Here is a 70,958-nt window from a genome sequence, read left to right as displayed (position 1 = left end):
TTCCAAAGCAGGAAAGTAGTACGTTTAAGAAGCAATTAAAAACTAATTTATTCAACATTGCATTTTATTAGTGAGATTGTAAATCATCCTCAGTTAGTCAGTCAAGTTTTGTCAATGAGAATTCTGTTTGTTTTTTTGTGCGATTTTTGAGAATGCAATTTTGAAAGCTGCATAGAACTTTGGATAGAGCAGCCTATAAATATTTTAAATAATTTAATAGAAACAAAATAAGGATGTAAAGAGAAAAAAGAGAAAAAAAAGTACCAAGAGATGCAACCGAAGACCAAGAACACGCAGCCTAAAGTTGCAGAAACAGCCCTCGTTATTTGGGCTCCACTTACCTGAGTAGAAACTTCCAAGCTCCCCTCAAGTTGTTGCCTGTATATATGGCTTGTTATCGAGCTTCAGGAAGAAGCTATTTGGCACAATGCAAGTATTCAGAAGAGCATTAGCAGTAAATTTCAGAGCTTGAGATCAGACCCAACATACTGTACCCAGGGTTAAGAGAGGTTCATTCTTGTCATTGTATGTGCAAGACAAACCCAATACAAATCCTGTACCTCCAGTTCTGGAAATATAAACTGTACTTTGTGATCAGAGATGTCCCCCTTCCCCAATGCACACACAGCCCTATAACATTGGGGGTAGAGCAGGATATTCAGGATATTTTCTCCTACAGCTCACCATACAAAAACAATTCTGGTATCATCCTAGAAACACAAATTTCCTCCACTACCAGACACATTATGAATACAAAATCATGGGGGGAAAAAAACAACACTCCGCACATACTGTATGTAGCAAACCTGCCATATCACAGCACCACTAACTCACAAGGCTCCAAAAGCAACAACTCAACCTATGATTAGGCAGCACTACAAATATTACACCAGGCCCTAGAGCACCAATACATCTCCTGTTGGGAAAACATAACGAACAAGACTGCTACAGATCCCTACACAGGAACTACATGCTAGCAGTCAGGCATACAAAATGACCCTCAACAAATACAAAATAAGTGATCACAAATTAAAAACAGACATATGCAGACAAAAACAAGAATGGCAACCTTAAGAAGCCAGACTCTGCTTGCAAGGCAACACTGGGGCACTAGAAACAGGCATGCATTTCCTCCTAGATTAAGCCGGCCCCCCCGTCACTTGTGAGTGCTGTTATGTTACAAAGCACCACGCACAAGAAAAATGACAAAAGTATTAGGTTCGCTGAGCCTATGTGGTTTTTCTTGTGGGAGGTGGGTAGGGGTGGGGGCAGGAGGGAGAGAGAGCAACTGGAGGAGGAGAAGGGAGAAGAGAGGAGGGAGGCCAAAGGGAGAGGGGGGGGATGGGACAAGGGACGAGAGCAAGAGGGAACGGAGATGGGGGAGGGAGGTGGGGTGCTGAAGGGGGAGAAGGAGGGATGGGAGAGAGATGTAGGGTGCTGAAGAGGGAGATGGGGAGAAACAAGGAATAGGGATAGAGGAGGGAGGCTGATGAAGAAACAAGAAAGAAAAAGGAGAGATCTAGGGGCCAGGAAGAGAGGTCGTCCCTAACATAATACAAAACTATGTGGAGCCTACCGAGCCTTTGTTGGTTTTCTTGGTGGGGGAAGGGGGAGGGGTAGGGGATTGGGTAGGAGTTGGGATAGGGCTAGGGGTGGTGGCTGGAGGGAGAAGAAAGAATAAATGGAGGGGGTGGGAGCAGGGGAAAAGAGAAGGAGAGGGAAAAGGGAGAGGAAAGGGTGGAGAAGGGAGGCAGAAGGGAGAGGAGGGGGAATGGGCCAGGCTGCAGGCAGCAAGGGTGGAAAGAGACAAGGGCTGAGGGGAGAGGCTGAAGGGAGAAGAGATGAGAGGGGAAGAGGTGGAATGCTGGTGGGGAAAGAGAAGAGGGCTAGAAGCAGGGGAGGGAGAGGCCTGCCCCCCCCCTCAAAAAAAATAATTAAGGCTCAGTGGCCCCAACATAATACCCTCCCCGTTATTTGGGTGGCTGAGGGGTTCTTTTACCTTATGTCACCCGTTCAGGGAGCGAGGTCCTGTTAAGGCACATTTTGGTGGCTTGTGGTGGTTTTACTGGTGAGAGTATTTCAGACTTTCTCCCCCTAATGCTAGACTTTGTTGCTAATGTTTGGGTAACTTAGGGGTGATTTATTGTTTATTTCATTGTCCTGTTTACAGTGAGGTAGTATGAAGGTTGCCTGGGGGGTAGCCAGGCTAGTGCACAGGCATGGGGATGTTTGAGCGAGGAGTCCCTGTTGGATTTAGATGTGCAGGTGGGATCTCCATAGCAGTTATCCCGATTGGACTTGTATTCAGGTGGGTACTCACAGTTAGGTAAAAGATGTTCCAGGTGCTCCTGAAATTGCACACAAAGGAACATGCCCTGTGGCCCGGCCCTTTTGCATACCCCAGCTGGAAACGGACGGTGGAGGTGGTCCTGGGGAGGAGCTTGGTGAAGCCCTGCCCCGATGGAGCTGCAGCGGTGGCGGAGAAAAGGGAGGATGCCCTGGGCAGCGGTGAAGGGATCTCCCCTCCTCACCTCTTGGTGCTCCGGGATCATGCTGCACCATCAGGAGCTGGCCACGAGAGCTTCCAGCCCCTAAAGGAAGCGGGAGGATGATGAGGGTGGTTATCTGCTAATAATTCCTACCATTCTGCTTACTCTTTGGATTGCCGCCACACACTGAGCAGAGGATTTCAATGTACTGTCCACGATGAGGCCTGGAGCCTTTTCTCCTAATATGGAACCTGACATCGTGTAACTACAGCGAGGGTTACTTTTCCCTATCTGAATCACTTTGCACTTCTCTACATTAAATTTCATCTGCCATTTGGATGCCCGGTCTCGTAAGGTCCTCCTGCAATTTCTTACTTAGTCAGGAAATCCTGACTCATAGTTGTGATTTAGCAACTTTGTATAATTTTGTGTCATCGGCAAATTTGATCACCGCACTTGTTGTTCCCATTTCCAGGTCATTTATAAATACATTAAAAAGCAGTGGTCCTAGAGCAGAGCCCTAGGGCACTCCACTATTCACCTTCCTCCTTTGAGAAAAAGCAAAATTGGTTCTTACCTGCTAATTTTCGTTCTTGTAGTATCACAGATCAGTCCAGACTCCTGCGTTTTGCCTCCCTGCCAGCAAATGGAGACACCTGCAGTCCCTCAGTATTGACCTATACCCAAGCCAAGATACAACAACCATAAATTTATAAGCAAGATTCTAAGCAAAGTCGCTCCCCTCCAATGAGCCAGAAGAATATGAAGTTGCCCAAAAAGAGAATGGAAAACTCATTTCCCAAGTTTAACATAAGTGGTCAGCATTGAAAACCTCCAACAACTCCGCATTATATACAAAGCAACAGTACTAGAAGCGGATTCTCCCCTCCCCTCAGTAAATGGGCAGGTCTCTGGACTGATCTGTAGTACTACAGGAATGAAAATTAGCAGGTAAGAACCAATTTTCCTTTCCCTGTATGTACCCAGATCAGTCCAGACTCCTGAGATGTACCTAAGCTCCCCTTAACTCGGATGGGACGTGGAGACTGCCGTTCCTAGAACACTCTCACTAAAGCGCATGGAAGCCAGAGCCCCGACATCCAAGCGATAATGTCTAGGAAAAGTGGGCAACAACTATCCAGTAGCTACCCAGCAAATTTCATGCGGAGACACCTGTTGCGACCCAGCCCAAGAAGTCACCTGAGAACGCATCAAGTGCACCCCTAAACCTCCCCGGCAGCGGGCACCCTTTAGAAATGTAAGCCGACTCGATTGCTTCCTTCAGCCCCCGCACAATTGTAGCCTTAGACGACTGATTTCCCTTCTTTGGACCACTCCATAGTACAAAGCGGTGATACAATCTACAAAGAGGTGATGTGATCTATGGAAATCATAAGTGACCTTTAGATACCTCAATAATGCATGCCTCCAATCTAAGAGCCTAAGCTCCCCCACATGAGGCGTAAAGGAATCCAAATCCATAAAAGCTGGAAGCTCTACTGTCTAACTAAGATGGAAATCCGAGACTACCTCAGGCAGAAAAGAAGGCACCATGCATAAAGATACCGCCAAATCAGGCATCTGTAGGATGACACCAAATCAGACATCTGTAGGATGACACCGCCTGGAGTTCCGAAATTCTCCTGGCTAAACAAATAGCCACCAAGAAAACCACTTTGAGAGTCAAGTCCTTAACTGTAGCTCTCTTTAGTGGTTCAAACCTCACACAATCCTCTAAGGACTAGATTCAGATTCCAAGATTGACAAATGATCCGTACCTGAAGACTCAATTTCTTAGCTCCCTGAAAGAGCCATAGAAAGTCTGGATGTGTGAACAGAGGATACCCTTGCACCTTACCCCAGAGACAACCCAATGTTGCTATCTGGACACCCAGAGACTTAAAGGCCAGCCCCTTGACCAGAATCTTTCTGTAGAAAAGCCAAAAAATGCGACCCCATAGCCTGAACAGACTGAGGCTGCACTCCATCAAACAGCAGACCAGGACTCAAAGATCCTCCAAATTCAAACATATGTCAAGGATGTAGAAGGTGGAAATAACTGCTTCGGAATATCCCCTCCATCTCAGTTGAATTCTCTCAGAAGCGAAACCATGGGACAGAAGTGAGCCGCCTGATCCAAAAATATTGGGCTCTGGTGGAAAACAGTTGACCAGTGTCTGAATCTCAGGGGCCTGTCTATGGCCATGTTGATGGCAATGGTCGATGTGGCCACTTTGGAGCTACCAGGATCATGTTGCCTGGATGTTTTTCTATCCACCGTAATCCCTTCTCCACTAGAGGCCATGGGAGGGAGAAGACTCCCCTCGAGTCCATGGCAGCACCAGAGTTCTGACTCTTTTGTACCGTGTTCTGTTCAGGGGCTGTAAAACCGCAGCGCCTTGGTATTCTCTTTGGTTGGGATATCCCCATCTTCCGTGAATGAGGCACATCACTGCCTCCGACAGCTCCCATCCCCTGGGGGTCTAACTTTCTCTGACTGATAAAATCCGCCTGAATGTTGTTCACTGAGGTGATGTGAGACACCACCAGCTGCTCCTAGTGCTGTTCTGCCCAGAGAATCAACTCCCGGGCCTCTCAAGTCACTGCCTGATTCTTGGTTCCACCTTGTCATTTGATGTAGTCCACTGTCCTCGCATTGTCTGATAGGATCCGTACTGGATGGCTGCGTAAATTTGGCAGACAGGCAAGCAACACGAAATACACCGCTCTCGTCTCTAACCGATCGATAGGCCATGATGCCTCCTGTTTTGACCACTGGCCCTGCACTAACTGATCTTGCCACATCGCCCTCCATCCAGAGAGGCTTGCATCAATGGTATTATCCAATTTGGAATCTCCAATTCCGCACCACGTTCAAGATTGGTGCAAGTAAGGACCACGAAAGGCTGTCCCTGGCTTCCCCCTCTAATGGAAGAGGAAAATGAAACTCTTCCAATAACGGATTCCAGTGGGAGAGAAAAGCCCCTCGCAGAGGCCGCATATGTGCGAATGTCCAATGCATTCATTCCAATGTCGAATGCCATAGAACCCAGGACCTGTAAATAGTCCCAGATCCTGGGCAACGAAAGCTCTAGCAGAAGCCTAATCTGACTCTGCAATTTCAGCAATCTCTCTCTGTGAGAAACACTCTCTCCGCCAGTGCGTCGAACTGAGCTTCCAGATACTACAAAGTTTGCAAGAAGACTAAATGGCTCGTTGCTAGGTTCATCACCCATCCTAGAGATTTCAAGCGCATCGGTACCTTTTATACTGATTTTCTATAGAGGTCATTTCATTTTGCACAAATAAGCCAGTCTCCAGATACAGATGCCGCTGCCCTCACCAGCATCACCGAAGGGAAGGACCATGAACCTCCGGAATCTCTGGTGCTCTGGCCTGATGGCTATGTGCAGATACACCTCTATCAAGGCAAGAGATGCCAAGGACTATCCCTTGCGTACCGCCGCTATGATGGACCTCAGAGTTGGCGCTCAGAGTTTCCATATGGAAATGAGGAACCTTGAGAGCTGCATTTACCTTCTTTAAATCCAATATCTCTTGAATTGAATACAGGAGGGAAAAAGAAACAGGATGCTTAACTTGAAATTGACCTCCGGCCACACCGAGCGTGTTCAGGGTCTGAGCCAACAAACGCAGCAAGACATCTCTGTGAAAAAAGAAAAAAAATCTGAGCAGAGTCCAAAGCGGCTGTCGGTCATTTGCAATTTCTCTCTCTTCTAGAAATGAGGAAGCTAATTCCCCATCGGAATCCTCCAATGTCTCATGATCCACACCCCCTTGGGACAGCCTCCCTGCGGCATTTGCCTGCCGTGACTGACAAATGGGAGGCCCTGCATAGTAGGCCACTTTGCCTTAACTGGGCATCCCTGCAGAAAGGTCTGCAGGCCTTGGAAACATTCCACCCAGGAGGAGGAGGATGGAGCTAAACCGGAGTCCAGAGGCCCAGCCTTGCTCTCTCCAACCTCTCTCGGGGAAACTTTTTTCTGGAACAAGGGAGGAGAACTGACCATTGCCTCCCCTCCCACTCCACTCCCCCTCCAGAGACACCATAGGCTGAAGGGATGTCCCAACATGGGTGAAAGCTGTAGTAGTCAAATTGCTTTGAGCATCTAAACAGCGCTGACATAAACGGAGAGAGAGTGAGGACTAAATTGCTATCAGATGGCAAGCGTCACAGATAACAAGGCGCTTGGACTTGTTCGTCCCTGGTGCCCAGCTCTCCTGAACTTCGGCTCTAGGTGGCCTCCTGTGCACACACCAACTCCAGCTGGGCGGTCACGCACACCCCTCCAGGATGTGCACAAATATGCACTCAAGACAAGGTTGCGGTCGTATGCACACAAGTACATGGCAAATACGCCCTCATATGTGCACACATAGCTGCGCAAATATGCACTCAAGTTTAGGTTGCAGTTTATGCGCATGAGTACCCACACAAATATGCGCTCCAGTCTAGGTCGCAGCCTTATGCGCCCGAGTATCTATGCAAATACGCACTCAAGTCTAGGTCGCAGATGTACATGCTCAAATCTAGACCACGGCTTTTTGTGCCCAGGTCCCAGCACATGCAGCCACCACGCTGTGAGAATGTGCACAACACCTACGCTTGCAAGAAAAGAACCGCTGCAGTGGCCTATCACACGGCTAAGTAAAGCCTGCCTGCACCTTCAGTGCGTTTAGGCCCAGATACGTTTAACATTCGGCATTGAAAATCATCGGCCTGAAGAGCTTCTCAACAGCTCAGGCCTCTTGACTGGCCAAGAATCCATGGAGAATGGGGCCAAGAGCCAGCATCTCGCTAAATACGCTTTGCGCATAAGCAAATTAAAACTGGCAGGAGACTTCTACTAGAACCAGAGACTCCTCCTCGATGCATGTGCCTCTCTCCGCCTCTGCGGGACAGAGAACCACCGGCGATAGTTGAGGGGGGGATTCCCCTGCCTCTTCTGCCGAAGCTGATAGGGAATTGAAAATGGCCGCCATTTCCACACTGACGGGGAAAGCCTCAGCGCTAGATCCCGTCACCCATGAGGCTTGTTCTACTGGTGCGGTCATGCTCAACGCATACCCTCCGAATGCTTTTGCTGCTTGCACATGCTGTTCCTCCCCGCACCCACGGCACCACCAGCACCTCAATGGCGAGCAGGGGAACAGTCCCTCAGCGCCATGGAGGGAACACCCGGTCTCCTCTGCAGGGAAGAGTTTTCCAGCTACATCACATCCATCGGCTCACAATTATTCCCATGCTTATGTAGCAGATTGGCGAGGCAAGACTTCCCTTGGTTAAATCCATGTTGGCTCAGTCCCATTAAACCCTGTCTATCTGTAGGTTCTGTGATTTTGTTCTTTAGAATAGTTTCTACCATTTTTCTTGGCACCGACATCAAGCTCACTGGTCTATAGTTTCTTGAATCACCCCTGGAGCCCTTTTTAAAGATTGGGGGTCACATTGGCCATCCTGCATTCTATAGGAATAATAGATGATTTTAATGATAGGTTACAAATTACCAGGAATAGGTCTGATGAAGATCGGTATCTGTAGAGGTGGGAACAAGAAGTGTTTGTAGAAATAAAGGTCAACAAATAGATTGAAAGTGAGATCTTTTAATGGGACTAACTTAATAGATTTTGGACTAAGTTTAGAGAGCTCGGCGTCCCTTATCGGGTCAACCCAGAAAGAGCTGAGTACACAAACAGATCACAGGTTGCATTACAATGGTGGTATTGATTTCAATGCTGTAAATTATCCAGAAAAATGTGTGTACATATACTGGACACATGTAGGAGGCAAACAAAGAGCTTGGACATTTATTACTCCCAATGCCAGAGGTCTAACACGGCAACCAAACTATTTCATACCAAAAGAAGAGTTGAACCCCCTACTTAGCCCTCCCTGGCATCCCTGGTGAGTGTGAGGGTGCAAGAATCCTAACGGGCTGGTTTCTGCTGCCCTCCTGTGGCAGGAACAAGTATTGGTTCACCTTCCACTTCGGTTTTAAATTGCATTATTAAAAACTTAGGCAGGGTCCTCAAAATATAGGATTGCCAACTGTCCAGATTTTAGTTTGGACTGTACCGATTTTGGGGGTACAGTGCTGATAAAAGGCAGGCTAAAATGTTCAGAAATGTCCTGATTTTATTTATTTAAAACAATTTCTGTTCCGCACGTGTCCAGGCACAGGTTAGCATCCGATCCCCTCCTTCAATTATACAATATAGTGTCGGCTTCTGTGGCTACTCTATATTCACTATACGTTGGATCCATTTATTTTGTGTCGCTTGCATAGATTTCAATCCATGAATTTAATCAGAGGCCTAACAAATGTAAAAAAAACCAAAAGAAAAACAGCGGCTTGGCCCTTGGGCTGGTAAAAACTAACTCTTTTTTTTTTTTCAGAGTAAAAAGGTTTGAGAACTAGGGGTCAAGATAGGAAAGGGGTAGACATAGGAGGAACATCAGAAAATATGTTTTCTGCAGAAAGGGTGGCAGATGCATGGAACAGCCTCCAAATGGAGGTGATAAGAGGCAAAAATAATAATTCAGGAACACATTGGACACAACCAGAGAATCATTAATTGCAAAATACAGGAGGGGAAAGTCAGAGATCAGCTGAAGTCTATGGCACTGTAGCTGGAAGCAAAGTGGGCAGACCAGACGGGTCCTTATCTTCTATTCTCTTCCATGTTTCTGTGTTTTTCTAATGGTGGAGTCGTATCGGAAAAGATATTAAGCAGCGTCTCCAACCGTTTAGGGATTTAGCAGCTGAAAGATGGCCACCCTAACAGGGCCTCTTTCTTGGCTGGCTGTCATTCCCCTTTTGGACCCGAACCCTAACCCTTCTTCCTTTTTCTTGTCCTACAGGGTTTAAAAGGGCATTAATGGGAGGTGGGGGCAACACACATCTAACCCCCTCACCACTAATCGGCCAGTGAAGACCTCCAGCAAATTGAAACATTCATTCAGGCACCTCCAAAAAGGTTGCGCTGTGTGGCAGGGCATTAGGATTAAGGAGGCAATTTTTACTGGCCTGCATTGCTTGCAGTGGACGCATGCAGGAGTGGCTTTACCGTATGGGCACCTATAGGCGACTGAGTCGGGGAGAGAGGGGGGTTCAACCCCCTCCACCCCTCTTCCCCGTCACCATGGAGTTGCCGCCTCTGCCGAAGTAGTAATTTCAGGAAAGAATTCAGCGTGGAGCCTTCCATCCCTCGCAGGCTCAGAGGCCCTGCGGCACCCCGCCCTCTCCTCCACACATGGGCTTCCGGTTCCCAGAAGCACCTGGGTGAGGAACCAAGCATTGGCAGGGCCTCGGAGCATGCGGGAGCTCGGAGGCCTCCCCCCCCCCCCCCCCCCCGAACCTCTCTCCTGAAGCCGCTGCTATTGCTTTGGGGCCAGCGCCGGTATGGAGGAAGGTGGAGCGGCATGGCAGGGTGGTGCCGCCGGAGGCTGTTCCTTATGCTGAAATTCGGGCCTGGTATGTGATCGCGTTTCTAAGGGGAGCTAGCCGCATTGTTTCCCTTTCAGAATTAGCAACTGCAAGAGTCCATGTGCTAAAAGTGGTCACGGACCCGGCACCTGCTGCATCTGTGGGGCACCCAAGCAGGGGCAACGCAGAGTGTGTCCTTTTGAAAACTGAATGCACATGCTCTGCTTTCACTCCCCTGACCTAAACACCCCCCCCCCCCCTCAGGCACACACACACATACCTGAGAACACCTTTTTTTTAACCCTGCCAAAAGTGCCCACATTGTGGCGGTCTGGGCAGATGGGCAGAGAAGGGCTTATATTCATCCAGGTCATATTTTACCCAGGTAAAATTGATGTCTACCAAGATAACTGGCTTTGAAAATCGCACGCACACACTCCCCCCACCTTGTATGCTCCGCATGAGAGAAGGGACAGGGGCCATTTAGGAGATAAATTCAAATACCTCCAAGATAAAAATAGCACACAAGAAGCATTTTCAGTGGTGAGGAAGCTCTGGAACACGGAGAAATAGGATAAGACTAGAGGGGGGTAGAGGAAGGACTAACAGAAAGGCCTATTTATTCACAGAAAGGGGGGTGGGGGTGGATGACCTCCAGTGGAGGGGATGGGAGGGGGCAAAAACAGTATCGGAATTCAAGAAAGCTTGGGACAGGCCCAGATGGCCCTAAAGCCCAGCATACTGCAGGTAAAAGGAACAAGACAGCTGGCCCCATCTGCCCTCACGTTCCATGATGATGTTTCTCTCTTTCTTTCATTCCGCATATGGTGGACTAACAGTTTGGTGATCTCCTTAATAATGTTAGTAACATAATTAAGTGTACATAGGTTTGCCAGACCCTCCCAAAACAGTTCTCCCTCTATTTGCCCCCTCATAGAAATGTGAAGGCAGAAAAAGACCATGACAGCCTATCTAGTCTGCCCATCCACACCAACTTTATAATCTCTACCAGTCCCTCAGAAATCTCCTGTGTTTATCCCATGCTTTTTTGAATTCACATACTGTCCTTGTCTCCACCACCTCCACAGGGAGGCTGCTCCATATACCAACTACCCTCTCTGTGAAGAAATAGTTCCTGAGTCTACCCCCATCCCATGGCACCTCATTCTAGAGTCTCCTTTCCATTGAAAGAAGTCTACCTCCTGGGCATAAAAATCTTGGGGGTATTTAAATGTCTCCATCATATTTCCTACATAAGACATGCCATAATGAGTCAGACCAAGGATCCATCAAGCCCAGCATCCTGTTTCCAACAGTGGCCAATCCAAGTCACAAGTACCTGGCAAGAACTCAAACATTAAATAGATCCCATGCTACTAATGCTGGCAACAATCAGTGGCTATTCCCTATTGATTAATAGCAGTTTATGGATTTCTCCTCCAGGAACTTATCCAACCCTTTTTTAAACCCAGCTACCTTAACCATATCCTCTGGCAATGAATTCCAGAGCTTAATTGTGCATTGAGTAAAAAAGAATTTTCTCTGATTTGTTTTAAATGTGCTACTTGCTAACTTCATGGAGTTTCCCCTAGTACTTGTACAGGGTGGCCCATGGAAAAGTAGCCTGCCTGCATGGCACTGGTATTGGAGGTGGGCTACTTTTCCATGGGCCACCCTGTATTATCTGAAAGGGTAAATAACTGTTTCACATTTATCCATTCAGGCCCTTTCATTATTTTTGTAGACCTCTATCATATCCCCTTCAGCCATCTCTTCTCCAAGCTGAACAGCCCTAACTTCCTTAGCCTTTCCTCATAGGGGAGCTGTTCTATCCCCTTTATCATTTTGGTCGCCCTTCTCTGCACTTTCTCCAGTGCAACTATATCTTTTTTGAGATGCGGTGACCAGAACTGCACACGATACTCAAGGTGTGGTCTAACCATTGAGTGATACAGAGGCATTATGATATGTTCTATTTTATTTGCCATTCCCTTCCTAATAATCCCTAACATTGTTTGCTTTTTGACTGTCGCAGCACACTGAGCCAATGATTTCAATGTAATATCAACTATGACGCCCAGATCTTTTTCCTGAGTGGAAACCCTATAATGGAACCTAACATTGTGTAGCTATTTTTTCCTATATGTACACCTTGCATTTCTCCACATTAAATTTCATCTGCCATGGTTGCCAAATCTTCCAGCCTCGCAAGGTCCTCCTGCAATTTATTACAAACTGTTTGTGATTTAACTACTCTGAATAATTTTGTTTAATCTGCAAATCTGATCACCTCACTTGCTGTACCTCTTTCCAGATCATTTAAATATATTAAAAAGCACCGGTCCAAATAGAGATCCCTGAGGCACTCCACTGTGAAAACAGACCATTTAATCCTACTCTCTGTTTCCTGTCTTTTAGCCACTTTGCAATCCATAAAAGGGCATTGCTCCTATCCCATGACTTTTTAGTTTTCTTAGAAGCCTCTCATGAGGGACTTTGTCAAATGCCTTCTGAAAATCCAAATACACTACATCTACCGGTTCACCTTTATCCAGATGTTTATTAACCCCTTCCAAAAAGTGAAGCAGATTTGTGAGGCAAGACTTCCCTTGGGTAAATCCATTGCTGACTGTGTCCCATTAAATCATATCTATCTATATGTTCTGTGATTTTATTCTTTATAATAGTTTCTACAATATTTCCCTGCACTGAAGTTAGGCTCACCAGTCTGTAGTATCCCAGATCACCTCTGGAGCCCTTTTTATATATCGGGGTTACATTGGCTACTTTCTAGTCTTCAGGTACAACGGATGATTTTAATAATAGGTTACAAATTTCTTGCAATAGGTCTGAAATTTCATTTTTAGTTCTTTCAGAACCCTGGGATTTATACCATCCATTCTAGGTGATTTGCTAATCTTCAGTTTGTCAGTTTGGCCTACTACATCTTCCAGGTTCACTGTAATTTGGGTCAGTTCATCCAAAATGTCACCTTTGAAAACCATCTCCGGAAGGGGTATCTCCCCAAAATCCTCTTCAGTAAATGTTGAAGCAAAGAATTCATTTAGTCTTTCTGCGATGGCCTTATCTTCCATGAGAGTCCCTTTACTGATCCAACCAACTCCCTCACAGGTTTCTTGCTTTGGATATATGTAAAAAAGTTTTTATTATGAGTTTTTGCCTCTATGGCCAACTTAATTTCAAATTCTCTTTTCGCCTGTCTTATCAATGTTTTACACTTAACTTGACAATGCTTATGTTTTATCCTATTTTCTTCAGATGGTTCCTTCTTCCAATTTTTGAAGGATGTTTTTTTGGCTAAAATAGCCTCTTTCACCTCACCTTTTAACCATGACGGTAATCGTTTTGCCTTCCTTCCACCTTTCTTAATGTGTGGAATACATCTGGACTGCACCTCTAGGATTGTATTTTTAAACAATGTCCATGCCTGTTCAACACTTTTAACCTTTGCAGCTGCACCTTTCAGTTTTTTCTATTTTCCTCATTCTCTCAAAGTTTCCCTTTTATTATTGATACCCTTCTATTATTGATATCCACCTTTTGCCTCTCATCAAGCTGCGCCATGCAAGATGTCTGGGGAATGGGACAGCTATGTCGTGCTGTCTTTGCCATGTATTGTTTTACCATATCCCCAGGCCAGCCGATCCCAGCCTGAGTCCTTTATCCTAGTTTCTGCTGGTCTCACACCTTTTTCCAGTACCCAGGGGCTGTTTTACTTTAATTAATACCCACTACCAGTCCAGGTGCTCCCCAAAGGCACTTGAGCTCCCCCATTTTAATCAGCTCCCATTTTGGCTGGTGAGCAGCCACCACCTTACCAGGACCCATCCCTCTTCACACCCCCCCCCCCCCCATCTAGGATTCTATATCTGCTTATCTTGCTGACTTGTAGCTTTTAATTGAAAATGTCCCAACCTATGTCTGTGAGGTGGACCCTTTCTGGTCTAAACAGGCCTTTATACTGGGTTGCTATTTCTTTATGGTGTATGTGTGCAGTATCCCCTTCTCAATTTTTCTCTATCCCCTATTTTGTTTCTGGCTTCTTGCCAGTCCTCTGTAGGGATGACCTGGGACCAGACAATGACCATACCCTGACACTGTAATGTGTTTTGCATCACGCCAGAAGTATGAAAATCAACTGGTCCTATTTCACACCTTTCTTCCCTTATCCACTTCATACCTGCTTCCTCCTAAGGTATCATAGTAACATGGTCAATGACAACAGATACAAGCCATAAAAAGGGGAGGGGGCTATCCATTCTGCCCACCAAGGTGTTAATGGTTGTAACTGCTGCTCCATACCTTAATGCTTTCTTGTTTGGGGTTGAACATTACATTTGGGTGTGCTGCAGGGAGGCAAGTCTGAAACCAACTGCAGTATAAAAAGGTATAGATGAAGTTAAGATAATCTGAGCAGAACATGTCAAGGATATGAAAACAAGAGGATGCCCTGGAGTTTATCAGCTTAATGGGTGGGATCTGACAGTAGATCTGCAGAGCAATGATGAACAAAAAGGGTTCAAACAAAAAGCAATTAACGACTATTTGTGTGGTAAAAGCAAAGCCAAGAGGTCCACATTTTAGCAAGCAATCTATTGTCGGTATGCTGTTGTTGGAGACACAGGCGGAAATAAGCACGGAATAAAAGATTGGTTTTCTCTATTGCATGAGAAATAGTTCCCAATCAACACTTGGGAAGTTTAATGCAGAGCAACATTTGATATTCTAAAGCTTTTGGAGAGAGCAATCCATTCTGATTAGCTGCTTTGAGTACACAAACTTAAATTCAGCTTTCAGTCTTAAGGCAGGCATGTAATCAAGTTGTGCCAATGGTTAATCACTATTTAGTCAAAATACTGGGACACATTTTGAATATAAAGTTAAAATGTAAAAGATTACTGGCATTCTAAATTAAATCCATCTTCTCCACTAATTGTCCTTCTACCCATTTGAATACTTTTTGAAAGTGCTTTACCTTCCCATTTGTTCCCTCTCTTTACTCCCCCCTCCACTCCTGGCTTCTCCTGCACCAATATCTAAGAGTCCCCAAAAGAACAAAATACATTATACCACTGCATAAATAAGGCTGGGAAACCACTTTATTTGTACTATGGAAATTTGACATTTAAAATAATGCAAAGACAAGAGACTTCAGATATTCTGCCACATAATTTTCTAACCCTTGCTGCAGCAATCTTTGGCCTGTGTTACTATGTTGCAGTATCGCCTGTCATCGTGTTACAATGCGACAAAGACCTGCAGCCAGCTACAGGTTCCTCCGTTTGTTTGAGAACAAGACCAACGCAGACCACTAGCTCTCCAAAACCTGATGGGAACTGAGATTTGCGCAACAGGTTTAACGGCTACTGATATGGCTAGTGAGGACCAGAAGGATCAGATGCTAGATTCTGGCAAAGCCCAGTTCTCACGCCCCCAACCCAGCTTTTCCCTCCATCTGGCTGCCAGAATTAAAGATGGCCGCAGCGGCGCGAATCACGTGGGGGGAGGGAGCCGGAAGTGACGCGCAAGGGAGCAGGAAGTCGCAGGTGAGCAATGAGGGATTCCCTGTGCGCTCGCCGCTACCCGGGGATCCGGCTCTTCCTTAGCTCAGGCCATAGGTTGGGTAGAAGGTTCTAGGTGTGATTTTTTATATTTGCTCTACCCCCCGGAAAATTAGTTTAGCACCACGTATTGTTATAGCCCGAGTGGAATATCCGCAGAATGCTATGTTTGTTTATTGTGTAGTTTGCAGGCTTGCGCCCAGGTTTTGTGCTTTCCACATTCCAGCAACTTCCCATGCCTCGGCCACCTCACTGTCACTGGGTGCGCATTCCCCATCTTCTATCTCACTTCACACTTGCTGCGCAGTCCCCCCCGCCTCCCCACTACTCATTAACCCCCCGCTTCAAACGCAGTGCCTTGCGATTCTCTTACCGGTGGTTCTAATTTCTGCTAATTCGTCCATATTTCTGCATCTTTTCCAGGGCAGCGAACGAACATCAGCTTCCGACAAAGAGCAGGACCAGACGCACAACAATGGTAAGGTTGCCCTCTTGAGTGGGCCACAGGGACATGCTTGCCTAGCGATACCTGTAGTCTGGTTTGCCCATGCGGCCAGTTTGCTAACGCCCATAGCCTATAGTCTTTAATATCTGCGTATAAAATATCGCTTTTATCCCTGATGCCTCCTATGAGGCGGGAGCAATGTTTTTCCCTGGTAGAATACAAAGGTTTAAATTAATAAACTGGGTACGGAAAGCTGTGTCCCCACCCATCCATATACCGCATACGCAACACTTTTCAAAGGTATTTATCTTGATAACGAAACAGTTTCCCGATTAAACTCTGAGGGGCTGAAAACTTCCGACCCCTGAGCAACAGACAGACAACATACTTATGTTCAAGGATGAGGGGTGTGGTCAGAAGCGGTGGAGGTAAAGTACAAGCGAGGATTTCTGCATTGAAATTCTCAGGCAAAATAAAATAAAAACTGAAAAAGAAGGTCCATAACCTTGTGGAATGTGTTCTGTGTATTTCCTTCATTTCTGGTTGCTGGTCTATTGCAAACTCTATTATGTTCTGTAAAATGGTTGCGTGTGTAAATAAAAAGCAGACCTGGCTTTGAGCCCTTGCTGTGGAAGGTTGCACGCAGGTCTTTGCTGATTCAGGGTGCAGGAATGGTTGGGTAGCACCCCCCCCCCCCCTCCCCAGGCAAACCATGTGTGCAACCAATTTGGTTGTGTTTTTTTGCTTTTAAAGTCATCTGAGGTGGATCTGAAGTCCAAAGAGGAGAAGGATGCTGAATTGGATAAGAGGATTGAGGCACTGCGGAAGAAGAACCAAGCCTTGATAAAGAGGTATCAGGTAGGAGGCAGCTTGGGGAGCATGGGGTCTGTCTGTATTCAGGTCAGAGGAGAAGGCACCATTAACATGACCCCTTCTCTTTGATATCCAGCATTCATCAGGGAACCATCTTGCACAACTTCTCCCCTACTCTGGCTGTAGGGTGAGGATTTTGCAGGGCATTTGTTGGATGGGGGAGAGGGAAAGAGACTTCTGGCATGTTCATGGTCCAGTTTAGCAGGAAACTTCCCTTCAGCTTTTGCCTTGGGTAGGGTTTGAGGCAGGGCAAGTACCTGATGCAGTGGTTGGGATGGGACAAATGACTTTCTTTGCCTAACTGAAAAAGGCAAACCCCCTTAAGCTTCCACTTTGTGCCATGAAGGAAATCGAGGAAGACCGAAAAAAAGCAGAGCAGGAGGGAATCGCGGTGACCGCACCTCGGAGAGTAAAGCAGTCCGACTCTGATCCTGACAAAAAACGGAAAGACAGGGCCAACCTTTCCATCACCATTGATACGTCCAGCTCCGCCGGGGTAAGAATAGCAATATGCAGGTCAGATTAAGGGCTAATCCAATCGCAAAAAAATAAGATGTAATACACTCGTGCATATTACTTCGTTACGGGATGTTGAATATGTGACACTGCACTGCTGAGGGGAGAAGCCTGCTGAGACCCAGCACAGTACCACCCAGTTCTGGCTCTTTATAGCCAAAAGGGTTTGGTGCTGGAATAATACTTAATCCATCAGACTGCTGCCTTGTGCTGCCTTACCAAATTTATTAATAGCAGAATAGGGGACTGATAAAATAGCTGGATTCTCTTTCAGAAATGGTCCAGGATTGTACACATGAGTCTCACCAAGGGGAGATTTGGTATTATCTCTACTCCGCTCTTTAATGACAGGCAGTAAATGTGTTCCTAGGGCCTTAACTGATTCCATGTTTGCAAGTGCACAATATGTGGTGTTTATTGTTTTACATGGCATCTCCTCTTCCCTTATTCCCAGGAAAAACGAATCATTAATGACCGTAAAACTCCCAGCACTCCCAGAAATATCCCGGAGCCACCCAGTCCGCCGCCTCAGAGGGATCCAGGGAGGACCGTGGCGCAAACTGGGCCATCTCGTTCCAATCGATCACCCAATACGGAGAGATCCAACTGGGAAGGGGGTGGAGATGGAATGGGGCACAGAGGGAGGGGGCGTCGGAGCCGAGGAGGGGGCAGAGCCATGCTAGGCCATGGGAGCAGAGGCATGGCAGACCATGAAGGAGGGACAGCACCACTTCCAGAGAGAGGTAGAGGGTTGGCAATGCCAGGACGTGGGGGAGGGGTGGATAGAGGACCCAGCACAGATGGCGGCGGAGGCGACGCTGGCAGCAGTTTGGGTGGCCTGGATCGAAAAGCCAAGGTACTGTATGACAATAGCATTTTAACCTTTTGTTAAAAAAACAAAAAAAAACAAAAAACTGAAGAAAAGACAACACTCCCCACAGAAGAGAGCAGCACAGGCAGGCCTAGTGACATCTATGCGCACACTCAGATTACAAAAATGGTACAGTGTGGACGGCAGCAGTACCAGTTTTTCTCACACTTTCTTCCCCACCCCAAACCACAGAACAGGCAGCAACAGTGCAAACTCATCTTCCCTGCATGCATACACTTAATGCGCTGCTGCAGCACAGACAGCTGCAGTGCAAACATTCCTCTCTCTCACACACACACACACACACACACACACACATCCACACACATCCACCCCTCCACCAAAGAATAGGTACAACCCAGAGCAGCAGTGCAAGGTTCCCCACACATACCATCCTGCTACAGAGATCAAGTATGTGCAGCAGTAGTGTTAATTCCCTCACCCCAGAACAGGTAAAGCACGGGGTACATGAGCTTCCGTCGCACGCACTGCCCCAGCACAGAACAGCTTTCTTTTATTTGAACAGCTGTCCAGATCATTTCCTAGCCTGTAGCCAAATGGACTCAGCACCAGTGGGTTTATGCTCCCCTGCCAGCAGATGGAGATGGAGCCAGGTTTCAAAACTGACGTCACCCTAGACAAACCCCTGCAGTGACCTCAGCCCTTCAGTATCTCTCAGTCTTCAGCAGATGCAGACATGCTTTCCCTAAGGGGATCGCTGTACCTTTTGGAAGAAGCAATTCTAGTTTTAAATTGGAGAAAAGACTGAGTCCTGCTCTCCTGCGGTGATACCTAAAAGGTCCCTCCCCCAGTTGAGAATTCCTGAGGTAATTTCAGAGATCCCTTTAATTGAACACCTTTCCAGGTCATTTAGGGCTCAAAACTTGTAATAGTGTTAACATTAGGAGTACAGTCTCTTTTTCCCTCTGTTTATGTTGGAGAAGGCCTATGAGAAGCTGTGGCAAAACAGGGCAGTAAGAGAATTTTTTTTTGGTTTAAGCTTTGGGGTGGTTTTCCATGAGCAAAATCTAAAACCAGAAGCAGTTTAGCAATATCAAATGGAAAAATCAGTTTTCCTGTACCAAAGGCTGAATTGTAGCCAGAAACTGTTATGTTTTAAAATTTACACAGATTAATTCAGAGTAAAGATGTCCCAGGGCTTCCCTGATAGTATGCAGTAACCAGAACGCTCCTGAGCTGCAGTTGTCTGTCAGTTTGTCAGCAGCTGACGCTCAAACTGTGGATAATGAGGTCCGACAGAATCAGGATGTGGGGGTGGGCACGTTTCTCTTGGGTTATGTAAATCTCTTATGCACCTGACATCCCACGGTTTCCCTCTCCCTGTTCAGGAAAGGGAGGAGAAGCGCAGGCAGAACATTGAGAAAATGAATGAGGAGATGGAAAAGATTGCTGAGTACGAGCGAAATCAGAGGGTGAGTTATTTTTAAGAGGAGCAGAGCTGTGGTCTTCCTGGTAGCAAGTGACTCTTAGCACCCTTCGGTGGTACACATCTGCTCTTTTGATGGATTAAAGTAACTTTAATTTTTTTTTTAAAGATTGTTGATATGCATCCAGTCGCTGCAGGATGGATGTAGAATCAAGCTCAGGCTGTGTTCCTGTACATACCTGGATCAGTCCAGACAAGTGGGTTTTGCATCTCTACCAGCAGATGGAGGCAGAGGACAAATCTTTGAGGCACTGCCATATAACACAGAGTGCCACCTGCAGTCTCTTAGTATTTCTCTGTCTCCAGCAGATGGTAGAGGTTCAAACCTGCAATCTTCACAAAAAGTTTAGATTGCGAGAGAGAATTTCTTTGAAGAAGATTTTAAAGGCTCCCTGAGGTGTTAAGCTCCCTTGTGGACCATCCTTCAGATGAAGCAGGGTGACGGGGGTTGGAAACCCCTGGTTTGTGTTCGTCCTCGTCTGCCTGGAGACCCTTATAGCCAGGGGACTGGCTCCTTGAGGGTCTCCGATGCCGCCTCCTGAATCTTCACCAGCCTGTCAGGGAAGTTCTCTTTTGTCTTTTATTTCTTAAGCTGTTTAAAAAAAAAAAAATTTACCTTTCCCATATGTACCCGGATCAGTCCAGACTCCCAGTATTTCTCTGTCTCCAGCAGATGGTGGAGGTGCAGATCTCTTCAGTCTGGATTAGCTAGGAATATTAAAAAAAAATAAGACCTTAGTTTAAAAAGGAAAAAAAAGAAAACTTAGTATAAGAAGGACTAAGAAACTTAAAGCTTCCCAGGGGGTTGTCAGGTCCTGGTGGGACCATCCCCCCTGGTATTTGAGACTGAGGAGCAGAGGGTTGAGAACCCTGTAACAGGCCCTCTTGGCAGTTTTCTGGGGGTGACACCAGGGAGCCCGGTTCACTCACCCTCACAGGGGGACAGGTACTGTTTGTCTGGCCTCTCCGGACCTCTCCTTTCTCCGCCGCAGCTGACTGATATTGCATTCCTTTTTTTGGCGCCATTCATCATGCCTCGTGGGACGGCCTGCAGCGCTTGTGGCAGTGCACGCATGGCTCTCTCGAGCCGGGATTTGCTCAGAGTACCTCTCCGGGGGGGGGCACCTTGGGGACAGCAGAGAATGCAGTTTCACGCGGCGGTGACTCCCGGAATCACAGAGAGCCTGGGAGGCTTAATTGGCCGCATCAGCCTGCAGACTCGTTCCCGCTAAGTGCGGGAATGGCAGCCATTTTAAATGTTTTTGGTTTTTTTTTTTTTTTGCAGCACAGGAGTAGGCTGCTTTGGGGGAGGAAAATTTCCCACCACAGCTATCACCACGGCGTGGAGCCCCCGGGGGGGGGGGGGGGTGTTAGGCCAGCTGATCGTGAAAGCCCGTCGGAGGAGGGCCCAGACTGAAGGGATTTGCACCTCCACCATCTGCTGGAGACAGAGACATAGTGGGAGTCTGGACTGATCCGTGGTACTACAGGAACGAAAATTAGTAGGTAAGGACCAGTTTACCTTTATTTGTAGCAGCTTAAAGGAACAGTCGAGTGTTGAGTGCACCTGTGGCAGCCGGGAGCTGTCGGCACCTCAGGAGGGGAAGGTTGGGGGGTTTCTCCTTCTCCCTCTTTCCAGGGGTGGTGAGGGAAGTAGCGACTGGGGCTGACAGGGACCGCGGGTATAGTTTGGTTTGCTCTTGTTTGCCAGTCAGGTTGTTGGGCCGACACAGCCGCACGACTTCTTGATCGGGACAGACTGCTATCGCATCGGGGTTTCCTGTGCACTGCTCAGGCTGGTCTGTTGGAAGTTGCTGTTGCGGCCGCGTGTGCAGCCTGCTGATGTGTGCGCGTGGCGGTTACAGCTGCGCCTCTGGCGGTTACAGCTGCTTCTGTGGCCTGTGGCGCAGCGCTTCTAGTGACTAATGGCGCCAGAACCGCGTGTGGCGGCCTGCAGGACCCACGGGGTCTGGCCTTCTCAGCTGAGCAGTATATCCCTATGTTCCAGCTGCAAGGCAGGAGATGAAGGGACCTCGACCGGGGGTGGGGGTTCCTTAGAGAAGAGGGCTCTTCGGTCTTTGAGTCCACAGGGAATTGCAGACAGGGTCCTGCGGTCAACAGACTCCATGATTCCCCCCTCCCAGTTGTCACCTGTTGTACAAAAAGATCTGGACGGGGGTGGAGATTAGGAGGGCAGCCTGCCTGAACAAGGGGCTGAAGACCCCGAAGATTTTTTGCCAGAGTTCGTTCTGCTCCTACATAAGGCCTTCCTGGCAGGGAAGGGGGCAGGGATCAAGCGTTCGAAGGGGAGGCTGCCACATCGTGCTGCCAAGAGCCCTAAGGTGGCCCCTGCCAGGGGATTCGGGGAGCTGCTGCAACGCCTGGGTTTGGGTCGAGTAGATCCGGAGGCTGACACCAGGGATGGGGAAGACTCTGGTAGCCGGATAATCCTTTTGGATTTGCAGGGGACCGACCTGGATGTGGACGTGGATGCGACCCCCAAATGTGGACCCAGATGCGAATAAGGATGATTTGGACCTGGACGAGTTCTGTGTCAGAAGGAGATGACCCTCAGGTAGTCCGCTTGCTTAAAAAAGGAAGTATTGCGTCCCCTTATTCCACAGGTGTTGCAGGAATTGGGGGTGAAGGCGACTCAGAAGGAGTCAGATAATGAGGGCATGAATCTGATCTTGGACGAACTGCGGGGGCCCCCTCATGCCTTTCCCTTGCTGAAGAAGATTCGCAAGCTGGTGAACCGGGAGTAGGACTTTCCGGAAGTGGGTATGGAGTTTGGAAGGGCAATGGTTAGCTTTATCCCCTGATGAAAAAACTTGGAGCTCCTGTGGGTACCGAAGGTGGATGCGGCAGTTTCACTGGTGACCAAGACGAGGCTTTGAGGGATGTTCAGGACCGCAAGTTGGAAATTCAATTGAAGCAGCTGTTTGAAACGTCTGCTTTGAGTCTCCGAGCTGCGATTTGTGGTAGCAGGATGCAGAGAGCTTGACTGTGCTGGGCGCAGAAGATGCGAGAGCAAGCCTCCTCGGGGGATGTGGATTCTCTGCAATCAGCCGTTTGGAAGCTGGAGTGGCTTATGTTGTGGATGCGCTGTATGATTTGGTCCACATTTTGGTCAGGAGCATGGTCTCTGCAGGCTTTTGTGGTTGCGAAATTGGTCAGCGGACATGTGGTCCAAGGCCCAGTTGTGTAACCTTCCCTTTAAGGGAAAGCTCCTCTTTGGGGAGGATTTGGATGAGCGCAAGCGGCTTCTTGGGCAGAGTATTATTTCTTTCTCCCCAGGAGATTTGTAGAGTGGCAGTGTGGTCTTCGCTTCGCACTTTCTCCAGACATTACCATTTGGACGTGCAGCAGGATGCGTCTTTTGGTGAGAGTTTGTTGCGCATGAGCTTTCGGGTTCCTGCACGTTTTAGAAGTGCTTGGGTACGTCCCACTTGTCTGGACTGATCTGGGAATGTACAGGAAGGGAAAACTGGTTCTTACCTGCTAAGTGGTATTACAGGAACAAGAATTAGCAGTCCAGAGACCCTCCCCGTCGCTGCCAAAAGACTCTTTCCTGATAGTCAATGTAATGTATTCAGAAGAGTTTTTCTGAGCAACTTTTTTGAGTTTCTGGAGATGACAGAGGCTCCAGTGCAGGGGGTTCCTGTTCGCCCTGGAGAAGGTCCTTAGGTTCTAATTCTTTGACTTGGGTACAGGTCAATATTAAGGGACTGCAGGTGGCACTCTAGGTTGTGTAGCTGTGCCCAAAGTTTTTGGTTCTCTGCCTCCATCTGCTGGTAGGGATGCAGAACCCGCTTGCCTGGACTGACTTGTGGTATTATAGGAATGAAAATTAGCAGGTGAGAACCAATTTTCCTTTTTGCAGCAGTTGAAGTTGGCAGAAAATCAGTTGTCAGTTTGCTTCCATAATTTATCAATTCTTTTTCATACGTATTTTTCTGCTTTTCATCAGTATGACTTTTTTCTTCTACCTCTTTAAGATATTTATTTATAAGCTTTTTTTATATACCGATATTCGTGTTTACATATAGCTGAAGGAAAAGTACAAAAAATGAGGGAGAGGGAGCAGCAAGGAAATATGAACCAGCAAAAGAAGGGTGAAGAGAGGACAGAAAAAACTAATATAGGCAGAGTAACTATGGGTAAAACAAGGTAAAGTGTTACATGATGTAGCCAGTAAGCAATATATACAATCTAGCAAATTATACAGTAAAACATGGTGGGGGGGGAGGAAAGGAGGGCAGGGGTAGGGGGCAAAATAAAGACGAGTAAGAACAGTCAGGGAGGGAGGAAGGGAGAGAGAAACGAAGGAACAAGGAAGGAGGGGCGGGGGGGGGTGGAGGAGGAGCAGGGAGGAGCTACTGGAACAGGAGGGGAGAAAACAGGGAGGGCACAAGATCTGCTTCATATAAATATTTTCAAAACTGCACGTTTACCCTCTTGGCTGCCCACATTAGAGCAGGTGCCAAGTACGTGGATGGTTTTATCCAAATATTCAAAGGGAAGGTGAAGTACTAGTGTGATTTCCCTTTGGAAATGTATGTAAAATATGAGCATTAAAGCCATCCCCATGCTTTAAAGCTTTGCAGGCTGTTTGACAATCTCCCCATTTCTTTTATTGTGCAGTTTGTGTGTGTTTAATTTTTTAATATCCATCTGTATTGGGGCATTTGCCATTAGCTGTCAGTTCGTACATCATGTCTCGAGGCTTGGGAGGGGGTGCTGGGCCTTGAATTTCAAGCCAACAGTTGTCTAGAGATGAAACAAAATCATCTGCCCCCATTCCTAACACACACAGTCTGGCCTGTCACAAGGGTGCGCAAGGCATAACATAACTAGATTAAAATGGTATGCAAAGTGTAGCTGAAATTTCCGTCCATAAACAGGGCTGAATTAGCCATAATGTGGGTGATGTTATCTGGCCACATTGAACATACTTGTCTCTCCTAGCTAGTAGAACTTTTAGCTCCACTGAGCATGTGTCGGAATTCCTGCTCTGGCGTTGCCTTGTGAACCACTTCAGTCTTTTTTTTTTTTTTTTGTCAGAGTACTGCATGGACATGTATTCAGTCTCTCTCTATTTTTTTTCTTCAATTTTCTCTGTTTCTTGTAAATTCTTAATCTTCAAAATTGCCTCGCTGCCTCAGCAGCATCCCCACCAACACTTTTCAGCACTACCCAAAAAAAAAATAAAAATTTTAAAGTACTTATCTTAAGATGTCCAGCAAAAAGGCCCCAGTAAGTGGACATGAACTCTCCTACTAGGCTTGGGACTGGACCACGGATGTCTTCTCATACTTAACTCGCTAGAGCTTACAAAATGGAGGAACTGCATAAGTCGCTTAGAAATTGATCTGTCTTTTGCAGTGCAGCATTATCTACCTCACTGGGAAGAGAATTGAATGGGAGCTTCTCAAACACTCCCTTCAGCAACACAGGCTGAAACTTTAGGGGGTCAAGTAGTTTGTACTGCGTTGAATCCACTCTGAAAAGAGCAAAGAAAACAAGAATTTTATTCCAGTGCACCACCAGAGAAGGAGCCCAGGTTGCTTGATAACTTCAGGAAGAACATTTTTCAGAGCTCCATGCTAAGCTCAAGGATTCCTTCTCACCAGTTCTTTATATGCAATACTTTCATAACTGTATACAAAAGCTGAAACCCTTTCCTCAGCCTAATGAAGAAAGAAATTACGGTCGGCAGCTGTTTTTAAATGCTGAAGAGTGCATATGCCATCTTTGATCGGTCTATGAATCGTTCAATATCACGGACCTCCACAATTCTGTCGGGACACGGTGCATGGTCTGGTTGAGGACCTATGTGAGATGATCCTTGTCTCGGGTAACACCTAGGTGGCTGTCCTTGTCTAGTGGAGCTACTTTATGGAGAGAAGCTCAGAGAAACAGTTGCACAGATAAGAGCAAACTGTAGCGGTCCAATTCTTCTCAGCAGGAACTGAACTACTATCTTCTTCGAGATGCTGCTCCTACATTTTTGAGAATGTACTTCCAGATACACCCCTTCCAGCCATTTCAAAGATACTGCCTCTTTTTCGACAACATGAATGCTGTCAACCTAAAGCAATGCAACAAGTCCAGCCCAAGCGTAGATAGAGCTTTTGATCACTTTGCAAGTCCACCAACTGCCCTTTCCAGTTGGACGGAGAATCTAGAGCTTTCTGAAGGAATGGCACAAGATAACCAAAGACCACTGGATTTTCAAGATCATGGAATCTGGATACTGTGTGATGCTGTCATCTACCATCTGTTTTTCCTAATTGTTCAGCCTCTAATCCAGATCTGTCTCACTTGATACAGCTCTGTGTGGAAGTAGAATCACTCTAACACCGGTTCATCAGATGCGTCTTAATTGGGCTCTGACCCTGAAAGCTCATGATTCAATAAATTGGTTAGTCTATAAGGTGGCACCTGCCTCTTGTCAATTTTTGGTCATCAGAACACGTTTGTCTCCTTAAGGCCTAGATTAACCTCTTAAAGAGTAACAGTAAATTCAGACGAGCAGTTTTGCGTGGCCTGTTCACCCAGTAATCTACTCTCCACAGTGGGGGACCAATTTGTTTATTCAGTAAACATGCCACTGCAATCCTCAACTTGGGATTACCCACATGTTCCAACTAATTCATCCCTGCTTATTGACGGAAAAAGTAAGTTTGATTACCATAAATGGTGTTTTTCATAGATAGGATAAATTAGCCATGCTAAATACCCACCTGCCTCCCTGCAGAGTTGACTAGCTGGCTAGATTTAGCTCTAAAATCAGTTGAGGAGGCCCATTAGGCAGGCCCAAGCAGGAATTCCTGCACACACTCAGAGCTAAAAGCTCTACTAGCTAGGAAAGACTAGTCCATTTGGTGTCGCCAGATGACATTACTCATATGTCGTGGGTAATTCATTCTGATACCTACTGAAAAAAACTTTATGGTAAGCAAACTTGTTTTCTAGAATTTTCCCTGTTTTCCCCCTCCCCGGGAGTAAGTTGTTTAGAATGGTATTGTGTGTTTATATTTCACGTATAACACATTTTTGTGTGTTCAGTGAGAGGTCATCATGACCTTGAGGGAACTTGATTCTCCAGGACCAATTTGGCCATTGGAGCCCAATGCTAGGTGATATCACTTGTGCTAGTGTTGGTAGTTGCTCCAGTGTCCTGCACCAAATTGTAAATTGCGACTGCCTGGTGTGCGCTTGTTTTTGTTGATGGATGAGCCTGCTTTCGCTCACCTGTCCCCCTCCTTTCTCTCCTCCCTACCCTGCTACAGGATGGCGTTCGTGAGAAGAACCCGTTCCGGAACTTTCTGGATGATCCGCGGCGGTCGGGACCATTCATGGACCTGGATAGGAAGGAAGGCAGCAGGCGCCACACGCGTAACTGGGGTGGGACGGACTTTGAGAAGGTGAAGACTGGTATGGAGCAGGAGAGGGCTGGCCACGTATGTATTTCAGCACCTGCCACAGCACTGGCATGATTCTGTCTCTCTGGCTGACGTGGGTTCTCAGATTTCCCGAGTGTCATGTAGAACCTCTACACCGCACTTAACACCCACTCAGGGTTAACCACTTGGAGGGTCCTGACCAGGTCTGCCTGCACCTGCGCATGTACTCCTACACTGGCAACTTCTCACCCGCCTGCTGGGTCCTGCTTGCTTCTGGGCAAGCACTGCTCCCCTGAGCTATCCCTTGATGATTTCTAGGGACACTGGGACCCCACACCGCCCAGGGGTCACACACCTTCTAGACATACTCCTGCAGAACATATCGGGATCATTAATCAGACCGAGACCAGGCAGAGCTAACAAACCATTGAGTTTATTAACAAAAAATGGGAACAGTGAAGGGAAAAAGCTTAAATCTGCAAAGAGATAATAAAAAGGATTAAACAAAAGTTAGCTAAAACTTTCCACTATTTATCAACGCCAGAGGATTTTAAGGAAATGTGCTGCTCACTGGAGTTTTGAGCAGGGACTCTGCGCAGAGATCTGTAAGCTCTGTTCCCAGCTGAGACGAGAGGATTCTTGCACCTTCAGGGCTAGTTCTCTCTCTGAAGAGCCAGTTGGGGCACAAAGTATTAACATTAGCTCTCTGATTATTGGCCTTCTGACTAGTAACAGTTTTCTGGCCAATGGTACTTCAGGATATTAGTCTTACAGCTTCCTCGAGGATGCTGTCCCAAGCCTCATTCTGAGTCAAGCCAGCATCCCTAGCCTCTGTTCCCTGTACGTACCCGGATCAGTCCAGGACAGCTGGATTTTGCCTCCCTTCCAGCAAATGGAGACAGAAAAAGACTTTGCGGACTCTGTCCTATACCCCTGAGATGCCACCTAGTGTCTGCCAGTATTTATCTGTCTCCAGCAGATGGTGGAGGTGCAAAACCTAGTGTCTGGTAGCTGTGCTAAGTTTAGGGTTGGATTTTGTCTGACTTTTGGATTACTTAGTGCTTGATTTTACAAGGGAAGTCTAGTTTAAGGGTCCCTTTTAAATTAGCATTTAGCCTCCCAGGGGGTTGGCAGGACCCGGTTGGACCATCCCCACTGATACTAGAGGCTGGAGAGCAGAGGGTTGGGAACCCTGGAACTGCCGCGGCTGAGGGTGATACCGCGGGGGTCCTGGCTCACTCACCCTCAGTGAGACCGATTACAACCAGGTTAAAAAAAAAAAAAAGTTGTTTAGTGCTTTGGGCTCTCCGGCCTAGCAACCGCTCTTTTTTTCTCCGGTTTTCACCACTTTCCCGGCCCGTTTTTTGACCAGGAAATCTGTACAGTCACCGCGGTTCTTTTTTCAGGTACTGCTAAATCGAGGCCGGGGATATGCCTCGTGGCGCGGCCTGCTCCGCGTGTGGCTTTCCCGCGCTGGGGTATGCACAGCCTGTCAGGAGGGGAAGGCCCATCACGGAGAATTCAGCACAAGTCTGACAAGGACAGCTCCAGGCCACATCGGGAGCCTGAGAGGCCTGATGGGCTGCGGCAGGGCTCGGATCCCTTCCTGCTTAGTGCGGGATCGGAGGCTTTGCTGCAAACCATGAGGGATCAGGAGCGAGCAGTGCTGGTGGCTCTGGGAGAGAGGCCCTCTCCTCTACCACTTTCCCCGAGGCCGGCTGCCCCGGGGGGGGGGGGAGGGGGTGCGAGTGCGAAGTCTTTTTCTGTCTCCATCTGCTGGAGGGGAGGCAGAACCCAGCTGTCCTGGACTGATCCGTGGTACTACAGGAACAAAAATTAGCAGGTAAGAACTAATTTTCCTTTTTGAACTACATTGCAAGGTCAAACACTACCTGCAGGCCAGCACAGAGGTTGGGGGCCATGTGGTTTCATGTTTTAACTTGGTCTGAGCCCAGGGAGGTGCGTTGATACCTCTGAAGGTCATGCAGTGAACCGTGGAGGTGAGAGCATACCTGCCGATCAGGATTTTGCAAGTTCCACTATTTGTACTGAGAATGCTGGAAAAATATTTAATTTGATTATGAAAGCCGGATTGCCAAGTGCTTTGTTTTAGCTGAGGCCTGGAGGCACAGAAGAGAGCAAGTAACTCATCCCAAGGTCCCCACCTATTTTGGAGGGGTTTCTTGAACTCATGTCCCAGGATTTGCCCTGAATCTTGGTCCAGTGCTCAGTTCACTAGGACCCCTTATGCTGAAACTCCTTTGGTTTTCCTGATTTGGAATAAAACCAGAGTTAATACACTGTTGTTGACTCTTGACAATGAACTTAGGAAATACCAGCAGAGAAATTATAAACAATGTCCAGTTTTATAGGGAACCAGGCCCAGAGTAGCTTGGCAGGTGTTCAGGAATGAATAAAGCAATGGAGCATTTACTGTATCAATTTTTTTTAAACTTGATCAGTTCCATCCCCTTTAGCACTGATGCAGGATAATCTGGATTTGGAAAACTGTATGTGGGTGACAGCTGGAGCAGAACGATTGGCTGAGCCCTTACGATAAGGAGAGATTTCTTAGCATAGGAAGACATTAAAGTTGGTGGATATAAGTATATTTGTGGAGTGCAGATTTTGGAGAGGAACTTGCAGATGAAGAGATCCAAAAAGCATTTGCATGAATTGAAGCATTGATGTTCATAAATATGAGAGAGAGTTTAAATTACTTCATAGAATATATATCTCTAGAGTCTGGGGAGTTAAAGGAATCTTTGGTAATCGTATTTATGTGAAAATTACAATTGCCAGGAATATTATTTTGTATGTTTACCAGTTGTCACAAATTGACTTCCTTTTGGAGGAAAATATTTTGACTGGACAAAATATTGAATTGCTTGGTATTATGATCCAGTAAACTGGCTTATCTTGGAATTTTGCCCAGGGATCACAGACTATGTAAACGAGGGAAAAAGGTTTGTAATTAATGCCCTCTTATTAGCTAAGAAAAAGTATTCTATTATGTTGGAAAGCAGGATGAGTGTCCCACTTTTTTTCTGAGTCGGAAAATACTAATGAAAGGCTGTGCAAGTAATAGGAAAAATGAAGTTTACTGTGAAGCAAAATAGAAATGATTTGTCTAGTCAATATTGGGAGAAGTTTAAAAATCTTTAATAGAATTAGCTTCTGGCAATATGTAATGCACCTATATTCAATGTTTGTGACCTGGGTATGCATGAGGTGTTTGTGGGCTGGGATTGAGATTGAATGGATGATGTCTGTGGGGAAAAGTGCCCTGCGTTTTGATTGGATAACAACATAGTACAAGACGTCCGTGTTCATGTCAATGTGCTGATCTTCAAGATGAAAAATAATAATATTTATATAGTATTGAAGCTGTTTTTCAGATGTTCCAATTAAGATCTTAAATTTAAGAAAAAAATATTGAGGTCTTCAACTGGGAAATTTAGTTTAACATGGGTTATTTTATTTAATTCTGTTCAATTGGAATCTAGCAATAACTGGAAGTAGCAGTTGGATTATTGTATTGCTTTGTTTATATATCCTGAAACTTCCTCATAATATTGGCAAATGAGGGCTTACGTTTATAAAAAAAAAAAAAAAAAAAAAAAAAAAAAAAGTAGCAGCGGACATCAATCCCACTGCCGAATCAGCCCCATGACATTCTTGTAGGATATGCGTCCCTGTAAGAATCTATCTATCTATATGTACTAGGGCAGAAGATCGGGTCCTAAGGATGCTATGGACATGACCTTGTCAATGACCGGCCGGGAGAGGGCCGAGTACGTGCGCTGGAAGAAGGAGCGGGAGCAGATAGACCAGGAGCGGTTGGCGCGACATCGCAAACCTACCGGGCAGTGGCGGCGGGAGTGGGACGCGGAGAAAAATGAAACCATGTAGGTGATCCGGCCAGCCGGCCGCAGCTTTTCTCCGTTCTATTGTCTCTGATAAAATAGCACCACAGTCTGGCTCACGCAGTTTTGTAATCTGTGGATACAGGATTGATGATGATGATTTTAGGGTGGGGACTGACCTGCCTTTTCCTCTGCCTTGATAAAAATTTACAGGTTTAAAGATGGAGCGGCACCAGCATCTGCACCAGCGGACCAGGGCGGTAGACGAGGTGGGTTAATAAAAGGCTTTGTTTATAATCTGGGTGCCTCCTTTTTTTTCCCCTCTCTCGCTCTCACCCCTTCCCTACCTTGCCCTGGATGTTTGAGAACGATGTCGTGGAGAACACCACATCCTGAGCCTCCTAAGCCTTTTCTACTCTCAAGTTACTGCAGATTCTCTCTGCCGGTGTGTGCCAAAGTGCCTGAATGCTTGATATGAGGTATTGGAAACAGGGGTATGTTTCTACGGCAGTTACCATCTCTCACTTTTGTCTTGTTAACAGGGCAGGGGTTTTTCAGAAGTTCCCGCTGCGGTTTCTGGTCCTCAGGTCTGCTTTGCTGTGATAGTACACTTCCTGTAAGAGTGTCCCAGATGTCCTGTAGATTAACTTTTCTTGGTTGGTGGGGGAGGGAGGAAGTGTGTGGGTTGTGGGTTTCTTTTTTTCTTGCAATATCTATTCTGGGAGCAGTGAGAAATCCCTAAAAGAGCTAAGAAATTGCTTTTCTTTTAGCTTGAAGTCTTTCCTGGAAAGCCTTGGTAGTAGTGGGCAGACTTTGAGCTGACTTTCTGGCAAAACCTGGAGGCTGACACAGGGTCGGGGTTTTTTGTTTGTTTGTTTTTTTAAATCCTGCAACCTGGTGTAATGAGAGAGTTGTAGTCTCTGCCTCTCGTTTTGAAATCCCATGCTGGTATGTGTCAAAGAACCAGTGCTGGCCTACAGCCTCTCTGCAGGAACTGTCTCACTAGGCTCTGCTTCTGGGTCAGCTGGGTTGAAATGTTCCCTTAAATGTTTCTGGGAAGGTCCTCATATCTAGGTTATGGGTGGCAGCACACATTCTTACAGTGTAAGAACGCATGCTGCTTTTTTTCACTGAATCAGAAAATCAAAATAATTTTTTTTTCCAGGACATCTGAGGCACTTGTGTTTTGAGCTGAAGTGTGGATGTCGCCCAGGGGTAAGCAACTCCAGTCCTGGAGTGCTACAAACTAGGTCTGGTTTTCAGGATATCCAGAATGAATATGCATGAGATAGATTTACATGCAGTGCCTCCATTGTAGGCAAATCTCTCTCGTGCATATGCATTTTGGATGTCCTGAAAACTTGGCCTGTTTGTGGCACTCCAGAAGCAGAGTTGCCGCCCTCTGTAACTTCTGCCCTGCTGTCATGGAGTGAAGCTCACCTTGCATTATGGTCTCTGCATGCAGATTGGACTTTGCTTTTAGTAACAGTTTTGAAAGAACTAAAAAAAAACAACAAAAAAAAACAAACCCCCTGTAACATACAACAGATATGCTTGGATGGCATTTTAAAAATCCCAGTCCTCTCTGATGTAAGGAGCCTTGGTGTTTTTTAGACTTGCAACTGTCAATGAAGCCACAAATTCATGTGGCCAAGGTAGCCTTCTGTAGGTTTAAATTGGTGTGTGGCCTTTGCAGATGTTTTGTACAGTAGTACAATCTCTAGTTCCTGTTCATACCCCAGATCAGTCCAGACGCATGGGCTTTGCCTCCCAACCAGCAGATGGAGACAGAGGAAAAAGCATTACTGACAATGTAATACTTTAAATGGTGTGCTACCTGCCGTCCCTCGGTATTTCTCTGTCTCCTGCAAATGGTAGAGGTGCAAAACCTGCAGTCGTCTGGTTAGATGAACAGTTTACTTCAGGGGTGGTTAGGTCCCTTAGGGGGCTATTCTTCTGGTCGAGTGAGGTTAAGCAGGGGGTCGGTGATCCTTTGCTTTAGTCCTTTCCTGAGGAGGGGGTTGAAAGCCACTGGTACTGGCTCCCTCATTCCCCTGCCTCTTCTCTTCTGTGCTGCCGATGGCCTGTTTTTCACTGTTCTGGTCTAAGGAAGTGACTTTTCCTTCTTTTTTTTTTTTTTAATAATAATGCAGATGGTCTTTAGTGCATCTCAGCTCCGGAGGTGGTGTATTAATGCCGTGGTGGCAGGGCTGCCGTGCTGCATGGACTGTTGGATGTCAGCTGCCCAAATGTGGAACCTTGCATTTTATTTTGTAGCTATAATTTGGGTTGCTCTTCCCTAAGTGCATCACTTTGCACGTGTCCACATTAATGTATTTAACATGTTAACATTAAAACGTTTAAGTACAGTAAAAAATCTATGCCTCAACCATGCGCGTCTTTAAAAAGCAAAGCTATCAAGGGGATCAAGAGGTGATCCAGGAAACTACACACCGCAAGTGACCTCTGTGCCAGGCAATATGGTAGAAACTTTCATAAAGAGCAAAATCGCTGAATGTATAGACAGGCATAGTTTAATGGGACAAAAACATGGATTTAGCCAAGGGAAGTCTTGCCTCATCATTTTGCTACACTTTTGAGGGCGTAAATAAATATTTGGATAAAGGTGTTCTACTTGTTAGAGTGCATCTGGATTTCCAGAAAGCGTTTGACAAATTCCCTCATGAAAGACTTCTTAGGAAATTAAGTCATGGGATAGGGGGCAGTATCCTAACGTGGACTGCCAACTGGTTAAAAGACAGAAAACAGAGACTAGGGCTAAATGGTAAATGTTCCCACTGGAGAAAGGCGAACAGTGGAGTGCCCCCAGGGATCTGTTCTGGGGCCACTGCTTTTGAACGTATTTATAAATGACCTGGAAATGGGAACAAATTTGCCGATGACACAAATTTATTCAACGTTGTTAAATCATAAGAGGACAAGAAATTGCAAGAGGACACTGCAAAACTGGGAGACTGGGCATGCAAATGGCAAATGTAATATGTCATAAAATACTTTAAAGTGTATTTGTCAAATGACATGATTATCTCTGTTGTTTGCAGGGGACAATTTATTGGAAGCAGCAGAGAATAGAAGAGCTTTTAAATCATAAAATGATTTGTTGAGGGATTCTTTTAGGACATGAAGGCTACTTTGCCACAATGCTCGCAGGGTGACCTCCATCGTCCAGTGGTTTCGGCTAATTTTTGAATATCTGATAAAATGTTCTGAGCTTTGTATTTTATAGCTACTCTGCAGGAACAGGATTGATTTTCTTTAAATTAGTAAATGTGGAATAATTTCAATGCAGTCACATCAGTTTGAGCCATTTTAGTTTTTACTGGGTTTCGTGGTGCACAACTGAGGGTTTCTCTTTGGCAAACACGGGCCCGGCTCAGACCGTTGCACGGCAGGGAGCCCTTGAATGTTCTCCGCAGGCCTCCTGATATGTTCTTGGGTGGGCAGATGTGATTAGAAAGCAAGCTGGCCCCTTGCTAACGGTGACAGTCTGGCCTGGAGAGGAAGACATGCCAGGAGCTTGCTGTGCTCTTTTTCACTGCATTATTTTAAAGTTAAAATATATTGGACAGCTGAAGTAAATATTTGGTGAAATAAATCACATACAAGGCACATTCCCCAGCATTAAAGAATGAGACGTAATGCCTTGTATGCGATTTCTAAAACATTTGGGTAGTGTAACAGCCCGGGCCCCGTTGAGAGACTTCAGGTCTGCTTTAGCCATGGGTTTCTTGCAGTGCTATAGCCCTACCTCTGTCCCTGCCTCTTAGGCGTGCACTTGTGAATGGGATTAGAGAGCCAGTGGAGGAGGAGGTTGCATTGTGCTTGGGACCCTCTTAACCCTCGCCCTCCCTTGCTGTTTTTCAGAGGAGAGCAGGCGGGCACCCAAGCCCCCGACATTTGGAGAATTCCTGTCTGAGGGCGGAGTGGCCGATTCTGGCCGGAAAAAGGGACGTGGCCGGAGCAGGGTTGAAGGCAAAGCCTACAGGTGGGCTGTCTTAATTTTGGTGGCTGTATAAAGTGACCAGTGGCCGCACAGAGCAGTTCAGCCTCTCCACTTGCTTGACTCCGCACTTTGCCCAGAAAGTTTTATATAGACTTAACAAGTCGAGAGGCAAAAAACAGGCATCACACAGCAATGTTTGTACCATTCTTGTTATTTGTATATTGGAAAAGGTTTGTAGTTCAGCAATATGAGGGCATTGCATCAGTCTGCTTCCTAATTAGGTACCCCAGGGATGCATGGTAAATTCACAGGAAGTCCAATTAATTCTCCTTCCCTTTGCAAACCTCTGAAAGTGGACAGTAGTCCTCTTCTGCTGGGGGTAACTGTCTCTGTGCAGTCTTTACCCGAGGGGATTTCATTTCTTGGTCTTCACAGAGGGGTAGATTTTCAGGCGCATCAGGCGCCAACAAAAGTACGCTGGATTTTAGTAGATACGCGCGTAGCCGCTAAAATCCGGGATCGGCGCGCGCAAGGCTATCGATTCCGTATAGCCGGCGCGCAAGGCTATCGATTCCGTATAGCCGGCGCGCGCCGAGCCGCGCAGCCTACCTCCGTTCCCTCCGAGGCTGCTCCGATTTCGGAGCGGCTTCGGAGGGAACTTTCTTTTGCCCTCCCCTCATCTTCCCCCCCCTTACCTTTGTTGGGGGATTTACGCCTCCCGGAGGGAGATGTAAATCCCCGCGCGCCAGCGGGCCCCCAGCGAGCCGGGACGTGACCTGGGGGCGGGTCCGGAGGGCGCGGCCACGCCCCCGGACCGCCCCGGGCCGTAACCACGCTCCTGACACGCCCCGAAAACGCGGCACAGATCGTACACGCCCCCGACAGCCCCCCTCTGAAAACCCCGGGACTTACGCGAGTCCCGGGGCTCTGCGCGCGCCGGTAGGCCTATGTAAAATAGGCGCACCGGTGCGCAGGGCCCTGCTCGCCTAAATCCGCCCGGATTTAGGCGGATTTAGGCGAGCAGGGCTCTTAAAATCCGCCCCAGAGAGCTTGTGGAGCTGTGTAGGCTTAACTCTTTGTCCCAGTGACTCGTCCTTCCAGTCCTGGGCCCCCGCTTCACCTGTTGTGCCCTTTCTCCATGGCAGAGGAGGGAAGGTGTGACAGAGGTCATTACTTAAAGGACAAATCACATTTTTCTGGGCTCATTATGCGGTGGTGTGTGTTTTATTTCCCTTTTTCTGTCGCAGTTAAGTGAGATGCCAGCTTAGGTTTCTCCCTTAGGTGTGTTATAGTGCTGGAGCTCAGTGTACCACAGAGGGAATGTTAGAGGACCTTCAGGATGAGGGGGGGGTGCTGATTATGGTGCGGGTGGCTGCATATTTGCTCTGGTTTAGGATTGCCCTGTTCCAAGGCCCATATTCACTAATGGGGCTGGAGAGGAACCCACCACGGTTTCTTTTCTCCTTCCTATCCAGCTCTCATCAGGGAGCTGTCCTGTAATGTTGTTCATGTCTCCTGGGTGACCTCCTTCCCTCCCACTATGGTCTGATGTATACGGATATGGAGCTATGTAAAAAGAAAAGTCAGTACAGTGCTCCCACTTATTCAATAATCACCTTTTATAAACCACCTTGGAGCCCCAGATTACTACTTTCTGTTGTAGCGTCTGACTTTGTGACCCATTTTATTTTAATGAACTGCGTGGGTCAGCTTGTCTGGTTAGTGTGTTGTTTCTTTGTTGACTTAGTTTATCCTGGTCTTTGCTTTGTATCTAGCAGCGATTTAAAGTTGCACGGGTATGTTGAATCGTGACGTTTCTTGGAGGGATTCAATGATCATTGGCATCCCTTTCCCCCTAGTGCCTGTCTTGACACTGGGTACCCCTCCTTAAACCATAGCCATGTAAAACCAACCCAGCCAATTATTCCTTGGACCATCCTTGCCCAATCCCCCTTGCATGGGAGATCCAAATCTTACGGCATACCGGGGAGCGGGACTGGGAAGGACCCCGCTGTTACGAAAGCATCCCCTTTGCACATGAGTGTGAAATTGATGAGAGAGGGGTAATCTGTAGCTTCAACCTTTCTCTTACTTGCAACATCCATCTATCAGTCACTTTTTTTTGTGCCGCAGATGTTAAAAGGTTTTTCCATTGGCGCTGATCGCTAGCTGATTCTGGCAGATATCCCCCACCCCTCCTTTTTCCCTGCCTCAAAATCTCATTCTCTAATGATGTTTACAGGCTGTGATACCTTTTTTTTTTAATATTGGATCCAATGTCTGAGAAATCCAAAACTTCCAAGGAATCTGGGCTTTGCAGCTCACACGGGGTCCCTTCTGCCAGTGGGAGTGAAGGAGTGCCGTCTGTCACTGCAGTCTGGTGGGGTATAGAGTTTCAAGCTGTGTGTTAAATAAATCTCTCTGGATTTGCACTCGGGGGGCGGTGGTTTCAGTTCTGTTTGGTGATGGGATAGATGAAAAAAATGACAAGTTTCTAAGAATTGGGGAAGTGCATTTTTCATCCGTTTCGGCGGTACCCGCGTACCTCGCAGACTTTTTATAGTACACGGGTAAAAACAGATAATATGCGCATAATTCATTAGTAAAATAAAACACACCCATACTATCCGTTTCTACCCGTGTACTGTAAAGAATGCAAGGTATGTTTGCACGGATGAGACGAAAGCACATTCTTACTGAATATCACTGTCTAACCTTTCGCTTTGTCTAGCAGTTTTTCGTGAGCGGCACTTTGCAGCGGTAATACCAGTCTGCTGTTGCAGCTTTCTTGATTACATTAAATGTTGTCCTTTTCTGCCTTCTGCAGTATGCACGATGACCGGTGGGAGAAACACGAGGAGGAAGAAGTGGTGGCGATTAAGGAAGCTGATCGTGAGATGGAGGTAGGGTGTGTGCATCTCTGGCACAGAGTGGATTCTCCCAGAGGTGACGGCAGGTAGAGTTTTTCAGGGTTAGCCGGCTCGGGGCCCACTTGGATCTCCAACTTGCTGTCCGTGTAGACATCCTGTATTCTGGGGTGTGGTGGTTCTCCTTTTATAAGATATGTAGATGGAATGGGATTGCAGACCATACTTAAAAATGCCTTTCAAATGAAGGTTGAAATTGTTTTTGGCAGAAAGAAGAGAGAAGCCCGGAGCATGAGAACACATCCAAGACTGAGGAAGATGACGATGAGTGGGAGGATGCCAGCGAAGAGGAAGAAGAGACTATTGGAGGAGCAGAGTCCGAGGAAGACTTCAAGGATGCAGAAAGCCAGCCGGTCGCTGCCCTCGCTAAAGACCAAAGGAAACCCCACCCTCGTGGCACCCCCAAGATAAAAATTCCACTTGCAGACACCGAGCCCAAGAGCACAACCCAGGAGGTGAAACCCTCAAGCCCCTTCTCCCCCACTGATGGGTACCAACCAGTGTCTGACTGGGGAGAGGAGATGGAGCTGCAGTCTCCCCGCAGCAGCATTGAGGATAGCCCCCTGCAAGCAGAGGTCAGGAGGGACATTTCGGAAGGTGACGCTCCCCAGGCGGAGCATGGCATGCCGAGTCCTCCAGAAGACCCTGCTGCAGGTAAGAACTGGCCTCTGACTCTGGCAAGGAAGAACTGTACTAGTCGGGGCAGAGACCTATGAGTTGGGAGGAAACAAACCTGAGATGGCAGAAATCAGTGACTGTATGTCCTCTGGATGTCTTGCTTTATTTCCTTGTGCCTCCATTCTAATGCACAGCTCTCTGGGCACATCCCATGGCTTCTGCCTCTCTATAACTTGTAGGGGGTAACTATTGAAAAGCCATTTAGAAGGATAACAAGAAAGTTTATCCATCTAAATGGCTTAGCCGCATTTTTTTAAATTCTTACCTGGCTAAATTATAGCCGGATAATTTGTTATCCAGCTAGAATTTAGCCGGGTAAGTCGGGGGCGTTCCTGGGATTTGAGGTAGGCGTTTTAGGGCGAGCTAAGTTAGCCAGTATTCGGTATTTTGATATTTGGTTAACTTAACAGGCTAACTCTAGACGTGCCATAGGCAGGTTTAAATTTAGCTAGATACCACATATCCGGCTATTTGTAACTTATCTGGGTGTATTCATTGGCGCAGCCACACCACTTAGCGGCTGAATATTTACCCCTTAATCGTTTTGTTTTAAAATGAGTTTTCTTACCCTGCTATACCAGTCAAGACAAGTGGGCTATCTCCCCTTGCTAACAGATGGAGATAAAGAACGGATTTCTCTGACGCGTCATCACAACTTAATCTCCAGTATTCTTTGCCTCCAGCAGATAGTAGGAAGCACTCATGGTACAGCATGATTGATGTTCCCAGTCCTGAGGGGGGCTTGGCTGAACCTGAGGGGATTCTTTTCTGTAGAGAAGCCTTAAAAGGAAGTAAAGGCACCAGAGGGGTTTGAGGAAAGACTGGTGAGTGCAGCTGCTCGAGGGGAGGTGGTGGTTTTCTTGCCTGGTAAAGTCCTCTGCTTTCCCGTGCATCGTAACGTCGGTGTGCAGTCTGTGGTAGTAAATGCTCCTTTGCCGGGCAAGGCACGTTGTGCGCGTCTTGCCTGAAATCTACAGAAGGGGTAAGAAGTATCATCTGGGGCTGCAGGGGCAGTGCCAACTGCCTCAGGGAAAGAGTCCTCTTCATTCCACCTGGAGAGGAGAGCAGACCACACCACAGGAAGTTGCAGATGTGGCTTATTCAGTAGGAATGGCCGCCATCTTGGTTGATTGGAGCTCAGGGCAGATGGTCTGTGCGGCATAGCCTCGCCAATATTTATACACCCCTCCTCCCCCCCACCCCCCCCATCTTGTTGCTGCTCCTCTTGAGGCTATATAGAAACATAGAAATGACGGCAGAAGAAGACCAACCGGTCCATCCAGTCTGCCCAGCAAGCTTCACACATTTGTTCTCATACTTAACTGTTTCTCTTGGCTCTTAGTAATCTTATGTTCTAATTCCCTTTTCACCCCCACCATTAATGTAGAGAGCAGTGCTGGAGCTGCTTCCAAGTGAAATATTAAGTTTGATTAGTTGGGTAAGCGGCAGCATAGCTCTCTGCCATGAAGCAGAGGGCAATGCTGGAAATGTGTGAAGTATCAGTTTTTCTTTTCCCCTGTCATTGAAGCAAGGAGTCATGCCGGACATGCACCGAAAGTGAAGAATGCCTTGAAAGTCACATTAACTATCATCAAATATTGAAAAGCCTAATAATTGGTAATACCTATAAGCCCATGAACCCATCCCTGTTTTTTTTTCTTTTTTTCTTTTCTTTTTTTAATTGTTTCTTTCAGATGTTCCAGGTGGATGCATTGGTATCGTCTGTTTCCAGGAAGATGACTATCCTGGTGGAAGGGGGGTACCTCTGTCAAGTAGACACAAGATAAATTAAAATTTCCCAAAGAATGTATTCATCTCAGCTCTTACCATCTGTGGTTTTGGTTCAGCATGAGGAATGGTGGGGCTGCCATTATTCCATGTATTTTGTGGTTCCAAGGAAGGACTTGCTCCTTCAGGTCTTTTCTTGTTCTTACGGGAGTAAACAGTCTCCATCTCTCAATTCTGAATGGAGACTTTTTGTTTTGGTTTTAGCAGCAGTACAGGTGGGTGAATACCTCTCCTCTCTAGATCTGAGGTATATTTCCATATTCCCATCAGGGAGGACATTCTGAGGTTTCTTCAGGTTTTGCATTCTGAACCAGCATTTTCAAGGAGCTTCCTTTTAGCTTAGCTACAGCTCCACGAACTTTCACCAAAGTCATGGTGGTGGTAGAAGGAGTTTATGGTTCATCTGCATCTGGACGATTGGTTGATTTAGTGCCAAGACTTATCAAGAAGGCCTCAAAACTTCCAGAAGAGTGGTCCAGCTGTTAGAATGCTTGAGATGTGTGATCAGTTTTACAAAAAGCAATTTTTATTCCTTTTCAATTTCTGGAATATCTGGAAGTCATGTTTGATATGAAGCTGGGACATTTCTTCCTGACTTCAGAGAGAATAGCCAAGATTGTGGACCAAGCACAGAAATCCTTATTTCAAAGAGCGCCCATAACTTGGAATTTTCTCCAGCTTCTGGGTTCCATGGCAGCCACCTTAGATCTGGGTCTCTTGGTGCAGATCACATGTTGCCCTTACAGATTGCTGCCCTCTCTTGCTGGTCACCCCAATCCCAGAATTATGAACACGCTTCCTCTTCTGGCTTCAGTGCGGGAGAGTCTCGTGTCATGGTTGGCGCCCCAAAATTTGTGAAGGGTGTGAGTCTGGAGCCTCTTCCCCCCCCCCATGGATATTGATCATCACAGATGTGATTTTTAGGTTGAGATATTCATTGTCTAGGGTTATGGTCCCTGGAGGAAGCTGCCTGGTTTATCAACAGTTTGGAGACCAGGGCTATTCAGTTGGCTCGGTTTCTTCCCTTAGGGGAAAGGCAGTTGCTGTAGGATAATGCAGCAGCAGTGGCATTCATGAACAAAGACAGGGTGGCACACAGGGCCCGGGAGTATCTGAAGAGACCAGTCTTCTGTTTCATTGGGTGGAAGAAAATCTTTAACAGTTGTCAGTGCTTATTGCTGGTCAAAATGTTCAAGCAGATTTTCTCAGCAGAAAGCTTCCAATCTAGGCAAATGGGAGCTTATTCAAGCAGCATTTGAGGATATTGGACTGACAATGTCCCCCACCTCAAGTGGACATGGTGACTCTCAAGAATGCCAAGGTCCGCAGGTTCCTCAGCCAATCTGAAGGCATAGATGCTGTAGTCCAGCCCTGACCAGAGGTAGAGCTGCAGTTCATGTTTCTTCCATGGCCTTTGAAAAGAAGGATTCTGAGACAGTTGAGAGAGAGAGCCAGTCCAAAATGTCCTGGTGGCTCCAGACTGGCCCAAAAAAAAAAAAAAAATCCCTGATATGTGGATCTCATGAGGCTGCAGATCTGCCATTGTGGTTTTTGGGAGCCTGAGGACCTGTCTTCATTCTCGCTTAAGGCTTGGCTCTTGAGAGGTAATGCCTATGAAGGAAAAGGTATTCTGCTTCAGTAATCTCCATTCTGTTGAAGGCCCATAAAAGGTCTACATCCTTGGCATGTGTTTGGGTCTGGCATCTCTTTGAAGTGTGTTGCAGGGATTGGACAATTTCTCTATTGTGAGCAGATGTTACCATTTAGCCTTCAGCAAGGCCTGGATCAAGGGGTTGACCCTGAATTCTTTGAAAGTCCAGGTGGCCACAGTCTCCTGTTTTATGGGTGTAGGGATTCTCAGTGGCATTCTAGCCTAACATTGCTCACTTCCTTTGAGGTGTGAAGAGGTTATGCTCTCACTTGAAGCTGGTGTTTCCCCAATGGGATCTGCATTTGGCTCACGCCTTTAAGTTCCCCACCTTTTAAGCCCCAAGATGTATATCTGCCAGGGATATTTATCTGAAAGCTATATTTCTAGTTATGATCTGTTTGACTAGGGGCATCTCTGATCTTCAAGCCTTGTCCTGCAGAGGTTCCTTTTTTTTTTTTTTTTTTTTGCAATTTCTTCAGATTCAAGATATATTCGGCTGGTTCCCTCCTTTTTGCCAAAGGTAATTTTGACTTTTCATCTGAACAAAACAGTTTGTCTTCTAGTTTTATCTGGAGAGGAACAAGTTCTTGAAATTCTTGGATGTCAGTTGGGGTCTCCGGAGTTATCTGGAAGACAGCTTGTTTTGTTGATAGTGTAGCTGTTCATCTTGTTTGGAGGGCCTCACGTGGGTGAGGCACTAGCTAGATGGATCAACAAAACTATTGCATCAGCATATTTGCTCAAGGGTAGACAGATTTCAGAAGCTCAGGTTCATTCTGTAAGAGCACAATCTGCTTTTAGGGCCTGGCTCTGGAGGACATTTAAAGCAGCTTACCTAGTGGTCTTTACACCTTTTCATCAAGCATTATTGATTAATTGTTTGGGCTGAAGCCTTTGTTCTCAAGATGGCCCTTACTTCCCTTCTTCCACATTAGTTGGGCTTTGGTACATCCCATTTTTCTGGGCTGGTGTAGCAGGATCATAAGGAAGGAGAAATGTCTTACTTGATTTTCTTTCCTTTTAATCCTGCTATATCAGTTGAGCCTGCCCGGGAAGTTGGGCTGAAAGGCAGGTGAAGACATGTTCCTTTGTATCTAGGAGGAGCTCAGTTATGAGATCAAACTTAATGAAAAAAATCTTCCAGATTGATAAGGTAGTTTGCTCTATTTCCTTTTCATGCAGTTTCTCTCATGTTCTGGGTTTTTGTTTTTTTTTTTACTTAAGTACTTTGTTAGAATCCTGGGAATTTTCTGGACTGCTCCACACTTAACTAGCTGTAATGACATTGTAGAGAAATGTGTTCTCTGCTTCCATCTGCTGACAAGGGGTGTAACCAACTTGGTGTAGCAGGACTAAAGGAAAGAAAATTAACAGGTAAGAAATTTCTCCTTATTCTAGAAACTTTTAAAATGGATGCAGATGTGTAAACAGCCTGATGTTGGCAGGTTGCACACATCTTCAGATCCCAGAAATCTTATGCTCTCTACTCCTGAAAACTTTTTGTAGTTAGCACTAGGAGAATATATATTTGTCAATCTGAGTGGGTGAGGGGCCTCCCAGTCCATTCCATTTTGTGATGTTTCAGATGGTGGCTTTGATCTTCCTTCACGGAGCAGGTAGTTGGTGCTGTTCTGCATGCCCCCCTCCCCCCCGATTCTGTTCTCATCCCACACCATTACGGTTGCGTCCTCTGCACCCCTGCTAAGTTAATTTGATAATACCCATCACTCATGTCCCTATTTTCCACAGACACTCCTGGACTTTTGGTGTGAGTCAGGTCTGTGATTAACTCATGTTACAAATGCACCTGCTTGTGACATAATGCTTCATAGAAAGCCTTGAATTAGACCAGAGTATGATTTGAAAGTCAATCCTTTAGCTGTACAGCTGGTGATACAGATTTTCTTTACTTTTTGTCTTTTCAACTTCTGGAGCTGTAACCGTGAGTGTCCGTGACCTTGATGCGAGCCTGGCTCAGGACCTCGCGGAGGTGTTAGAGACTGTGGCAGCAGGATCTCCCCCAGAGCCCAGAGGGAGTGCTTCTCTCCAGCAGGAGGCAGACACTGCCACAGACCAACATGGTCCTCCTAGTGGAAGTGCAGCACTAGACCCAGATAACTGCCAGTCCGCAGAGCGAGAGCCCCAGCAGTCGCCACCAGGTACAATCATGTCAACGTGCCAGAAAATGACACCTGGGCACATTCTATAAATACTGGCATGGCCATCAATATGTGTGTGTGTGTGTTTGTATTTGTAGGTAGTCAAGTGGCTGACATAAAAAGTGCCATGCTGGGTCAGACAGAGGTCCATCAAGCCCAGCAGCCTGCCTCCGACAGTGGCCAGTCCTGGTCACAAGTACCCAGCAGATCCTAAATATTTAATTTATAGACATTTTGATATTCTGTCTTGCTAAGAATAGCCTCAAGACAGATTACAACAAATTTAAATTAGACAATTACAGTTGAAACAAATTACAGAGGGGATCAACTTTACAGTTAGCAGAGCACTGGGATCCCCAGTGGTGTATAATTTAAAGTCCTTACTCGGACGTCCAGGTGCTTTAATCTAGGAAATGGGGTCTCTGCAGGAAAGACCTGGCTGAAAAGCCATGCCTTAGCTTTTTTTCCTGACAGTGAGGTAGCACAGCTTGAGTGAAAGGGGACGTGATGCCTTGTTCCAAATTTTTGATGCATAACACCTGAAAGCACAAAGTTTCACACAGGACACTGGCAAGAGGCCAGAGGAGGAGAGGAAAGGTGCTGTCTGGGAGGACTGGCGTTCTCTTGGATTGTAGGAGGAGAGGTGTTTGGGTGCTTGTTTGCCTTGTTTACTAGTGCGTGAACAGAGAGTTTTGGATTTGATCCTGCTTTCGACCGGGCGCCAGTGAAGTTGGTGTAGGAGCCGCAGGCGTTTTATACTGTATTGTGTGGTGCCATTAAATATGGAGTGGCAGTAGCCAGTTTGGCTTGTTACTGCATGTTTTACAGTGGTAAGGTTCTTTTCCATGAGAGATTTGTGCAGTTGGTGGATCTGGCACAGGTACGCAAAGGGGAGGTCCTTACTGCCTTAGTGTGATGTCTGATTCCATGGTGAGGTTGTGATCGAGCTGGACCTCTAGGCTACATTCTGACTCCTTAAGATGTAACTGGGTACCTGACAGAGAAGAGAGTGATGGTGGGATGTGACCCTGTTGGCTCTGTCAGAGGAGTTACGATTTGGAGAAGTTTAGCTTAAATTTGTGGTCACTAAGCCATTGGGCAACATTTGAAAGACAATCATCGAGGTTGGCAATGTGTGAAATTTGGATGTCAGCATTTAGTGTTGAAAGATTGAATAAGGTGGTTGATAGGCTGGATGTAAATACTAAAAAAAAAGAATCAGGGAGCAGATTGAGCCCTGTGGCATTTCATAGGTGAGATCTCTCCGGGTTTGGACAGTTTGAGCCACGTCACAGATTGAGTTCTGTTAGACAGGAATGATTTGAACCATTAGTTTAGCTACTCGGGATCCAATGAAACCGGATCTCAGAGTGGGTCAAACATTTGTATCGCTGTTCTTACATTGCAAGTGGTCCCAGGTAAGACAGTTTTTTTGAGGTTTTCAACCTGTACCTTCCCCCCCCCCCACTTAAGAAAGAGAACCTACCAGTCCTACAGAAGACGACAATGTGGAATTTGCTGGATCTGGAGCCTCTCTGCAGGGTGGTTCACGTAACTGCTTCCAAGACTGTGTTTGCGTGATACCTCTCTGAAATATTCTGACCTCTGCCCACCTTGAATGTTCAGCTGCCGCTGTCCTAGCATTCTGCACAAACCAGACCATCCTCTTTCTCTGCATGGTGCTTCCTGCTTCCCTGGCCTTTTATTTTACTTTTAACGTATTTGATTAAACTCTGGACAAAAGCAGTCTCCAAACCCTCCCAGTCCTTGGAATATCTGGGAGTGAGATTCGACACCAAGCAGGCCAAGGTCTTCCTTCTGACTAAGCAGATAAGGAAGATGATGTCCCAAGTGAGTCAGTTGATAAGCACGAATTGCCAGACAGTGTGGAGCTATCTTTAAGTTCTCGGTTTGATGGCAGCAACCCTGGAAGTAGTGCAGTGGGCGAGGGCACACATGCGTCCTCTTCAATGCTCCCAGCTGTCACGTTGGAACCCGCAGTCTCAAGACTATTCAGTTCACCTCCACTTACCGATGGAAATATGCTCTTGGCTCCAGTGGTGGCTGCAGGAAGCTCATCTGGGCAGGGGTGTACCCATGTCCTCTTCGAACTGGCTGTTCCTCACGACAGATGCAAGCCACAAGGGGCTGGGGACCCTCACTGTCAGGATCTGACAGCCCAGGGACGTTGGACCAAGGAAGAGGCCCTCTGGAACATAAACCGCCTGGAAGCCCGGGCAGTCAGATTGGCGTGCCTACAATTCAGCCGAATACTCCACGGTCAAGCGGTTCGCATAATGTCTGACAACACAACGGTAGCCTACATCAACCACCAGGGCGGAACCAAAAGCCAGCAAGTGTCACAGGAGGTAAACCTCCTTGTGGAATGGGTGGAAATAATCTGTAGATGTATCTCAGCCTCCCACATCGCAGGAAAAGGCAACGTCAAAGCGGACTTTCTAAGCAGGGAAGTCTGGATCCAGGAGAGTGGGCGTTGTCAGCCAAAGCCTTTCAGCTGGTGGTAGCTCGCTGGGGTCTCCCATCTCACAAAAAAAAAGGTTCCCAGATTCTTCAGTTTCGGAAGAGATCAGTGGTCCCTAGGGATCGACGCTCTCATTCAGACCTGGCCGGAAGAAGAGTTGTAATATACGTCTTCCCTCCGTGGCCCCTACTGGGCAGGGTCATTTTCAGAATCGAGCACCACAGGGGATTAGTCCTACTAGTAGCTCCAGATTGGCCCAGGCATCTGTAGTGTGCGGAGGCTCCTAGTGGAGACCCCCCCCTGTGTCTCCCACCGCATAGGAGCCTGCTACAGTAGGGACCAGTCCTTCATGAGGATCCCACTCTATTCTCTTATGGTCTGCCCCTTGAGAGGACTCGCCTGAGGAAGGGAGGATATTGGGTGGCAGTAATTGCCACCTTAATGCACACATGGACATTCTCTATGTCCCTAGCGTATGTGCAGGTCTGGAGAGTATTTGAGGTCTGGTGCAAGGAACGCGGTATTTCCCCTTGGATGGTCAAAATCTCACTAATTCTGGAATTTTTGCAGGATGGCTTGAATAAAGGTTTACCCTAAACTCCTTGAAGGTCCAGGTAGTGGCGCTCTCCTGAGGTGCACGGAACCCACCTGTTGGCTCATCCGGATGCGACCCATTTTCTGAAAGAGGTGAAGCACCTCCAACCATCCCTACTGTGGCCAGTTCCCTTGTGGAGTCTTAATCTAGTATTAGAATTTTTGGCAGGGCCCTCTTTTTGGCCACTGCGTGGTCTTACCTTACGTTTATTAATCTTTAAAAGGATGTTCTGGTGGCTGTATGCTCGCCCATCACATCTCTGAACTACAAGCCTTGTCGGGAACTGTTCCTCCGGATGACTCCAGGAGTGCTACAGCTTTGTATTATTCCATCCTTCTTGCCCAAAGTAGTCTGAGTTTCATTTGAATCAGTCCATTTCATTACCATCCCTAGATAAGCACAAAGACGTGGAAGAATAACGCCTCCTCTGTTACTTGAATGTCAGTAGGTTTTTGGTGCGGTATCTGGAAGTTTCTGAGCGGATACGAAAGACAAGACCACCTGTTTGTCTTTCATGGTGGTAGGAAGCAGGGCGAACCAGCTTCGCAGGCTACCATAGCTCGCTGGATTAAAGGGGGTGGTCACAGGAGCCTGTGTGAAGGCAGGAAAGCCGTTACCTTCTCAGGTTAAAGCTCATTCCACTAGGGCTCAGGCAGTCTCATGGGCAGAAGCTAGACTGCTGTCTCCCGTCAACATCTGCCGAGCGGCGACGTGGAGGTCCTTGCACACCTTCTCCAGGTTCTATCACCTGCACATACAGGCCCGAGAAGATGCAGCCTTTGCAAGGGCAGTGTTAACCAGACCGCGCGGGCAGCCTCCTGCCCCGATCGGGAGTAGCTTTTGTACATCCCATTGGTCCTGAGTCCATCTGGCTACACACTAGGAAATGTAGAAATTACTTACCTGATAATTTACTTTTCCTTAGTGTAGACAGATGGACTCAGCATCTCACCCATGGCTGCCCAAGAACGGTGCCAAGGAGTTTCCCGTGGAGTGAATATCAATTCCAAGAGATTGCGGGTAAGCTTTCATCACGTCCCTAGATCAGGGCATCTATATTCTTACTGGGTCCAGTGTTTGCTTGAGTACAGTTATGGCTTTCCGTTTTTTTAGTCAAGTTGGTTTTAATCAAGTTATTTCGATAATATGTCCAGAGTGGCTTTTGAAGAGAATACTGAAGGACTGAGGTCACTGCAGGGGTGAATCTAGGGTGACATCAGCTTAGAAACCTGACTCCGACTCCATCTGCTGGCAGGGGAGCATAAACAATCTGTCTACACTAAGAAAAAAACAAAATTATCAGCTAAGTAATTTCTCTATTTTATTGGCATAGAATTGTTTTGTTGGGGGTGTCAGAGACTCCAGAGATCTGAAATCCCTTGTGCTCCCCACTCTGCTCAGTGGGCAGTTTTCTTTCTGTGCCCCCCTGCCTTTCCAAATAGATCATGGAAATGCTTTTTTTATAATTTTTTTCTTTTTAGCTTGGGAATGTGTCCAGTGGAACATATCTAAATCATGTATTAAAGACCTGACAATTAACATGGAGCTGGCTGTCTCGTTCACCTGTTCTGTCGCTTGTGTGCTGATCTGCTTTTCCTCGACTAAAGTCCTTTCGATTAAATATTTTTAAGAAGTCCTTGCTTGCTGTGACACGCTGAAATGTTCTCCCTTCTCTGGGCAAGGACTATCTCTCCCCAATTAAAACTAGGCACTTCCCGCATTGTGGGAGAGATGGGCAGATGGAATCACCTGATTTTTCCCACCCTCCCCCCAGCATAATATCCTGCCCTGCTGCCATATTGGGGTGGAGACAGCAGCCTTTAAGAAGTTTGGATTCATTCAATATTGCAGCTGTGCTGTTTGGCAGAGAGATCCTTTGAATTTCTCACCCTGTGAAAAGGAATAAAATAATTGGTCATTTGTCTAGAAGTCTTAACAGTTTGAGAGATGATCACTGGGTGTCCCCGCCACACACACACACACCTCACTTGCCAGATTCACAGCTTGGCGATTGTGCAGGGGGGCTGAGAGCAGTAATTGCCAGGGCTCACCAGTCCAAGTGATCTGGTTATTTCTAACTGTAGGCTGGACCACTCATGGACGGCCTTCACTTGGCTAGTGGTGGCATCAGTTGCCTTAAAACTGTTGAACCTGAAGTGAAATGGGGGCGGAGGGGGGCAGTTCTGCACCAGCTGCTCTTATAACCATGTAAGAGACAGGGGAATGTTTGTACATAATTGGGGGGGTGAGGAAGGGTAGAGGCTGTAGGGATCCTTTTAGCTAGGTAGATCCTTAAGGTGAGTTTAAGTCTCTTAAGTCTACTTTTCTAAAAATATCCTTAAAGAATCACAAATGCCAATAAATCCTACCAGCTCGAAAAAACAGATGCATGTTCTCCATTTCTGTAATTTTTTTTTTTCCCCTTCTGCAGCGTGAAGAGCCCTGAAGCGTCCAGGCTCCTGGCAGCGCATGCCCTGTGTGGGTCTGAGCTCCCTTCAGGCTGCCCAGAACCCGATTCACAGCAGCTGAATGAGGTGTACACGGCTGGCATTTCCCTTAGCTTTTACGGACCACAAATGCTCGTCCTCCTGCACTAATTAACCATGAAGGCTTGAAGCGCTGCCTCCCGTTCATGGACAGGCTTCCAGAGAAGTTACTGAGCACTGCCACGGAACATTTTACGTTCCCTTCTTGGTGGAGGAAGGGAGAGGACGTGGTTCTGCTGAGAATTCCTGAAGCTGATGCTAACTATGCAGTATTCTGAAGCCTCAGATGATCTCTCTCTTCCCCGCTCGCCCCCTGGCCCAGCCTTTTCGTTAAGATGTAGGTAAACACCCATCTCTTTTCCCAGAGAGGCGGCTGGCACTGTATTTTTGATGGCTCAAGCAAATCATGACTTCCAGCTGCAAGTGAACCAGTGCAGTGAGTACAAAACTGACCTGAACTGTGACTCATTTTACTTTTTTTTTTTTTTTTTTTTTCTTATTTTTTGTGTGTTTTGGCCTGGCAGTTTTCTTGCTGTGGGCTCACAGCATAATCTGAACTGGCCTGTATTGGACTATGGTGCCTTCATTCACAGCTACCTGATATTCATCCCCCTCCCAGCTCAGCTAAGGTCCTCAGTCAGGGGCTGCCGTAGGTGGACCCCGACTGTGGCTGTTAGGTTTGGCCTCTGCAATATCCCAAGGGGGGAGGGGGGCTAAAATTCTGGTTTTGGCATTAATTCCATGCCTTCCACACGGCAACACACAGTGTCTGCCACTGGGCCTGTTCTGGCCTTTTCTTCTATAACACTTTTTTTTTTTTTTAGTCAAATGCTTAATGCAAACCCTATTGCTGAGCACTTACAGATACAGATGTGGTTCCTTAGCCAGCCTATGTTTTCATACATTCTGTGGAGCAGGGGTTCTCAAGCTAGTCCTGGGGACACTCCTAGCCAGTCAGCTCTTCAGGATCTCTACAATGAATATGCATATGAGAGATTTGCACATACTGGAGGACTGGGATGAGAACCTCTGCTCTCTAGTGAACATATTGGTGTTCTATATTCTGAAGACAAAAGTCAGAATGGACATCCCTTAGCACCAATTATGTCATGCTGAATCTAACTGGGCTTCTTGATAGAGGTCCTCTGAGCTAGGAGGAATTAATTAGCAGACACAGCAGGGAATGGACTCTTTGCCATTCACCAATACCTCTTCCCCTCATCTCCTCATTCAAAATCGAAAGGTTTTGCTTCAACGGGAAAATGTTAGAATAAAGTTTAAAAAAAAAAACCCTTCTAAAAAATTTTTTTTTTTTTTTATAGGTAATCTAAGATTTGAGGCTTGTTCTCAGTTCTGTAACTACCTTCTCTGTTTTGGTTGCCCCTTGCGTGTTCTGTATTTGTTACAAACACTTTCACTGAGCACAAGCCATGTGCGTGAAAGAGCCTGATTTAAGTTTTGCACTGCAATGGGGCTGCTCTGGCATCTTATTTGTGTGTGGAGGAGGGGAGAGCAGTATGCGGTCATGAGACTGAATGAGTGCAAGATCATAGGCTACAAAATAATCATGGTCACACGTTGAAGGGTATTACTGTAAATGTGTTGCTTGCTGTAGGAGGTTGTGATTCTGGAAATGGTGTCTGTTTTAAAAAAAAAAAAATCCTCGCTTTAAAAAAAAAAAAAAAGGTTTGTTTTTTTTTTGTTTGTTTTTTTTTCCAGGATTATGTGCATGCAATTGCATTAATAACGAGGTTGCTGCCATGGACCTGCTGCATTAAAAAGTTGTACACTATATGGCCACTTTAGCAATGTTCTGCATCAGGCCTTAATTGGCTCAGGTAGAGTCTAGCCTTTGCCAGAAGCTTCCTTGGAGTCTCAAACTGCTCAGCATATGATTAGTTAAACATGTGAAATTGTACCACCCTAGCTCTGCGAAAGCTGGTGCTACATGATGGAAAATAAGATCTAATGTTTGCAATGACTAAGAAAGGTGGTGGCTTTTTTTTATGACATTCCTCAAGAGGTTGGATCCAGGCAGCTTTGCCTGTGACAGGGATGCTGGCTGTGATACATGTGAATACTATTCCAACACCATTGGGAAATTAAATCATAATGTTGCATGTCCCATCAGATTCATCTTGGAAAGAAGAACCCCTTTCTTTAGACGTTCCCAATCTTTTTGAGGGAGAGGAAGGAGGTTGATAATGAAGATGGTGCAATTTTTTCTGTCACTGGTGATCCCATGGTGGTGACATCTCCAAATCTGGTGAAAACACAGCAACCCTCTTCCAAAGCCAATCAGAATCAGCAAAGTCAAAAGGACTGGTGGTGGCAGAGCTTCTGGGATGGTTGCTCTTAGGCCACGGGGTGCCCATGCTGCTGTCTGGTTTGCATGGGGCAGCCCTTCTAGCTGAAATGTGTGAAGGCTTCAGTGTCCTTGATGATCCTGAAGCACTATTAATTGTAGCAGCAGCATTGCATGCTTGTCTGTTTCAGCTCAGGCTGATGCTTCATGTGTATGTGTATGTGTATGTGCAAGTGCATGGTATGTTCTGTTCCACCACCTGACCATGACTGGTCTAGGCCCATGTTCACTGTGGTATCCCTACTGCTGCATGAAACAGTCTCCATGTGTTGTGCTGCTCATGGTTTTCTGGATGTTTGTTCACTGAGGAAAGAGGCAGTTCTGGATGCAGATCCCAACGCTAACCTTTTAGAGTGCTGTTTCCCAACCCTGTGCAAGAAGGGCGCTTAGTCAGTCTGATTTCCAGGCTACCTGGAAAGAACATGCAGCCGTGAGGGTTGCAGATGCTGGGTCTCCAATGTATGCAAATACTTCTCATGTATATTCATTGTCCCTAATCTGAAAATTGTACATTGCCTTGGTGCCATCTGAAAATAATAAACTAAAAGCAGACTATACTTTCAAAACTGGGCAGGCAAATTGTGATGTGGAAGTGGAGCACAAAAACATAAACCTGGGTGCTGGGGTAGCCAATTTGATTGTGTTGCATACTCAGGGAAAGATAATCATGTGAATGTATTACTGGATCCTTTCTGATTACTGCTGAAGGACTCAGTCACAATGTAATGCTGAGGCAGGTAACATTTTCTAACCCTAGCAGGCCTGGTACTGTTATAAGGAGCTGTGGAAAAGGTGGAGGATCCTGGTTCCCTAGAGACCACCATCTGTCCTGTTGACCCTACGCTCAAGCTGCTTTTTCAGGTTATATTCAATAAATGGAGATATTTTCATTCATTGGGGCAGCATATGGTAAACTTCTTATACATATTCACTTTGGATAGCCTGAGAACCTGACTGGCTTTGGAGTGTGCCCAGTTCTTTTGGCTTTTTAACTGTTCTTGCTGATCCTTATGACTATGACAAAGGATATCTACAAGAGTCATTACTGCCTTCCTGTGTGATGCTGGGAGCATGCTTTTGCAATTTTATTCAGCTGTCATGTTGCTTCCATGGCTATATAAGAGTTTCTAAACATGGAACTCTCTCTCTATGCTACATAAGCCACAAAAAGTGAAAGTGAGATTTGTGTGTATCTGTTCATGTCTGTTCCTTGCAGACTAGGTCAGAACTATTTGTAGCAAAAATAAATGAATGAAACTTGAACCAAAAATAAAGAGGATTTCTGAACCAAGGCTGAACAAGTTTGAGGTTTTATTAAGACCATGTGAGGGTGAATGCAGGTCTGTTTTCTTGTACTGCAGTTGGGAAGCATATGCCTTACAGAGATCTTCCTTTTCAGTTTTTATTTTATTTTGCCTGGAAATTTATCAGTGTTTTATTATAACAAGATCAAAAAATAGGAGAAAGAAAGGGGGAAAATTTTTTTTTCTGGGTAAATAATTTTGTTGTTGCACTAAATTGCCTGATGACCACATTAGTTTATTATTTGAAATTGTACATCTATACATGTAACTAATTTCTGAAAGCCAACTAGTCTAAAAAGCCCAGCACGGCTTAGCTTCACATCTTGATTTGATAAGAGGGTGATTAGAGAATTTGCTGCTGGATGGCTGTAAGAAGAAGGCCAAAAATCAGTAAATCATACAAATAAAATTGCTGTTTCTTGTAATCTGAAAAAAGAATACATTTAAATATCACATGAAATAATTGTGAGAAGTGTGAAGTGGGCAAAATAGGAGTAGCCTTTTAGGGCATCAGAGATTCAACCGATGCAAATGCAATCCTCCATCATCATGGGCTGCTGGGAATGACATGGAACCTCTCCTATCCTGCCGTTCTGGAGTGTATTTAATGACAGATGCTGAAGATAGCAGCAAAAGAAGAAGAAGTGGTGGTCATACAATGAGTCAAAGAGCACAGTGTTCTCTCTAGCGTTAGGTCGTGTCCCCCCGTCCCCCCCCCCCATCTATCTTAAACATAACCATTTAGTTACTGATATTAATCAACCTAAACAGTAGTAGGAGTGCATCAGGCCCCTGTGAAAACCGGTTACAACCTTAAACTAACAGCATTGGGCTTCTAAGAAAGCTGGTATGAGGTGTATGGAGGACCTATGGTTGAAACATAAACCTCAATGAACATGGGAGGAGAGAGCTGGTTTTTTTTTTTTTAATACTTGCCTCACTGCTGGCTATGGAGATTATTACATCATTTGCTAATACATAGGGGTGCCTGGGTGTTAGATTAAGTATTGACCTTGTAAGAAGCAAAGTTAAAGATGACCAGCCTGAAATGGTCTACTAGTGGAGGGGGTGGAGTTCATCACAGTAATAGATTTTGGGAAAGCTATAGAGGACAGGGGTGAGAAAAGGGCTGAGAGGTAGGATAAAATATAACATTTGTAGTAAACTGGCAGGCACATCAGTTTACTTATAGAAAGCTGGGTATTCAGCGAGTAATAAAAGTGGTCACTTATTAGCACAATATTTAAAAGCAAGAAGAAATAGGGAGAAAATGTAAGTTCTACAATTATTTATTTATTTATTTATTTATTGTTTTTCTGTACCGGCATTCATGATACAATCACATCATGCTGGTTTACAAATAACAGGGGGTGTAATAGCTTTGAACCTTGAACAAAGTCAGCATGGCTTTACCCAGGGCAAGTCTTGCCTCACAAATCTGCTTCACTTTTTTGAAGGAGTTAATAAACATGTGGATAAAGGTGAACCGGTAGATATAGTATACTTGGATTTTCAGAAGGCGTTTGACAAAGTTCCTCATGAGAGGCTTCTAGGAAAAGTAAAAAGTCATGGGATAGGTGGCGATGTCCTTTCGTGGATTGCAAACTGGCTAAAAGACAGTAAACAGAGAGTAGGATTAAATGGGCAATTTTCTCAGTGGAAGGGAGTGGACAGTGGAGTGCCTCAGGGATCTGTATTGGGACCCTTACTGTTCAATATATTTATAAATGATCTGGAAAGAAATACGACGAGTGAGATAATCAAATTTGCAGATGACACAAAATTGTGCAGAGTAGTTAAATCACAAGCAGATTGTGATAAATTGCAGGAAGACCTTGTGAGACTGGAAAATTGGGCATCCAAATGGCAGATGAAATTTAATGTGGATAAGTGCAAGGTGATGCATATAGGGAAAAATAACCCATGCTATAATTACACGATGTTGGGTTCCATATTAGGTGCTACAACCCAAGAAAGAGATCTAGGTGTCATAGTGGATAACACATTGAAATCGTCGGTTCAGTGTGCTGCGGCAGTCAAAAAAGCAACAATGTTGGGAATTATTAGAAAAGGAATGATGAATAAAACGGAAAATGTCATAATGCCTCTGTATCGCTCCATGGTGAGACCGCACCTTGAATACTGTGTACAATTCTGGTCGCCGCATCTCAAAAAAGATATAATTGCGATGGAGAAGGTACAGAGAAGGGCTACCAAAATGATAAGGGGAATGGAACAACTCCCCTATGAGGAAAGACTAAAGAGGTTAGGACTTTTCAGCTTGGAGAAGAGACGACTGAGGGGGGATATGATAGAGGTGTTTAAAATCATGAGAGGTCTAGAACAGGTAGATGTGAATCGGTTATTTACTCTTTCGGATAGTAGAAGGACTAGGGGACACTCCATGAAGTTAGCATGGGGCACATTTAAAACTAATCGGAGAAAGTTCTTTTTTACTCAACGCATAATTAAACTCTGGAATTTGTTGCCAGAGAATGTGGTTCGTGCAGTTAGTATAGCTGTGTTTAAAAAAGGATTGGATAAGTTCTTGGAGGAGAAGTCCATTACCTGCTATTAAGTTCACTTAGAGAATAGCCACTGCCATTAGCAATGGTTACATGGAATAGACTTAGTTTTTGGGTACTTGCCAGGTTCTTATGGCCTGGATTGGCCACTGTTGGAAACAGGATGCTGGGCTTGATGGACCCTTGGTCTGACCCAGTATGGCATTTTCTTATGTTCTTATGTATAATTTGAAATAATTCAATAAAAAAAAAAAAATAGAAAGCAGTTGGGAAGCAGGAGAAATGCTAATTGGCCAAGTTCCTGGAAGAAAAGTTCATGAATAATTATTGGCCTTTGGAAAGGCTCTGCTTAGGCCGGGGAGCGAACCAAGGAAATGGAGCTACCCTGTCCTGGAAACACACCTAGCTAGTCAGGTTGCCAGGATTTCCACAATGAATATGCATGAGAGAGATTTATATATATATTGGAGACCCAAGGTATGGAAATCTATCTCATGCATATTCATTATTGATATTCTGAAAACCCCACTGGTTAGGGGTGCCTAGAGGAGTGGGTGGGCAAAAACTGATCTAGTCTTTGGGCTCTGCTGGTACTTCCTAGAGATCTGGATTGGTCTGAGTTATCTTCTTAACTAAATGAAAAGTGTGTTTATTTTTTTTTTTGGGGGGGTGGTGGTTAAGGTTTGCATTTCCTTTAGTTGCTACAGCCAGAGCTTAAGAAATATTTGTGAGGACTCGATACCTAAGATATATAATTAATATCTAGGCATAATTTATGTTGGTTAATTCAATAATATACCGCACAGTCTCCAATAAATGTGCGTTCAGCCTGTGCCTCTAATATTTGTTACAATTTCTGGGAAAAATAGAAAAAGAATATAGCATGGGAAAATAGCAATGTTTTCTTTATCCTTTCCCGAATTGCAGCTTGGTGGGGGGAGCCGCCGGGCTCGGAGCACGGAGGCTCCTCTCCTTAGTCATCCCAACCGGACTGTTCCAAGCTGTCCCCAGAGGAGGGGAGGCGCAGAGCTTCACCGCTCCTCCTTCCTTGCCGTTTCTCCCTGCAATCCGCAGAACGCTCCCCCAGCGCCTTCCCCTCTCCCTGGACTTTAAAGCACCCCCGCCTTGACCGAGCTCCTTGCGCGATCATTCCTGGGTCCGGCTTGGGCGGGCAGTGAATTCGCGTCAGGAGGGGGAGAGCTGACGGCTTGGGCTGGGGACCGATGCTGCCCTCCTAGCCAATGGGGTGGATGACAGGGGAGGCTGTGAGCCGGAGGGCGAGAGCCCATCACCTCAGCCTCCTAGATGGGCAGAGGGGGCACTGCAGCCTGACTCTCCGGCGCTGAAGGCTCGGCCCACGGGGACTCCAGCCCTCCGAGATGAAAGAGGCGGGCAGGGGGGACGGGGCAGGCGGCCAGATCGCGATGCCCAGCTATGCCGGAGACAAGAAGCCAAAGGCTGCCGGCAGGAGCAAGCAGCAGCAGTGGGTCCGGGTGGCCACCGTCTTCGCCTATTTCCTCTGCGTGTCCCTGGCCGCCGTCATCCTGGTGATTTACTACGGGGTGATCTGGGAGCCTTCGGCCAGCGGCAACAGCACCAAGGTCAGCCCCACCCGCCCGCCGCCGCCCCCTTGCTTCAGCCTGGCCCGCAACGCCACCGCCGGGCCCGCGGGCCCGGAGGACAGGGGAAGGGCAGGCCGGTCCAGGCGAGGAGTCCCAGCCCGGCGGCAGGCGGCGGACCGGAGCCGGAACGAAACCGGGACTGCTGCTGCTGCCGATAGAAAGCAGCCCGGAGAGAGGACCTTGGATGGGCGGAGGAGGTGAACGTTTGTCCAGTTTGCAGGCTAACCCGGAGTTACAGCCTCCCCAGTTCACACCTGCGCCGCACATCTGGATGAGAACTGGAAGCCAAAGTCAGGCGGCAACAGCTGGAGGCAGGATCGGGATGACATTCCCGCACAAGGACACAGGCGGAGACGTGACGTCATCGGGCCAACACCAGAGCCTCCTCCCCCAACCCAGACCGGGGTAATAAGGAAAGGCTGGGGGAGCTGCTCTGAAGTCAGCTCGCAACTCTCCCTCTGCCTTTATTTTCCCCGCTTTGTGTCTGCGATCCAATCTGTAAGCACCCACAAGGGCAAGGAAGCGCGAGAAATAAAACAGTTCGCGCATTTTAAGGTCCTTATTATTAGCATTGTTTTTGTAAGTTTAATAAAACTTTTCCGGAGAGCTGGCGCTCTGTTCACAGGGCGGCTGCTGAAGCGCCAAAATATTTTTTTTAGACTGGGCACAGGCGATGCTTGGATAATCCTTCCCTCCATTCCTCTTGCTTCCACCCCCCCCCCCCCTCCCTTTCAAGCGGAGGGAGCCCAGTTGGGAAAGAATGCATACGGCTCTGCCGTACGATCCAGACGCGAGTTCTAATTTTGCTCCCTGGCTGTGTTAACCAGACAGTGCTTCCTTACTCAGGCACTTTAAAGAAGAGCTCGACCGAAGTATTTGCACGAGGCTTTAGTTTTGCTGACATGCAACATTCGTTAAAAAAAATAAAAAAAGAAAGATTGTCTTGTCTTGTAAGATTTGCAGAGGAAAATGAAAGGTTAACAAGAACATCTCCAGGGGTCATATTTATACGAGGATTTCAGCCCATGCAGGAAACAGAAACAACGAAATTCCTTATTGAATAGCCGGCCTTTAATCCAGGGTTGCAGGGCTCTGAATGTTGGTCCCTTAGACTCTATTTCAGGGGTAGGCAACTCTAGTCTTGGAGTGCCAAGAACAGGCCTGGTTTTCAGGATATCCACAGTGAATATGCACGAGACAGATTTGCATGCACTGCCTTCACTGTAGGCCAATATCTCATGTGCATTCCTTGTGGTTATCCTGAAAACCAGACCTGCTCCTGGCATTCCAGGACTGGAGTTACCCATCCCTGCTCTATTTGCTTGAGACTTTGGAGAGGTGGGGATGCTGCTAAGTGTTCCCCTTAGACAATATCCATTCATGCCTGTTCCTATGGCCAGTCTCATCCAGTATAATGAAATGCTTGTCATAATAGTGCAACTTATGTAATTAAAGACAGGAGGGGGATCAGGTGCTTTGCTCTTAATATAAAAAGGGTGACCTTAATGAAACAGGAGTATGTTGGTAAAAAACTAGCATTTCTGTCCTCAATAAAGCATCTTTGATAACCAGTGCCTATGTTATTTACCTTTTGCTGCTTATTAGGGGTTAGGTCAATAGAGAAATATTTACACACATGGGGAAAGACCTCCAAAGAATGATAATGAAAAAAAAACCCAAGAAAGGGGAATTTACCCTCAGCTAAACAAAGTATGAAAATGAAAATCCTTATCCCTTGTTTCTGGTCTTTCAGATATGGTAATAAACGTCTATTGCTCCATCCTACAAGAATGATCATTTAAAGAGCAATGAAATGGGAAAAGCAGGGCAGCACCAAACTCCCTTGATGCACTGCGGGGGAGGAGATCACATTGCAGAGCTGAAGGAAGTCAATATGAAAGTAGGGCACAGGGGGAGAGAGGAATAGGGATACAGGGGTTGTAACTGATCTAGAAAAGGCTAAAATCCTGGAAATGGATGCTAGGATCCCACCAGCTGAGACAAGACAGTCTGTACAAGATCCATCTGTCAGAAGGGATACCAGACCAGATGGCTCTAGGTCTTCATGGCTATGCTGAGGCTGTCCTTGTTTTTCCACATTGCATGTTTGGGCTTGTAGTTCTGATTTCTCTGTAGCTATCCTGTAACCCCAGCTATCAACCAAACTCCAGGTCATCATGAAATGAGATCCACTCCTGGGCTTCTAACTCACACCCCAAAGCAGCTTTGTGCTTTTTCTCCTGCAGATTGCCATTGGGGAACAGTGTGCTGGAAAACCAGGACTGGATTCTGAGAAGCTCACACTGGCACAGAGTTTGACTGACAGCTCCACAAACCCTTCCTACAGCACTGTGACTTCATCAAAGTGAGCCCCATACCCATGAGGCCTGGTGGGATAGTATCGAGTGTGATTATAGGAGATAAGAACATAAGAACATAAGAAAATGCCATACTGGGTCAGACCAAGGGTCCATCAAGCCCAGCATCCTGCTTCCAACAGTGGCCAATCCAGGCCACAAGAACCTGGCAAGTACCCAAAAACTAAGTCTATTCCATGTTACCATTGCTAATGGCAGTGGCTATTCTCTAGGTGAACTTAATAGCAGATAATGGACTTCTCCAAGAACTTATCCAATCCTTTTTTAAACACAGCTATACTAACTGCACTAACCACATCCTCTGGCAACAAATTCCAGAGTTTAATTGTGCGTTGAGTAAAAAAGAACTTTCTCCGATTAGTTTTAAATGTGCCCCATGTTAACTTCATGGAGTGCCCCCTAGTCTTTCTACTATCCGAAAGAGTAAATAACCGATTCACATCTACCCGTTCTAGACCTCTCATGATTTTAAACACCTCTATCATATCCCCCCTCAGTCGTCTCTTCTCCAAGCTGAAAAGTCCTAACTTCTTTAGTCTTTTCTCATAGATGATGATGAATGGGTCAAGAAAATGCAGGAAACTGGGAAAAATTCCAGGAAAAGAATAATTAAGAGATGCATGCCAGATGTCTTTCTTCTTCATGCGTCTCTTTACTCATCCAAAGCAGGAGTTGAGCTGAAGGTGCAGGATTTGTCTTACAGGGCTGGTTTAGCCTGTCCCTGAGGAACAGGAGTCACCTGGTAATCTTATATCTGTCCACAAACATTCATTCTAGATTCTTGAACCTTAGTGGTTTGTGTCAAAGGGATAATGCTATCAAGGCAAATGACTGTCTGGAGATCTTTAAATCTTTGATCCAGTCATGTGTTGAAAAAGGGACCAACCTGCCAAATGGGCAGGGTGCCCATATGGATCCATAGAAAAAGGGACAGGCTGAGCTCCTATTGGTTCTGCCCCCAGGGAGGTGCAGCCCCTGCTTATCTTGGAGGATTATTAGAGTCACATCTCCATGTAGGCCTCAGGGATAAAACCAGGATGGGCACAGCTTGACCTTTTTGTTACTGAGCCATTAGACCACTTGGCATATGCCAGTCCCCATGTCTTTGTCTCTAAATATCACCAGTGCTTAATGACAGTTACTTGGCAGTGCATGGTTCGGGAGGATGTATCTTCAAAGGATACTAATGAAACAGAAGAGTTAGGGCATCCCAATAGAGAGGTTTCAATAAAAGCAAAAATAGTCCATGTGTCTATAAGTAAAGAATCACCTGAGCTAATGGATTCCAAATTATCCCTGTCAACGTAAAAGTAGGCTGTTAATACAAACAAAAAACACACTTTGAAATGTATGTATGCCAATGCCAGATGTCCAAGAAGTAAGATGGGAGATTTAGAGTGTATAGTAGTGAATGATGAGATAGACATAACTGGCATCTCAGAGAGCTGCTGGAAGGAGGATAACCAATGGGACAGTGCTATATAAGGGTGCAAATTATATCGCAATGATAGAGAGGATTGAGTTGGTGTGTGTGTGGCTCTTTATGTCCAAGAGAGCTTAGAGTTCAACAGGATAAAGATCATACAAGAGACTAAATGCACAGTAAAATCTATATGGGTAGAAATCCCATGTGAGTTGGGTAAGAGTATAGTGATAGGAGTATACTACCATCCACCTGACAAAATGATGAGATGGGCGATGAAATGCTAAGAGAGATCAGGGAACCTAACCAATTTGACAGTGCAGTAATAATGGTAGATTTCAATTACTCCAATATTGACTGGGTAAATGTAACATCAGGACATGCTGGAGAGGTAAATTTCCTGGATGAAATAATTGACTGCTTCATGGAGCAATTGATTCAGGAACCAATGAGAGAGCAAGCTATTTTAAATCAAATTCATAGCAGAATGAAGGATTTGGTGAGAGAGGTAACGGTGGTGGGGCCACTTGGCAATAGTGATCATAACATGATCAAATTTGAACTAATGACTGGAAGGGGGGACAATATGTAAATATACAGCTCTAACACTAAACTTTCAAAAGGGAAATTTTGATAAAATAAGGAAAATAGTTAGAAAATCCTGAAAGGTGCAGCTGCAAAGGTTAAGAATGTATAACAGGCAGGGATATTGTTTAATAAAAAAAACAAAACATCTTAGAAGCACAGTCCAGATGTATTTGTCACAGTTGACGGTCCAGCTAGAGCTGAGGGACCCTCACGGGAGCAATCCAGGACTTCAGGGCAAGACAGAGCAGATCTTCTGCCTGTACCAGCCACCTCCCCCACAAGTTGAACCCTTAGGATCTGGTGGCCAGCAGGACTTAGGCTGTGGCTAGAGCTGAGGTGCAGGCTGTGCACAACTAGAGGCTGAAACAAGGCTGAAGTCTGAGGTAAGGGCTGGATACAAGGACAGGACTAGACAGAACTAAGATCAAGGAATACAGATGCTCAAAGGCAGCGGGCTAAATAGAGGGCCTGAGAAGGCCAGGAGGCAAGGCTAAGCAGAAGGCCACAAAGTAATACACAGAAGAATGGGGCCAAGCAGGGAGCCAAGTAGACTCGCTGACAAGGCACTGGACTTTGCAGAGGCAGGGTTAAATAGGTTGGGCCCTTCTGAGTCATGGGACCATAGAGACTCTGAATAGAGCGAAAGCAGGTGTAGCTCAAAGGAAACCTCTGGTGGTAGGGAGGCTGCATAACAGTCAAGAGCCTAGCAGTACCCACCCTCATAAGCCCCCCAGGTCCCAATGGAAAGGAGGATCTTGGGCATCAGGGGTATAGCCAAGGTGGTAATGAACACCAGGAGGCATAAGCAACAGGGTCTGAGAGAACATTTTTGAAGGTCTGCCAAGAACACTTGGGACTAGGTTGTCAGACTCTGGATTTCTTCAGAGTAAGTTAGTGGACTAGAGTTTTTCAGAGGCAAGGCTAGTGTGAGAGGCTGGGGCTCCTCCTGGGGTAGACGGCTGGACTGGACTCCTCCTGGGGCATCATGGCTAACTTGAACCTATTCCGGGGCAGCATGATCGGACTGGACCCTCTTGGTGTGGCATGGTTGGATTGAACCCCTCCTGGGGCAGCATGGTCTGAGGCGGTCACATCCTGTGAGCATGATAGTGCTCACATCCTGGACTGGATTGTTCAGAGTAGGATCTGGAACAAAATTAAAGCCTGGAGCATGGTTAGAGTTCCTTTCAGAGAGTAAAGGCAGATTCTGGGTACTGAATATCAGATCCTTCTCAGGCAAAGGGTTCTTTGTAGAAGAGTGAGTTAGAAAATCTGGGATGGAGTGTATCACTGTATTCTGTGTAATGATGAAATCTGGGCAGCTAATTATTCTGGCTGACTCAGACACAGCTATAGGATCAGAGCTGGAAGTGACCTCCACTACTGAGGTAGTTTTTAATGCTAGATTTATTTGAAGCAAGATGACCCAGATTAATTGTGGGAAACGTATAGGCTGCTTTCTGTGAGGCTCAAGTTCTGATTAACCCTTGATTACCTACAGTTAGACTTTCAGGTCTAAGAGCAAGGCTTTCAGTATTTGTTAACGGAATGGAAAATCCAGAGGCAGTGGAGCTAGTGATTACCAATTTCTCCCATTCAGATGTTGGTTTTAGAGGTAAGTTAACCTTGGCTGGAGATGAAATGCAGATAGCTTGATCAGGCTTAGGTGGGGGTGTTAGCTTGGCAAGAATCAGACTGGGGTTTTTGAGAGCTGGATTACAAGAATCATCTTTCAGAACAGGTAAACTCAGAACCTTGTCATATACTGTTCCTTTTTATCTTGATTGCAATGTTCCTCCCCTGCTAGCTTCTGCTGATAGATATTGCCTTCAGAAGGAATTAAGACAGGTAGCTTTAGCCCTTGATCATGATGTTTTTCTTTTTTCAGTGTCTGGTGCTGCAAGTTAACTACAGCGTGATCTAGAGATCTCTGTGAGCCCATGTTAAGTGAAACCAAGGTGGGAACAGGGTTTTCTTGCAAGGTTTTATCCCTGTTTGTAATTGCAATAGACAAATAGGAATCCTAATACAGAAGGTACTTTTACCACTTAATTGAAACATAACATACAGGAAAGTTTTGGTCCCCCGACACGGATCATGTTTCGCCACAAGGGCTGTGTTGGGAGGGACAGGAGTCCAAGAAGTTCAAATAATTATGTTGCATTTCAGTAGCCTTCAAATGAAGTAAGCTTCATGCACGTATAGGGGAAATGCTGAAATAAATTGTCAGTTCAGCTTGAAGAGGGCGGCCGTTGCGGTATTCTATCACAATGGTTGCAGCAAACCGGAGTTAGTGTGTCGTCTAGTTCAAAGGAATAAAAGTCAATGAGTGACCGGATAGGTGCCACACGGGTCAGAACTGGCAGTACCACAGCGTAGAGAAACTTGTAACTGCCAAGCAGCTAAGAGACTCCATCCCTTGATGGCGTCTCTACGGTCCGTGTCCGTGTGATAAAACCAACACTAAAAGATAAAACTGGTAGAACCGATGACTGGGGCAATTATCGACCAATATCCAACTTGCCTTTTATCTCGAAAGTTCTAGAAAAAGCAGTGTTATCTCGGCTGGATAACCACCTAGAAGACAATGATATTCTATATCCAAACCAATTCGGATTCAGAAAAAAACCACTCAACAGAAACTTTACTAGAAACTGTACTACAGGGGTTTGACGATGATGAAACTTACATTCTGGTGCTAATAAACTTAACAGCAGCCTTCAACACTGTGGACCACACACTTCTATGCCATCAATTGAGGAAAATTGGAATAGACGGAAGTGTTTTCAAATGGTTCTCCTCCTTCCTATCGAATAGAATATTCCAAATCGACTGCCGGGATGACCCAAGTAGCTGCAGACCGAAAATTATCACTGGGTCAGAGGAGGTGATGTCACCTCCAGAGATGGCAGCTTAACCACGGAGCTCCCGACCCAACTCTAGCATTAGCCGCCATTCCGACGCTGTGTTCGCTCACCCTGGCAGTGCAAACCCATGAGGGTTTCAGCTTGATATCCGAGATGTCTCAGGTAAAGAAAAAAATGGCTTTTAAGTTTTCCTTCACCAGCTGGGACATTTCTCAGGCCCTGGGATCTGCCAGGTACTTGTGACCTGGATTGGCCACTGTTGGAGATGCTGGGCTTGGCACTATTTATGTTTTATGGAATGGGCATTTAAAAATAATCCCTGAAAACATGAACTAAACTTCTAGCTGTCCTTGCAGATTTTATAAATAGTTCCTTGAATGCTACAGCAAGCAGCTGGGTTGCATGAGAGAAGTGAAAAAAAAAAAAAAAGAGAAGAAGAAAACAGGAATTGAAAGGCCTAGGCCTATGTCAGGGTACACAGGGAATTAATACTGTAAACTTCTGGTGCTATTGAGCTGTAAAGAGAGGCTGAGGCAGGGACACAGGGAATTGACTGCTTGGTGTTTGAATTCCTTAAAACACATTTAGCTGGCACCATTCGGGGTGTCTGGTGCACTCTTCAAGGAAGAGTTCCTACATCTGATTCTCAAGTAGGGGGTGACCGACTGGCTCCATTTCTATTAGTCAGGCTGATCTGGCCCTGGCTTTGCAAGTCTTTATGTTGGAGAGAAGGGGTGATAAAACCAAAACTGGATCAGCTTGACTGTTGTGTTCCGCGGCCGTGGTCTACCACGGCTGCGGTCCCCTACTTTGCCTGCGACGGCGAACCGCCGCGGGAGTCCTGGGGGAAGGTCCTAACTCAAGGCCCGTCGCTCTGGCATGGGATCCTGTGCTGCTCGCCGCAGGGGGATCCGTCCCTGCTCCCCCCTCGCAGCGTCCAGCAGTGTTTTCCTATGCGGATGAAATCCAAGATGGCTGCTGCCATCTTTAGGCGCGAGGCCGCACCGCCTTGACAGATTTAAAGGGACCTGATCCCTTTAACTAGGTTCAACTGTTCCCTAACAGCCAGAGCAGGGGAAGTATAAAGGGCGGCTTCCTCTGCTCATTCCTTGTCTTGGCAACTTCCGTGGTTAGTTAGGTCTGCTTGCTTCGGTGAGTTCTTGTGCGTTGGATCCTTGTTCCTGTTTTGTCTTGGTGTTCCTGGTTCCTGACTTCGGATCGGCTAGTGGTGATTCCTGGTGTGTGACTTCGGACTGGCAAGTGGTGATCCCTCGGACTGGTAAGCGACGACCCTCTGGTACTTGACCTCGGACCTCTTCTTGACCATTGTCTCCAAGGGCCCGCCTAAGTCCCAGCGGCCCGGGTTCCTACAGGCTCCTCCCGGGGGGACCGCGGGCTTCCAGGGGTGAAGCTCCAGTCAGCCCTTGCACCGAACTTCTTGACCTCTCAAAGGTCCACCTAAGTCCCAGCGGTCTGGGTCCCTACGGGCTCCTTCTGGGGGGACCGCGGACTTCCAGTGGCGAAGACACACTTCCGTTCTTCGACGTCACGACTCTTTGTCTGCCTCCACAGTCCCCTCTGTCTCCAGTGCCGAGGGTCAGCTGGTCACGTCTTCTGTTCCTGCCTCGCTACCCGATGGGAGAACCTACGGATCTTCCTCCTAAGGTATTCCATCCTCCTGTTGGCCTAAGGGTTCACAAGCCTGAGCATAACATTGACCAGCAGGAATGGATCCAATGATCCCCCTCCCTGAACCAAATTGAGCAAATATAACCCGGTTCTTTGTTCAAATGTATGCAAGTACATCTGCATATTCATTGTGGAACTGACTGTCCAGGGTTCTCGAGGGCTCGAGTTGAGACCTGTTGGATAAAAACCCGCCATCAAACTATTTCTTCTCTAAACCTCATAAATCAGTTTGGAACCGATAACCCTGCACTTGCTTTGATGAGAAGCTGCCTTTTGTAAATGCTACGTTTTTCCGGAGATTCTTTTGACCTCTTTCCTGTCGTGTCCCTGACCTCATGAGAGCAGCACCTCCCAGTGCAGTTTCTTCTTGAGCGCTGACTCTAATTGGAATAGGCTTGTCATAATGTCATAGAAACATAGAAACATGAGGGCAGAAAAAGACCGTATGGCCCATCCAGTCTGCCCAACCATCCAATTAATTTAGCATTATAATTCCCATCACTCCCTCAGAGATCCCCTGTGTTTATCCCCTGCTTTCTTGAATTCAGATACTGTTTTTGTCTCCACCACTTCCACTAGGAGGCCGTTCCATACAACCACCACCCTCTCTGTAAAGAAACATTTCCTAAGATTATTCCTGATTCTACCCCCTTTCAATCTTATATCATGACTCGCTTGTTCTAGAGCCTCTTTTCCATTAAAAAAAAAAAAAAAAGGCTCACCTCCTGTGCATGGAAACATTTGAGATATTTGAATGTGTCTATCATATCTCCTGTATCTCACCTTTCCTCTAGGGTATACATGTTTAGATTTTTAAGTCTATCCCCATATGCTTTAAACAAAGACCACTAACCACTTTAGTAGCCACCCTCTGGTCCATCTGAATCCATCCTGTTTATATCCTTTTGAAGGTGCGATCTCCAGAATTGTACAAAGTATTCCAAGTGAGGTCTCACCAGGGACAGATACAGGGGCAGTATCGCCTCCCTTTTTCTGCTGACCATTCCTCTCTCTATGCAGCCAAGCATCTTTCTGGCTTTCACCATCACTTTATCCACCTGTTTAGCCACACTAAGATCATCAGATTCAATCACCCCCAGATCCCATTCTTCCTCTGTGCTTAGAAGAATACCGTGTAATAACATCACTCACAGAGAGGGCCTAAGCCAATCCAAGGGAGTTTGTGGCACCGTGCATGGACTCTTATTTTCCCTGTATTCTAGTGGGGAAGACACTCTTCTCAGTATTGCGGTTTCAGGTTTCTGAAGCAACACCAAAGAAGGATATCCTGAACCACAGAGCAATATCCTGTGTTGCAGAAATTGTGTTTGCAGAATCATAGGGTCTAAAAATGTATCTGAAATGTATTGGGAAAAGCAAATCTTGATGGTAGCAGAGTGGGGATCATGCAATACAATGTCCATATGGTGAGTAACCAACAAGGCTGCTTTTACAGTACCCTACTGGCATCATAACGCAGCTGAGCTGTGCTCCCAAGGGAAAGAGGTTTAAAATGATACAGTGTGCCAGGCTGCAGGAGTGGTGCAAGAAGTTTTGAGCAAAATAGATATGATGATTTATTAAACTAGTGTAGAGACCCCCTCGGGGACCTCCACTAGATGGCCCTAGGTTAAGTCTTGATTTGGGGTATAAGCAGGGCTTACCTTAGGAGGGTAAATCCAGGGCAAATCAACTGCAGAGGGGGTTCTAGAACGCTAGCTGACAATAGATTAGAGATGCAGACTCCCCCTCCCCTCAAAGTACAGGGTCTATGGCGGTCACCCCTGTTCATCCTCCCCCTAAGGACTTGGGGATAGGGGTGGAGCACGCCAGTCCTGAAAGCACCTCCAGGGAGGAGCTCCCATTCTCTCTGTATGCAAGCAGACAGAATGGCAAAGCTTTGTGGCAGGTTTAGGGGATCACTGATGAAGCATTTTTTCCAAAGAGAGAGAATGGGGGGTGGGAGTGGGTGGGGGGAGAACGTAAATCTTGGCCTTAGTTTGAATTTTGGACGAGAAGGCGTGCTGTTTGGCCTACCTCCAGCACCGAGCCTCGTTGGCTCGGTGGCAGATTTGCAGTAGTCCCTTTCAGTATGCGTACCACCTGTCACCTTGGGTTGTCTCCGGTTCTGAGCTTATAAGTTCTTGTAATTTTTGAGAGTGTTGGCATCTCCTGTCCCTGGCTCAGGGAAGGCCTTCTCCACCAGCTCCTGGGAGGGCCGGTAGGGAAGAATCGCTGGTGCCACCTCACAGCCTATGGATGCAAGTTCAGTGGTAATTCACTGCAGCACAATCCCCTAATGGTATTTTGTTGTACAGACCCATTGTTTTTTTTTTATTACTGGTTTTGGGAGAAAGTTTTTTGTTTGTTTTTTTTTTTTTTGTCCTGTCACCCTTCCTGCCTAATTGAGGGGAATAGAAGATCATAGAAGGTGACGACATATACTTGTTCCAAGAGGCTTATGGGGAGCTTTGACAATGGGATTTTAGTATTCATGTCTACTCTGTTCAGGATGATGATTTAGTTTTAAAGTTATGTTTATATTTATTGTAAAATTGACTTTTGTATATTTTTATCATGTATTATAACCTGCTTAGCTCAACCAGTTCGTTATAAGCAGGCTACAAATATTTTTAAATAAATAAATCTTTGATTTCCCTTGCTTCCTGGATCCCTTGAATTGAGATTGCAAGTCTACCAGTGAAGAGGAGAATCTGAGAGTAAGAGCATTATGGATACCTGTAGACGCTGACCAGATTCTTCACACTGTGAACAAGAGGAATGTGGTTGTTGAAGAGGGACTGTTACACTCTTGGATTTCAGTTACTGTTTGGGAGAGGGTTGCCCTATGGCTAGGACCCTCTTGCATACCTGTGATACTCACCGGTCCAATCCCTGGAGAGTGGGCCCATTTCAGGACCCTGTCTGAGGGATACAGGCATAGAAAAGAAAAGGAACAGGTTGATTTAAGTATTCATGGACATGGATGTAACAAGAAATAAACGTGTATGGTGCCAGATGATTAAATTGGAAGACTTTCAGTACAGTTGTTTTTGGAACACCCCGCCAGCATGACCAGCTGTATCATTCTACAACTCCATTTAAATAACCACAGTACACACAGAGAAGAGGTTCTCACTTCTGTGCCTTGGCCCTGAAGGTTCAGCCTCCCCCCCCCCTCTGGGGCTAGTAATGACTGTGTGAGGACTTGACCCTAGGACTGAGTGGTACCCCTGCACTTCTAAACTAAAACCCCCAAACAGGGGCTACACCAAACAAGCAGAAAGGTAAAATTAACTACAAGGGTCCAGGGGCTACACTAGACACAGTAAGATTAACTACAGGGGCTACACTAGACAAGCAGAAAGGTTAGATTAACTACAAGGGTCCAGGGGCTACACTAGACACAGTAAGATTAACTACAGGGGCTACACTAGACAAGCAGAAAGGTTAGATTAACTACAAGGGTCCAGGGGCTACACTAGACACGGTAAGATTAACTACAGGGGCTACACTAGACAAGCAGAAAGGTTAGATTAACTACAAGGGTCCAGGGGCTACACTAGACACGGTAAGATTAACTACAGGGGCTACACCAAACAAGCAGAAAGGTTAGATTAACTACAAGGATCCAGGGGCTACACTAGACACGGTAAGATTAACTACAGGGGCTACACCAAACAAGCAGAAAGGTAAAATTAACTACAAGGGTCCAGGGGCTACACTAGACACGGTAAGATTAACTACAGGGGCTACACCAAACAAGCAGAAAGGTTAGATTAACTACAAGGGTCCAGGGGCTACACTAGACACGGTAAGATTAACTACAGGGGCTACACCAAACAAGCAGAAAGGTAAAATTAACTACAAGGGTCCAGGGGCTACACTAGACATGGTAAGATTAACTACAGGGGCTACCCTAGACAAGCAGAAAGGTAAGATTAACTACAAGGGTCCAGTTTAACTTTTACCTCTTTCATGACAACCAAATGCTCTCATTGGCCTGTCAGCATGCAGCATCTTCTCTCTAGTCCAGATTTTATAACATTGAGGTGAAAATCAAAGTGGACTCGGGCTGCAGTGTTGCAGGGTAGATCTGAACTCAATAGTCCTTTGTCCATCAGGCTCTGGTCAGGCTTGGACATGCCCAGAAACCAGGAGAAATGACAAGGGGAGAGAGAGAAGTAAAGAGATAGGGATAGGAGAGCCTGAAGGGGGCTTCTTGGTGGGATGGGGGAGAGTCAACTTAGGGATGGTGGGGTGAGTGTAAGAGCCAGAAAATAGACAGCAGTTGTAGGGTAAGGAAAAGGAACGCGATATCTGGAGATTAGTGAGGGAGATATGGAGGACGGAGAGGGAACAATGGAGGGGAGAGTTAGGAAGATGAAAAGCTGGAAAAGTGAGAAGTAGAGAGGAAAAAGGAGGGGGGAAATCTGGTTAAGAGTTAACAGAGAGCCAGAGCCATGAGATGAAAGGAAAAAAATCAAAGTCAGAGACATATATAAGGGAAGAAGTGAAGCA

The 70,958-nt window shown here is 46.3% G+C and overlaps 2 protein-coding genes across 8 annotated transcripts; both read left to right on the top strand.

Annotated features, from left to right (window-relative positions):
- Positions 1 to 15,470: 15,470 nt before the first annotated feature.
- CCDC9 (coiled-coil domain containing 9) lies at positions 15,471 to 53,333 on the top strand. Of its 7 annotated transcripts, XR_003859180.1 has the most exons (16): positions 15,507 to 15,595; positions 15,943 to 15,997; positions 16,718 to 16,822; positions 17,184 to 17,333; positions 17,808 to 18,209; positions 19,574 to 19,657; positions 26,967 to 27,137; positions 30,807 to 30,988; positions 31,160 to 31,215; positions 31,489 to 31,533; positions 34,832 to 34,952; positions 37,738 to 37,813; positions 38,047 to 38,491; positions 43,889 to 44,113; positions 49,622 to 50,112; positions 51,808 to 53,333. XR_003859180.1 is itself a non-coding variant. In XM_029619493.1 (15 exons), exons 2-15 carry the CDS (start codon positions 15,995 to 15,997, stop codon positions 49,624 to 49,626), a joined length of 2,070 nt encoding a protein of 689 aa, XP_029475353.1. In that variant the 5' UTR covers positions 15,471 to 15,504; positions 15,943 to 15,994; the 3' UTR covers positions 49,627 to 53,333. The 7 variants fall into 7 exon arrangements, 6 of the variants coding, with proteins under 6 accessions (XP_029475353.1, XP_029475355.1, XP_029475352.1 ...); XM_029619493.1 differs by lacking the exon at positions 15,507 to 15,595 and adding an exon at positions 15,471 to 15,504 and having other exon boundaries at positions 49,622 to 53,333; XM_029619495.1 differs by having other exon boundaries at positions 26,967 to 27,101; positions 49,622 to 53,333.
- Positions 53,334 to 56,947: 3,614 nt separating this feature from the next.
- INAFM1 (InaF motif containing 1) lies at positions 56,948 to 58,057 on the top strand. The gene has a single exon (XM_029571645.1). The coding sequence runs from the start codon at positions 57,250 to 57,252 to the stop codon at positions 57,691 to 57,693; it is 444 nt and encodes a 147-aa protein (XP_029427505.1). The 5' UTR covers positions 56,948 to 57,249; the 3' UTR covers positions 57,694 to 58,057.
- Positions 58,058 to 70,958: the final 12,901 nt, after the last annotated feature.

Source organism: Rhinatrema bivittatum, chromosome 11, assembly GCF_901001135.1.
Source record: "Rhinatrema bivittatum chromosome 11, aRhiBiv1.1, whole genome shotgun sequence".
In the NCBI taxonomy this organism is placed as follows: domain Eukaryota; kingdom Metazoa; phylum Chordata; class Amphibia; order Gymnophiona; family Rhinatrematidae; genus Rhinatrema; species Rhinatrema bivittatum.
Note: the sequence above shows the minus strand (reverse complement) of the source record. Positions and strands in the feature narration are given on the sequence as shown.

What these genes read in the sequence shown, in the direction of transcription:
- CCDC9 (XM_029619493.1), top strand. An exon ending in GCCTGGATCGAAAAGCCAAG is followed by an intron (nt 18,210 to 19,573) that starts GTACTGTATGAC and finishes CTCCCTGTTCAG; the next exon opens with GAAAGGGAGGAGAAGCGCAG. An exon ending in CTGCGGTTTCTGGTCCTCAG is followed by an intron (nt 31,534 to 34,831) that starts GTCTGCTTTGCT and finishes GCTGTTTTTCAG; the next exon opens with AGGAGAGCAGGCGGGCACCC.
- INAFM1 (XM_029571645.1), top strand. Translation starts at nt 57,250, where the DNA reads ATGAAAGAGGCGGGCAGGGGGGACGGGGCAGGCGGCCAGATCGCGATG.